Below are 58,424 nucleotides of genomic sequence, written 5' to 3'. Positions count from 1 at the left end.
GGAGTCCAAAGTGCCATCCGCAGCGACAGCGTCCTTTACGGCGCCCGGCTGCTGAGAAAGAGGACTCGCAACCTAATGCAGGACGCGGGAGTCATGCTTCAATGGAGGTTAATTGTGAAAGGCACCTTTCTTGCTATGCGATGTCAGTGCTCGTTAAATAACTACAAGAGGACGAAGTTAATCCGAAGCCCTCCATTGTGACTCCTAAATCTCGGTTGCATCTTCCATTTCCTCCTTCATCCCTGAACTCATGTCGTTGTTGATAGTTGTGCAAAGCGAAGGTCACTAGGGTTTTCCTTTCCTCGTAGCAAATTTTGTTTTTTTTCCGGGTCCCGGGTGTAACGACACGAACACAATCGCGTCGTCAGCTGCGTTTTATAGCCAATACCGGCTATCGCTGAAGAGCGATGCGCCACGTAGGATGTGCAGTATGCCTGCATTCCCAATAATTCTTTGCGAGCCACGAATATTCTTGCCACATGCAATGGTCTCAGGACCCAAAAGAACGACGCAAACAGTGCTGGTGACGTGGAACTTGGGATGGATGGATGAATGGATGGTTTAGAAGATCGCAGAGAGCCATGGCGTATTTACAACAACATTTACGGTTGTTCAGTGTCTGACTAGTTTTGTATGCCTCTGTTAGTACGGTTATAATTTCCTTATTTTGAAATTGCCATACGGTTTCAACGGAATGGAAGATTTATTTTTGCCTAATGCGTATACAAAGCAAAACTTCATCTTAAGTCTCTTTCAGAAAGCGTTGCTTCGATAACATTGTTTTAGGCGTCGTCTTCCAACTGACTGCAAGTCTCTTTGTCGTATGCTGTATTTCTGAAGTCGCAGTTGTCTTCAAACTGGTCAAAGCAGTGCTGCGGAACGTTGTCTTGAGCCTCCTTCGACGCCCACAGCATGCATTCTGTAATGGCACCGAGAAAAGCCCATGTGAATATCCAGTGTTGTTGTAGAGCGGCCGCAATTATATTTCATATGATTTGAAAAATGAAGGCGTTACGAGGAAACATTACAAAAAACACCCTCCTTTACTAATTCTATGTGCAAATGTCATCTATGTAAGGAGCCTGCCTGAGGCCTGCTCGTTTTGCTGAGATTCTCGTCCTCATACATACTTTTACTTTGTACCATTGGTAACAACGCCCCAGTTGCAAAAGACGCCACAGCTTATGGAAGATATTATTAGTATTTTGCTCTTTATTAAAAGCGGGTAATTATTGACCTAAATTGGTTCAGTCTCAAGAAGGATTACTTCATAGCGCAACTCAGAGCACATCGGACATAAAGGTGCAGAGTGCTATGTATTCTCAACGTGCGCATAATTGTGCTGTGTGCTGTAAGTTGCGATACGAAGTACTCAGGCCCCGCAGGGGTTTTGATCACCAGCGCCGCCGGGTACCCACTGGTGATACAGTAGATACAAGGATGAAATGCCTGGGAAGTGGGTCTGAGCCCACCTTGAGTAGACGACAACACTTTGTGCCATGGCGCTTTTTGGCCACAGATATTCTTGTACCATAAAAATACTTCATAATCCTTCAGTAATACGTCTTTAGTAATGATCCAACTACTCTTGAAACAAACGCAGCTAAAAGTGGCAGCACATAAAGTGAACACAGAAGGGGAAGGAGGTGCCTCAGGGTGCGCAGTCAACGTTTCGACACGAGCAATTGTCCTCGTATTGTCAGGTTCGTTGGGAGCAATCACAAATCTGGGCCCTGGTTTAGAAGATACGCTTTTTGTGTTCTTTTTATTCCATACGAAAGCCTCTAATCAACACTGTATCGGTCCGAAAAGAATTACGTCTTGATAACGTATCAAACTTGAAACGACAAGGTCAAAGATATAAAAAATGTTAACTTTGGCAAGACCCCTAACAAAAACTTGGGGGACACTCAAGCTTCTCTTTTAAGAGTAGAACCCATGACACAATTCATCAATTAAATCCAATCAATCAGCACAGCACACACAGAACACCAGCTAATAACTTTGCTCCCTAATTCCCACACACATTATTAAGGGATGCCCGAATGAAATTTTACCCATTGAAATATCCCTCATACACCGGGAAGTAATTTTAAATTACGTGAGCCTTCACGATACAAACGTTAAATTTCATATAATTGCGTAATTATTAATTACCATTCTCATAAATGCCTGTGTAAGCACCAGTACAGGGTCGTCCACTCTTAGAATACGCTAGTGCATTTCCGCACTCCTCAGAGGGCCACTGCATGCGACACAGTCGATCACAGCAGCAAATTGACGCAGGAGAAGGTGTACCTGGACGTGGTGCTTCGCGTCATCTGCCACTTCGTTTCGATGCGCAGCTGTTTCGGACGCAGTGACCCTCCAAAAACCATGGCCATGCGCTAGCTTATTCTAACTAAGAGTGAACGACCCTGTACATATCTAGAAAATATTGTATCAAGTTAAAAGACCACAACGCAATCACTAGGTCCCCAGTTATTCAGCTTGAATCAAACGGACCTACCTGCCCGCCTGGCAATGCGAAGGCCCTCGGTTGGAGTCCCACCCAAACCCAAATTAACCCATTTTCCATTTCCTTTGGTTAAAAAAAATCCACTGAGAATTTCTGCGGAAATCCGAGCATTCGCTGTCCTTTTCCTAAATTTTATATTTATTGGCTTCCATCGTGATCTTTGGCGCATGGCCAACAATAGCGACAACACCGGTTTTTCTGCAACACGGCACCGTCAACGATTCAAAAGGCATTAAATTCTCTTTTATCTGTGCTGACGTCAAATGTATGCCTTCTGTAATATCATGGGTAGCTCCTTTTCTCATGTTTTCATTGTGGTCATGCCAAGCTCTTATAGTGCGATTCGCTCTTATAATAAAGGCTGTTCGATTCCTGCTTTTTGATTACAAAGCTTATAACATGATCCTGCCGCTATATTTACGAAGTGACCACCTGTAACATAGATATGCGATAATTTTTATTGCACTGAAAATGGCTTCACTATTTCAAACTATTCTTTATTTATACGCGCATTATCAGAACATTGATTGCAAATCTAACACATTCTATAACTGAGAAACCCCAATAGGAACAGCAACTGCGTCTGCCACAGTTTTCAAGAGCCGGTGACATCAGCGAAAAAAATGCAAATTATGCTAAATCAATGCATTTCACACGCGTGGTAGATTCAAGTATCTCCACAGATTCACGTTTTTTTTTTCTTCAAGAGAGAGGCGATATAACTGAATTCGTGCTTCTCCTGACAAGATTTTTTTTTTACCTTCAATGCCTTCAAATGGAAGCTCAAAAACAGCGCACGTCTTGTAGTCCGAGTAGATGACGTTCCCGGTTTGCTCAGGGGCTCCACCTGCGTTATTAGAGCAAGAAGCTTGTTGAATTCCCTGTGATCTTTCATGGACCGCTGACTTCAGGATTAATGCATTAAAAACGAACTAGAACAGCGCACAAGAAAGAAATAATTTTTGATTCTAATCATCAGAAAAGAGAATGAATATGAAAGTCTGTTCGTAACAAAAGAACGGCAGCCCAGTGTGCCACACTTCACCTTCCTCGCTTTTATACAGGCTGTGTTTAAACACTTGCGCCTTTTGTTTTTCAAGCACAACAGTGTAACTTAAGATAACTTGCTATTATGTAGCCTTATAAGTTCTGGGAATGATCTTCGCTAGAGAAAAAAAAGGGGGACAAAACTTGTGGTACAAGGCACACATCATCTACCGTTGGCGCGGTCAAACGTACCCGTATATATAATATGACCAAGTTTTTGCCTTTGCTTTTATTTCAAATGTGTTAAATTGTACCTCTGATCAACGTTACAATTTTGCTCTAGTAGAACGATTACATTTAACAAGTGGTTTTATGCGAGCGCACGGTGTGCGGTTACGTGCCGTTCAGTATTTTGCATTCATTGCAAGCAATAGAGTTCATATTTTTTACGCTGAGACGAGCCTATAACCACTTCTGCTTTTCTTTCAATGAGTTCAATAGAAGCCGGGCAATAGTTGCAACCTTACGAAAGTATTTTACGCAGCGGCTGCAGAGGAGATAAGATCAAGAAGTGAAGGAAAGTAAAAATCTTTTAAACTGCGCTATTGCACTGATGCATTTTTGATGGAGGTCGCTAATATTTACCGTCGCCGACCGTGAACACAGGCTTGTTGGGCGTAGATCCGGCCCGAACATGGAAGGTTACGTTTTTTCTGAAAAAGAAGCAAGAGCGCATTAGAAGCTGACAATTTTATATATGACCATATATAAGTCGTGTCTGCACTCGTGGATTTCTGATCTGCGCGGAGGCTATGGCGCGTATTTTTATATCCGACGGTTGTAAATGTCACCCTAGTCCTTTGTTTCAAATTTCCATCCAGAATAGGCGGTCACAGAGCGCATGATGGATTAGGCGCTGCCTTTTTCACATGAATTATAGCGCTTGTTTGCAGTGAGGGTGTCGAATTCAAATATTCAAATTGCGAAGAGACTTAATGGGGTTATGTGCATCTTTATTTAAAACATTATGGGACACAATTTAAGTGAAAAAGAACATTTCGTGCCTGCTTTTCCTCACATTGTGGAGAAGATTTATTTATCCAGTTACGTCATGGGCGCATTCCGCTGTGCAGTATTGAATTTCAAGAAATGAGCTGCCGACTTGAAGGAAGTAAGGAGTTTCATCTGAATTCCCCTTCCATAAGCCTGTCAGAGTTGGCGCATAGAAAACTTCTGTTTGACGATATTGATATTCATTTTCTAGAATCGTACAAGTGCTTCGTAAAATCTGCAGCCGCGATCTCTAGAACTGGACGTAGTTCTAATCCTTCTACTGTGATTCAGGGACGGCTACAGCGATGTTTTCAGCTGAGCCTATTACTCGTTCTTGCCGTTCTAAAGACCCCGTGAGAACGACCGGTGTATCTCTCTCGGAGGTCGGCAAACACCAAAGGCGCGCAAAAGCGTGCACTTCGAAACTTCCGTAGGATAGTCGCGGCATCATTGAACTGTTTATGTTTCGGTAGGAAGTCTTAAAAAGAGTTTCAACAGTGGGGGGAACCGAATGTTTAGAACATGCCACCGAAGAGCATCTTTCTCTGCCCTATCCTCGAGCTTGTTTTAGGTGTACTGCTGTTCGAGCGCTTTTTTTTGTAAATTAGTGTAAATAAATTCAGTTCTAAAATGACAGGCAGCGATGTGCAAACGCTTCGTTTCATCGACTGTGGAAGCACAGTAATTGGAAGGCAAAGGGTCCAGCAAAAAAAAAAAGATATTTTAACGCCATCCTTTTCCACACCAACTCGACCCTTGGTGCCTTCATAGAATACCTTCTAGCTGTCTCTTTGCGAGTAGAAAATTTCTGTGGGGATTCCTGAATTAGCAGCTGCTGCGCTAGAAGCATATAAAAATCTCCGTGAGATATAAATAGCCGAGACATGCGTAGCCCACTCTCTAATATGTTATGCAGTATTTTGTCACCCTTAGAAGCGCCGGATACACTTCATCGTCTTGGTTTAATAGGAACTTCTGATGATGTGTCAAATTTTCCGATCTATCAAAGCGGAACGAGACAGAGCTACACAAATAAATACATTATGCGCAAGTAAATAAATCGGTCAAAGCACAAGCTCCTAAATTGCCTGCTATAAACGAACCAAAGCAACGCTTCCAGTCAGCGAAAACGTAGGACCTTAACGCTTACTTTTCTTTGCCGTTGATGCCTGGCAGAATCCAGACATACGTTGCGCTTGGCCCGTTTTCGTCAAATTCCGTTCGCCTGGAGGTCAGGCAGTCCAGTTTTCCGTCCTGATCAATGTCCAGAATGGCAACTCCGTAGTCGAAATCTCTAAAGATCTGCCACGAAATAGAATTTCACAGCATAGCCATTAGACGCCAGGTAAGTTTTTGTTTTCACCCGCCGCGGTGGCTCAGTGGTTACGGCGCTCGGCTGCTGGCCCGAAAGACGCTGGTTCGATCCCGGCCGCGGCGGTAGAATTTCGATGGGGGCGAAATTCTAAGGGCCCCTGTACTGTGCGATGTCAGTGCACGTTAAATAACCGCATGTGGTCGAAATTTCCGGAGCCCTTCACTGCGGCGTCCCCCTAGCCTTAGTCGCTTTTGGGCGTTAAACCCCATTAACCAAACCAAACCAGTTTTTATTGCGAAAGCAATACTACTTCATGTCTAACCATGTCTAACATGTCTAAACTCCTGAAGACCTGCGCATTCCTTAAGGCTGCGAAGCTGATATAACGTTCGTAAAAAGATTGAATAGAACGAACTGCTCGAGGTCGCCACCATTGTGTCTTATTAATAAGTGTGTTTGATGAGGGTACAAAAAGCAGAAGCATATTAAATTTCAGGTCCATTGACACTCGCGAGAACAGGTGTTGGGAGGTGGGAGGCAGTGTGCTTTATGTTATGTTTTGAGAGACTTAATGACCGATCAGCGGACGCAAGAAAAGCTTAATATGGCGGATTCATGCTAAGCTGGAATAAAGCTGCAATCCTAGCTACTTATCCGTCGTTACTAACTCGAGCGGAGTATTTTTAAGGAATACGGTGTTTGAATTCGAGACATTAGGTTAGTAAAAGACAAATTTTATTTACAAAAGAATAACTTGCATGAGCCAGGCAGAACACCATGCTGTTACTGAGTCGAGATAAAATTTAAGGGCATGGCGATAGTTATTAGAAAGAATTTGACGATAAAGTACGCTATCCAAGGCAAAACGTTTCGTTAGATGGTAGCACGAAAGCGCCTTTTGGTCGTGCTCAAATTTCTGATTAAACCGGTATATAATTATTTTTTATTCAGAATACATGCAGTACCCGAAGGTATTGTTGCGGCCGGGAGGTTACATATTGTTAGAATGAGGCGTATGGGAGGAAACAATAATAACGAAAATTTAATAACATTAGATTGAAAAAAAAATTTAAGGAACGGACAGCAAATGAATAAACAAAAAATACGCCCCGCAAGTTGTTGCACATCCTACAGAACAGCCCAAAACAGCATTTCACTTTTGCATTCAGCAATTTTATAGGGTAGTTTATTCCATTCGCTGCTGTAGTGTGGAAAAAATGAATAAGGAAAGACTCTTCTTTTGAAATGATGCACGGGGCTCTTAGATGTAAAATGAGGAGGCAAAAATTAAGCTTCCTTTTTTGGACTAACTATGCCGGGATATGTTGTGAAGAGCATTTCCAAAGGCATCTTTTTTCTGTGCCTGCTAAATACTTCCCATTCAAAAAATCCTTAAAGGGACTATTCAATGAATTAAAAGTCGCTTGTAAATGTTTTCAATATTTAGAAGTGATGCTAAGAAGCATTCACACCAAGTATGAGTCTTCGGAATTGAGCCCGCAATTTATTGTGAATTTTTAAGTACCGTGTTTTTTAAAATTCGCGGGCCGATTGGTGTCTTCGTAGTGACCAACTTCGAAACCAAAATGGAGAAAATAGACGTCACTAGCCCCGTGACGTCGGCAGGCCACCACACGTTGGCATTCGCTGGAGCCATGGCAGCCACGACGTCACGGACACGCTTCCGGTAGCCGTGAAAATCGTCTGCTGGAGCCGCCGCGCGACCCCCTCGGGCAAGCGCGAGCCATGGCATTGCCTTCAAGCATATGTTTTCAATTTACCTCTGCCGTCTCTTTCTGTCGGTAGTTCGGGAACAACTCGCAGTGCCTTTGTCGTAGTGACAAGCAAATAAATCTGACGTGCGCCGCAATCCAGGAAGGCGAAGAGAGACCTGAGAGACGCTGCCAACGCTGCTGCTGGATGAGGCTTGGTGCGACAACCGGAAGTCGCAAACCGAACGTCAGCGAATGACGTATTCATGTGCAGGGCTCAGTCCCAGAGCTGTTTTCTTTATTTTTTTCTTGGTTTCCCACGTGTACAATTTGAGGGGGGAGAGGAGGAGCGTGATTTTTAATCATCTGTAACTTCGTTGTTATTGATGCTAGCTCATAAATTCTTGCGCTGGGGTGGCGAGTGACGGAATGCCTATCCCTCGTCTGCTTTACGTAATCGCAATTAATTTAGTGCATAGTCCTTTTAAGTAATGTAACAAAAAACGTAAAGTTCTAATTATTACGAAAAAATTGAGCTGCATGACTTTGTGCCCTCTCAAGCATGTCGGAAACAATTTTAGTTTTGTAGGTCCCATGCTGCACAGGCGTACTCCAGTGTATTTATTACGTTAATAAATTTGTTCTATAATTTTAGGAGGTGCTTTTCTGAAATTCCGTTTGATGAAATTCACTGATTTACAAGCCCTTCCTCAAATACATTTAACATGCTCACTCCAGGTTAGTTTACATGAAAAATTAGCCCCAAGGATTTGTACTCACTCACGATATTCGTACAGTAAGTAAAGTGTAATGAAACAGGTATGGATGGCGCTTGCGCGTAAAGAAGACAAACTGACACTTAAAGATATCAAGAGAAGTTTTTCACTTCACGCACCAGCGCTGTATACAGTGCAGGCATTGTTGCAGATGATCATGGTCAGAAAAACACTTAATGCAGTGATAAGTGACGCAATCATTTGCATGCAGACGTATTTTGCATGAAAGATCGTGAAGAATATTATTAATATACTCAAGAAAGAATAAGGGTCCTAAACAAGACCCTTTGCGAACTCCCGAAGTAATGGCAACGTAATCAGATTGTGAGCCATTAATGACAACGCTGCGCATGCGATCCTGCACACAAAACTGAATCCAGTTATTTGCAGAATGGTAAGATAAAGGACAGATAATTTATGCAATAACATAATATGGAGAACAGAATCAAAAGGTTTTTAAAGCCTAAAAATATGCACTCAATTTGTACATGAAGGTCAAATAAAAGTAAAGAGACCTAAAAATCAGCTTCGCCTCTCCTCTACACGACAAATGCGTCCTTCGCTAGATACAGAAAAATTCGCTTGTACAGTGTTTGGTATATGGAATGTATTTGCGATTGTTCAATGCGCTTCTTAGATTTGGGTTGAAGTGATGCATTTTTCTTTGCGGATGAAGTTGAAATAACTTGGACTCTCAACCACATCTTTTTTCTGCAACTCTTCCCTGGCCGGCTCGGAATGAAGTGAACTGAGATAGCGCCATTGTTCCCTAGAAAAGTAAACTACACGCACAGTGCTGATTGTTAGTAATGGTAGCGACTATGCCGTACAGCTCAATGCGGAGAAGACAAAAAATTCCTCACGTGCCTTGAAGGCATCTACGACTCCATGCGTAAGCTGATGCTTCGCCTTACACCGACTTCCGGGCACCGCCAGCAGAATGCATACGCCTAACACCGCTATCGAAAGCAGTGGTCCCATCTTGACTTCGGAAGAAAGTTTACAGCAATGAGCCTCACACCTCGCTCTCTTTTACGCAGAACCGCACGTGTGCTTGAAGCGATCGCGTTGCGGCTGGTTGGGGGGTTATTAACTCCGGATAATTGAATACTCCCCATCCACTGTAGTGCAGGTAATCATCCTGCAATGTAAGGAATGCACTTGTTGATGAACCTCGTTTAGAAAATATAGTTTTCGCAAAATGTTCTCTTTACTGATTTTTGTTCCTTTGATAGCGCACAAATTGCTCTAGATCTGCGCCTCTATTAAAAAAAAAAGCCTACAGTCGTGCCTTGACACCTAAAAACGTTAATAACGGTTGAATAAACACTTTCGTTCCTTGGCAGAGGAACACGTAATCAGAGGTCATACACTGTGACGGCCGGTTGGCGGCTCAATTAGCGCAACATAATTGTTTCAGCGTCGTCTTATTTGGTGCTCGTTATCGTCGTGTAATATCATCAATGCTGCTTTTGTTGAGCGTCTAATGAAAAATGAGCACTTTTGTCACTGTTTCCTATGCTCTCATCCGAGGTTTCTTGCTCCAGCACCGTGTCAGAGTCTGTATGAGGTACCCTTATTCCTCTGGGGTGAAATTCTGAAATAATATCAAAAGAACATCAACACCAGCCATCCCGGCAAAAATGGCCTGGGAAAGGAGACGAACGCGGGCTCCTCCGACTTTTTACGAATAATCTTATATACCCGGCTATAATGGAACACTTGGACACTATGCTCACTGGCTGGTGCTCGCACTGTGGGGAGGTGGCTGACACCTGCCACAAGGTTTGGGCCTGCCAGCAGAACACAGCAGAACACAGGCAGCTCTTCTCAACTGCTAGGACCTCCAGGTCGCGCCTTGGCCCAAAGGGCCCGGCAGCTTCTACCAACGGGGTCTTGGACATGGCACCCTGCCTAGTATGTAGAAGGCTGCCCACTGGGGGAAGCCCCGAACTCCACTCTATCTCTCTCTATCTCTACGTGTGTGTGTGTGTGCGCGCGTGAACGTGCGTTGCTGCGCGTGCGTGTGTGTGTGTGTGTGTGTGTGTGTGTGTGTGCGCGTGTGCGTGCGCGTGCGCGTGTGCGCGCGTGAACGTGCGTTGCTGCGCGCGCGCGTGTGTGTGTGTGTGCGTGTGCGTGTGTGTGTGTGTGTGTGCGTGTGCGTGTGCGCGCGTGTGCGCGTGTGCGTGCGTGCGTGCGTGCGTGCGTGCGTGCGTGCGTGCGTGCGTGCGTGTGTGTGTGTGTGTGTGTGTGTGTGTGTGTGTGTGTGTGTGTGTGTGTGTGTGTGTGTGTGTGTGTGTGTGTGTGTGTGTGTGTGTGTGTGTGTGTGTGTGTGTGTGCTTTCCACCACCACCACCAGTACTGTACGTATATCTCTGCATTTGCAGTGCAAACAAATAGTAGCAGTAGCTTACCCCACATGTAAAACACCACCCCCATGGGGTCTTAGAGGTATTGAATATAAATTGTATAAATAATATATTTCACCTAGTATTTTGGCAGCAGTAGAATTACGCACAACGGTCGGAGGTATGAAAAACATATGGGGAAAGGACAAATGTGCGCTGCTGCGTTCGGTGTGATATTTGCTTCACCATGGCATTACTTATATGAGCCTAGTTAGCAGTTATGTATAACCTTTCCCATTTTGAGATGTTAAACATGGCTTTATGCCAAGCATCAAGGGCCAATTGGATATCCACAGCACCAAATCTGTTGCGATGCTTCTCAATGGCAGCGGTAACGGGTTGATACAGCCGAAGATCATAAAAGAGTCTGCATGCAGGCGACTCGCCCTTAGAAACCGAACGTGAAAACGTATAATTTTAGATCACTACAAGGGAGCGTTTGCGACAGCTGTGCTGATTGAAAAGTTAACGGGGATTAAATGTGTTCTAGTTTTGTGACTCGGAGACAGCAGAGAACAGCAATCAAGACTCTTATTACGCACAAAAAAAGGCGAAGCCTAAATCACTTCCCCATCACATTGAAGGTTTAGTAGTGATCGTAATGAAGTTTAACAAAAGGTATAGACTGCATGTAGCACAGCACAAGAAATTACGGGAAAGGGTGGTAGAAGGTTTCCATAAGCGCGTGCAAATGGTTTTCAGTAAAGTAATACCTTCGTTTGCTCATTTAATTGACGATTTTTGTGCTGAAGTGGAAGAAGTTGACAGGTAGTATAGAAGCTGTAATATAAAGCTCGTGCTCTGCACACGTCGAAGGAAACCATAGCAGCCATATGGCTCCAATGGAAGGCTGCACCACCTTGTATCAAATTTATGGTTGATTGATTGATGAACATTTTGTTGGCAGCATTTAAAGGAGGGAGAATAGTGAATCACACAGTCGGGAGACCTTGAGCCCTAGTAGCCTCCGTGGCCCAGGCCATAGATGAAAAGAAAAAATATTCGAGGTCGACGGCACCTGCATTGTAAATTAAGCAACGAAAAGGGGTAGAGATGGTGCTGCGGCGCTGAGTAAATCAGTGTCGGAAGTGAAAGAACTCGCAATAAAAGTGGTGCCAATTCATGGTGTTTACAGCGTCTCCACAGCAGATGATTAGAAAACAAAGTTTCATTTGGTGCCACATGGGTACTTTGGGGTGTATCAATGACAAAATGCTGTGAAGTCATTAATCCTCGAACAGTCCCTTTTTTCAACTCTACTCCGCGTTAGATGAGAATGTGGCGTTCTTTAATAGGGTTGGAGAGGTTAGCCTGTAATCTGACAAGCGTACTAATCCAAGAAAGTGCGATGATGCACCTTCGAAGCTCAATTAAACCTAGCTCACATACGTACAACAAGAGGAATATCACCTGATGTGTAAAACACCCACTGCCTTCAGAAATTTGATGTCTACGTTTGTAATACGTTTGGAGTTCCTCGAAAGGCACAAACTTTCGCTTTTTATAGGGACCTACAACTGATTAAATGGCATTCGGAGATTATGGTGGGATGGAAAGGTATTACCTATTAATGGTCAAATCAAGCGCGGTACCTAATAATACGATTATTTTGATTTAATAACGCATTCAGAATCGCATGAATAAATATTATTGGAAATTGTGCGCTGAAAGTTTGATATTGTCACTTTATCCCACCACATGACCGCATGCAATACGACCTATATGTAGGTAAAGAGACAAAGTTCCGAATTCTGTCGAGCAAATTTTCTTTGCGGCAGTGGAAAGTTACTTGCCCAAATACACGCATATTCGACTTCGCGGCTGCAAGAAATGGATGAAAAAATTCAGGGGGCGCTTTGTTGACCTAAAGCGCGGAGAGGCGAAAGCATTAAGCGCGGTGTTGCTGCTAATGTCACTGATGTGTGGTTACGATTTTAAGCTGCGCGTCCTAGTGTGGAACGCGATAGCGTCTTGCAACGCTGCCAGGAACTCCACAGAACGCCATCACCCATTGGGCTCTACATCTTGCTTGTCGGTAAATTAGTTTTTGAGGAAAGGAAATATATCTGTCTCGCATATCGCGGTGGGCACCTGAACCTCGTCTTAAGGGACGGGAGGAAGATGGGAGTGAACGAAGACACTGTATTCACTATACGCTCCTTTGTTCATTCCAAACCATCGAGCTGGCATGGCGGAGTGGTTACCGTGCTCGTCTCGCACTCCGGAGACTGGGGTTCGATTCCGCAACTTGACCAAATTCCTTCCCTGTTTTATTTATTTATCTCGTCTGACTAGAAAGCCTATTTAGGCTAATTGGTTAATTAAGCAATCAACTAACTCAGTCCCACTTAGTTGGAGCATCACTATACGATCCCTTTAATTGGTTGCATGGTTACTAGCCAAAGTACAATTGGCCCCTTTTGAAATTCGCGCACTGTGACGTCACGACCATTTCGACCAATTGAAAAGCGTGACATTTCTGTCGACAGCTCCTGCTTACAACGATGAGGCATTAAAGGCTTCCGCCTTAAAAAAATTACGAGGAACTTTAGCAGCTAATGTGGTGAAAGGCCAAAGCCTGAGTGCTGCTTTCTGCTACGCGATTGTTGTTCACTGCGCATTTTGTTGGTGCATTAATTAACTGCCAATTAATGACGCTTAAGCTTCGCCTTCAGGAGTGGAACGCGACAGCGTGTTGCAGCGCTTCCACGGAGTCTAAGAAACGCCACCACCCGTTCGGCGCGATGCGTTGCCCTTTGAACGCACCGCTTTTTGAAGATAGGAAATGGGGCTGTAATTCTATGTCATCTCGGTGGATACCTGAGCCGTACCGTACAGGAAGGGAGCAAGTGTGAGTGAAAGAAGAAAGAGGGGCCGTAATAAAGAAAATGAAAATTGTATTTGAGGACAGGTAATTACGCATTAACTGTCTCACATATTTATTTATTTATTTAAAATACCTTACAGGCCCCATAGGGGCATTGTGTAAGGGGGGTTACAGAGTAAGCAGCAAAACATGAAACAGGAACAACTGTAGTAATGAAAGGCCACAAAGGTACACTTAAGGAAATAACATGAGTAAAACTTAACGTAAGGCATTAATACTAGAAAGTAAAAAAAAGAAAAAAGAAAAACGCAAAAAACACAAAAAATGACCATATCAGGGAGTACAATTCGTGAAGTGATATTCAGGGAAAAAGACGCAAAAAAGCAATAATATATACAAGGCATACAAGTGAACACACGACGCAGCATAAAATAGCAATTCACAAGAGCGAGGTAGCAATGAAAAAAGAAAATCACAAGAAGTTCAAAGCAGATTGCCAAGTGTAAGAGACAAGATAAAGTGATTTGTAAGTGCTATTGTGAAAAATGCTCGTGTAGGAGATGACGAAATTTTTCTTGATCTGACTCGGAAGCAATGTGATCAGGCAGATTGTTCCACAAGCGAATGGCGGTAGGGAGTGCGGAAAAGTTAAAAGCATGTGTCGTACCGTACATGCGCGCAAAACTTAAGTGGTTATTTAATCGACGAGACGTGTTCGAGGCGGTCTGGGTATGAAGTGTGGATTGTGTGGCATTATAAACATATTTGTGAAACAAGGATAACAGAGCGATATAACGGCGAAGAACTAAAGGCTGTATGGAATGATCGAGTTTCATTTGCGTTACGCTGGAGTGATGGCTATAATTACGTGAAATGAAACGGGCAGCTCGGTTCTGGACTGATTCAAGCATGTCGGTTAAGTATGTAGGATGTGGGGACCAAATGGATGATGCATATTCGAGCTGTGGACGAACAAATGTCTGATAGGCCAATTTTCGGATGTTGGAAGGTGAATTACCCAGATTACGACGTAGGTAACCTAATGTCCTTGAAGCTTTTGCGCAAACGGCTGCAATATGGTCTGTCCAGGAGAGGTTTTCGGTTAGTTGAACACCCAAATATTTATACGATACTGTATGTAACAATTCTTTATTATTGACGTTGTATAAAAAATGTGAGTTATCACGCTTACGACTAAAAGAAATTACCTGACATTTTGACACATTTAAAGCCATTAACCAGGTGTTACACTAACTATGAATTAGGCTAAGGTCATTTTGAAGGGCCAGGTGGTCGTCAGTACTGTTAATTGATCTGTAAATAATGCAGTCATCAGCGAAAATACGTAAGCGAGAAGAAACATTAAGTGGCAAATCATTTATGTAAATTAGGAAGAGTAAAGGGCCCAAAACGCTGCCCTGAGGCACACCAGAAGTAACGTAAGTAGGAGACGAAGCAATATTATTAACTACTGTGAACTGTTGACGATTCGAAAGAAAATTTCGAAGCCATGTTAGGGTGAAGGAGTCAAATCGAAGTGCAGTTAATTTAGCAATAAGGCGACAATGAGCTACACGATCAAAGGCTTTGGAAAAGTCAAGGAAAATGCAATCGGTCTGCTGGTTATTATTCATGTTAAGGTGCAGGTCAGTCGTGAATTCGAGTAACTGTGTCTCACATGATAATCCTTTCCTGAAACCATGTTGATGGCGAAAAAAGAAATTATTGGACTCGAGGTGATTATAAATATGAGAAGCAATTATATGTTCCAGCGTCTTGCAGCAAATGCAGGTCAATGAAATTGGACGGTAATTTTCCGGGGAGTGTTTATTCCCAGTTTTAAATATGGGTATGATTTTTGCCATTTTCCAGTCATTAGGCAGCTGTCCCGATGACAAAGACTGCTTGAATATATGGTACAGAATGTTACTGGATATAGAAATGGTATTTTTTAATATCTTGGAACTAATATTGTCAATACCAGATGAAGTAGAAATCTTCAAATTATTAATAAGACATGCAATTCCCTCCACCGAGATTTCAATACTTTCCATGAATGGCCAGTCATAGTCAGCAACATCAGGTACATTGGTATGATCCTCGCGGCTGAAAATCGATGAAAAAAACGTATTAAACGCAGAGGGGCACTCATTGTCAGGGAGGGGAGTATTTGTATCGCTATGCAAGGCTATCTTGTTAGAGTCACGGTCAGGTGATATAATTCGCCAAAACTTTTTCGGATTCGAATTTAAGAGAGAAGGTAAATCTGTGGAGAAATATTTATTTTTGGCTGCAGCTAAGGCAAAACAGTACGTTTTTAAGCAAAGGCTGTACCTTTCCCACGAAGGAGCATTATTGACGCGTTTAGCGGTATTGTACCGACGTTTCTTTTTATTCCTGAGCTTACGTAGGGCATTAGTAAACCAAGGATTTGTTTTGTCATTTGCTATCGAGATCAACGGGATATATTTGTTAATTAGAGCAGACATTTTATTCTTGAAACATACCCAGTTATCTTCCACCGAGCGATTATAAAAAGAAGGAAGTAGCGTGCGGTTGAAAAATACTTCAAGTTCATTGTTTATTTCAGAGTAGTTTGCTTTGTTATAATCACGTATTATTTTCTTTGAGATCCCTGAAAAGGGTAGTGGAACACTAATTGTAACCTGAAGTAGATCGTGATCACTAAAGCCGTTTAGGTGAACTACGGATTCAACGGTTTCGGGGGTGTTGGTGAGTATAAGGTCTAGAATGTTAGTACCACGGGTTGGTTTGTTAACGACCTGGAACAGGTTAAGATCTAAAGTTAAGTTAAGAAAATCCACAGATGTTCGACAAGATTATGATAGATTACGCCAATTTATGAGCGGAAAGTTAAAATCACCGTAAACTGAATGCGCAGGACAGAGCTGGAGGGCCGTGGATATGCTATTGCGTAGTTCTGTAACGAAAGAAGTGCTGTAGTCAGGTGGACGGTAACAGGCACCTACCAGTAGTTTGGTCGAATTTATTATTACTTCAACCCATACAATCTCAAGAGATGAGTTCGAGTCGATAATAAGTGAAGATAATGATTTTTTAACACCAAGAAGAACGCCCCCGCCTCTCTTGCTAGTTCGATCTTTGCGGTAAATATTATAAGAATGGTTATCAGGAAGAATTTCGTCGTCTGTAATGTCAGGATTTAGCCATGTTTCGGTAAGAACAAGAATATTAGATTCGTTATCGTCAAGCAGAGAGCAAACTAATTCGCGCATGGGCATGATGCTTCGTATGTTTGCGTAAGATAGTGTCAACAAAGACCCAGTAGACACTAGTCGAAAATTGTATTTGAGGAAAGGAAGTTTCGCAGTAACTGCCTCACATATTTCGGTGGACACCCGTCAAAATGCGCGGGCGCTGACGTCACAGTTTGGACCAATCTGAAACGCGGACAAATGCGCATTGCTCGTCGGTAAATTGGTTTTTGAGGACAGGAAATGTATCTGTATCTCATATCTCGGTGGACACCTAAACCTCGCCGTAACGGGAAGGGAGGAAGATGAGAGTGAACGAAGACACCGTATTCACTAGACGCACCTGTGTTCACTCCAAACCATCGAGCTGGCATGGCGGAGTGGTAGCGTGCTCGACTCGCACTCCGGAGACCGGGGTTCGATTCCCAAGCGCGGCCAATTTCTTACTCGGTTTGAATTATTTATCTGGTCTGACTAGAAAGGGTGTTTAGACTAATTGGTTAAGTAAGCAATTAACTAAAGTCAAACTTACTTGGAGCATCACTATACGATCCCTTTAATTGGTTGCACGGTTAGTAGCCAAAGTACAATTGGCCCCGTTTGAAATTCGCGCACTGTGACGTCACGACCGTTTCGACCAATTGAAAAGCGTGACATTTCTGTCGACAGCTCCTGCTTACAAGGATGATGCATTAAAGGCTTCCGCCTTAAAATTTTAAGGCGGTAGCCTTTAATGCCTCATCGTTGTAAGCAGCAGTGCCTCAGCGTTGTAAGCAGCAATACGGTGTCTTCGTTCACTCCCTTCTTCCTCCCTTCCCGTTACGACGAGGTTCAGGTGTCCACCGAGGTATGCGAGATAGATAGATTTTCTTTCCCCAAAATCCAATTTACCGACGAGCAAGGCGTAGAAGGAAGGAAGGAAGGAAGGAAGGAAGGAAGGAAAAACTTTATTTTACTCTAGTCCTTTTTCCTGCGGTTTGGGAGCATCTTCAGAGACGTTTTCTGCTTGATTTTACCCCCAGGAGTCTTCTCTGTCAAAGTCGTCCGCCTCTAATCAGTGGTCGGTTGCCCTCAGTCCAGGGCTCCGCTGGCCACTGCCGCCCGTTGAGCTCGCTGTACCAGACCTTCTTGGTCTTCACAGCGGTCGCTGGACAGCAGAGTCTCCCACTGCTCCGCACTCGGGTTTTGTATTTTGGGGACCACGTCTATCTTTTGGCAGGCCCATGTGATGTGATAGAGAGTAGGTTTTCCGTCGCACCAGGGACATTTGTCCGCGTATATGGTAGGGTGCATTTTGTTTAGTATATGTAGGTTTGGGAAAGAGCCTGTTTGTAATTACAGAACGGGCGATGGCGTTCTATGGACTACCTGACAGAATTGCAAGACACTGTCGCGTTTCCCTCTTAGAGTGGAAGCTTAACATCTTAACAACACATTAGTGACACAAGCAGCAACACTGCGCTTGAGGCTTTCGACTCACCGCACTTTAGGTGAACAAAGTGCCCTCTGAATTTTTAAACAAGAATGTTTCGATATTGCAGTGACCTTTACCCGTGGCCGTCGGGTCGTGCATAAAACGACATTAAACACGTAGCTACCCCGTCAACCACGGAGAGGGAGGTGAGGATCCGTACAGACTTTAATGAGCTCGACAATAACTGAAGACCCTGGATTTTATTTTAAATAGAGTTTTTAATGATGAACTAGGTCATAAAAGAAAGAACAATGCAGCCGAACCGGCGATATCATCCGAGATACGGGCAATAATTTTCTGACGCACAGAACGTTCAGATATGTCTTTATCTGACTTTTACGTTCGTTTTTCGCACTGCTGAAAATGCACGTTATTCGAAAGCTTTGCCCAACATTTCAGCTGGTATAACAAATACAAACACGGCCTTTGCTTGCTACCATAAGTTGAAAGAAAACGTCTTTTAAACAAATAATATTGACTGTTGCAACACCATGTGCGCACCGTAAAATGCTTCGGTCGGTTAAACCGCTCGCTTATTCGCTCTAGCATTTCACGCAGAGATGGCATACGACAGTCTTCCTATTTCAATAGAAGCTTGAATGATGCACTTTCTTCATTTCATCAGAATTAATTATAAGTCCACGTCATCTTCAGCATTAGCGAGCGATAACAAGCAGATTTCACATAGTGAGCGTTTACCTTTGCAACAGTCTGTATATTTGCTGTTTTGATGCGCTAAAACTTACAGTGGCCATTCCCCGCTTTTAGTCGTATGTTTGCCTCTCTTCATGAAGGCTATTTCGTCGTAGGCTGCTCACCTGCCCACCACTCGGAAGGCAGGTGAGCAGTATGCCCACCGTGTGAGGCGTCAGTTCAATTGACCGCGAAAAGCTGTACGGGAAGAGCAACGTGCTGCAACTGGCTGCAACGTGGATTGCAGCCGAACCATAGAAACCGAAGTCCCGCCGATAGCAGCCCCTGCCATCGAATGTGAGTGGCGCATCGCCTGACAGCCGCGCCACTTGTAAGGACTTAAAGGAAAATTCTGAGCAATATATAAATAGATAGAATCACCGGTTCCGCATATATGAACATTATCCCGTAATCGCGATCCGAACAAATGCTATCCGTGAACCCTGGGTTACAACATGAGAACCGAAGTGGAAACCTAAGTGCTAGCGCGCGTACTTCGCGTTTGGCTGAACTACGCAAACCGACCATCATTTTTTCTTCACGCGCGATCTGTTTCCTTCGCCTTGGTTCTTTTTGGCTAATTCTATTCTTCTAACTCTGGTTCGAGGTCGCTCACTGACTGGATTGCCGTATGGCTGGTAAACGAAAGCTAGGGAGTCCAAGCCTCTCATGCTGTTGGCGCGTTTCGATTAAAGGAAGACGGTAAAGAATCCCAGATAGTTGTCTTTAATCCAGAGTTTACCCTTACGAAGGCTTCTTTCCTCTTCCTTCTCTCACTCCCTCGTTCATACCTTTGGTCACGTTAGTTTTGAGGTAGCAAAAGAGAGTGAAAAAGTTCCTACGTCTTTTACTTACAACAAAGTTACTTTATAGACCTGGAAAACTAAGCTAGAGCCGGAAGCGCTGTAAAAACTGAATACTCCTGCGAGGCAAATCTGCAACAGACGAACAAATTTCGCGGTTATTCCGCCAGCGCTGTAAAAGCTGAATACTGCTGTGAGCCAGCCCTACAGTAGGTGAACAAACTTCGCGCTCACTTCGCAAGCGCTGTAAAAGCTGAATGCTGCTCCAAGGTAGCTCTACAGTAAGGGAGCAATGTTTGTGGTCATTCGCAAGCGCTATAAAAGCTTAATGCTGCTGTGAGCCAGCTCTACAGTAGACGAACAAATTTCGCGGTAATTTCACTAGTGGTACATACATTTCACAACCATACTCATAATTATGACTCAGAATTCACGTCGACCTGAACGCCTATCATCTACCTTCCAGAACTTTTAATACGAACTCTAGCAAAGTGCAATGCAAAACTTATTGCAATCGTAGGCGCACGCACTTAGCCCTGTAGAATTTTTGACAATTGTTTTATCTGAACCACGTCTGCATTTTTTTACACACGCAGCGTTCGTTTCATAAACTCTCAAGCTGCTCCAAAACATACTCATCCCCGTGAAAGCGACCGGAAGTCCTCCGCAGTGATCTTGCCAGGGAGCACGTTTAAAGAAAACTTACCTTGAAAGCATCAGCAATGTCGTGCTTTAGCTCGTGCTTTGCTTTGCAGGAGGCCAGCGGAGAAGTTAGCAACACGATGCTGACAGTGGGTATGCAAGCTGCAAAAAACTTTGCCATCTTACCGCACAGCAACTAGGTTACGGCAAGTTCCGTGCCTTTAGTGTGTGTAATAGTATAGGCTGAGCCTCTCTGTTTTATACGCTTCCACGATAATGGAATGCTGGATGGATAATACCACTGAGTTCTTATTTGTTTTTTGGAAGTGTGTTCACAGCCATATCGTTTATTATCCTTTTTCGTGAAACTTAATTTGTGAAGCAGCGAGCGGTTATGAAGCAGACGACACGTAAATGACGGACAGATGAGGAAGCTTAAGGAAATAAAATCTTCCCGTGATCCATTTTTGTCTTCTCCATATCTGTTTTGTTCATAACAGATTTATGTGGCCCGTGTCAAGAAGCTCTGCGAACCTACCGTCATCAACCTAAGCACAAGTGCCACTCCTAGTGATGTCTAATTAACTCCGTCCGACGCCAGACGAAGCAACCTTATCTTCGCAAACTTCACTGTCTCATCCATCCACAGATCTCTCTGCTAGCCCCCGCTGCGTCAGGCTTCCCTTGTACCCATTTCCTATTAATGTCAGCTCACTCAAGTTCGTTCCCTAACTCATTCATCTCTCTTCAATTTCCTTAACGTCGTAGCTATTACCTTTTTTTCAATAGCGCGATGCACTGCCCTCAGCTTAACTACGAGGCTCTTTTGAGCCTACCAGTTTGTGCCCCATCGGTATGTGCTGAAAAAGTGCAACTATTATATATGTTCCTTTCTACGAATTCTGTTAATTTCCCGAACACGATCGGCAATTGCCTGTCAAATGAACTCCATCTCAGTGCTAATCTAACAGTTTTCCTCATCTGTGGCTTTTTTATTTCAGTCGTAAAAGCTGATTGAGGAACCCCACGGGGTCAAAATTCGCCGAGAACCTTCGAGTGGCGAATCTCAAAGGTCAGTCTTGGAAAGTTAAACCACACAAACCAATGTGGTCGTAAAACAGTGACAATATATAAGCCAGCAACAACAGTTCAAATATTTACGAGTCTAGTTTACCATTGCTTCCAAAGTGCGAGCTTTTTGCAACCTTTTCTCCGTTGGTAAATTGGTCATACAACGCGCCTGAAAACAAATACGACTATTTTTAGTTTCCTAAAAAATGCGCGCCTAATGGTCCACTTTTAAAGAGGTATTTGCATGCTGCCCTACGGACCGATTTCGCAATGTTAGTTAACAGCCAGAAATTAACATCATCAATAAAAATGTGGCCGGATTTGGTGAGAGCGTCGTCAATCACTCCCTCGCTACCCTGATAGAAAAGATGCATCATCCGTGGCACTTCTCGGAACGCCTTCAAGAACAGTGCCGCGAACCCAACGGCAAGCCGCGACATGAAAATCCGAAGCTGGATTTTCGTGAAGCAGTAGAAAGGCGGACGCCCTTACTACCCTGACATAGGTGCTCGCGTTCCCGAAAACGTCAGCCAACGGCACCAGCCTTTTTCTTGCATCATGCAGAGCGGTCACTTTCCATCGCTTAGTCTATATGTGATCAGGAGAAACATTGCCATGTGCTAGACACGAATTATGAACGTCGTTAGTATTCGCGTGATTACGCTTTTTGTTTCATCTGTCAGTCCTTATATGTTCATCCTCACCGTACAGCAACTAAAATCTCCCGAAAATAAATGACGCTCCAATAGATTTTTGGTCTTACCACGTTTTGAACCTGCACCTCTTGACGTCGCTACCGGAAGCGTCTCGGATGATTAGTCTCGGTGCACTGTAGCTAAAACTGATTTGAGACTTAAAACAACTTAAGAAACTTGAGGGACAGAGGGGGAGGATATTGTGGGCGGCTTGATGATTGGTTGGCGCCGAGATTATCATTAACTGGGATTACCTGCCCATCGCTGCACTCTCCCTAAGTTTGGAAGGGGTGCAGCGAAAAACTTTTGCACCCCGCGCGCAAAAGATGAGCTTCGCACCGCTGACCGGCGATACAGGCCACGCCCGATTAGCCGTTGACCATATGTATGAGACGTAGACGGATTCAGTAACAAACTTTTTGTCTTGTGTAATGAACAACAACAAAATAATTTAACATCAAACTTAACAAAATACCGTCACTTAGTCAGGCGCGAGGAAATCAACAAGAACGCAGGTATGATCCCAACAAACGTGTTAACATGAGAAAACACCACAAGGTTAATAACGATGCATCACTGCTAGGCGAGAAAGAATTACGATACAAAAGATTAAGGCGAGCAACAGCGAGCGGCAAGACAAAGCAAGTTGAAGAGAGTAGAGAGTAACGGTGGTTTAGCTGCGGAGAGGCTAGTTCCGGTCGCCAGGTGTGTAGGGCAGCGGATGCTTGTTGCGGGGCTTGTGAGGTGTCGCATATACGGGTGAACGTGAGCCACGAATCTTCGGTGCCGCCGTCACCGCGCTCTACGCGCTCTAAGGAGAGGACAGGTGCGAACATTGTGGCATTTAGCACCTCACGCAATGAAATACATTTCCTTACTGAGGTGAGTTCTGCGAGTGCCCGCTCCATAAGATGCTAGTAAAGGTTATTTTCCTCGGTTCACAGTTCGGTCTCTATAAGACTGGTACATGCGGCTCTGACGTTAATACAGCTATATATTAAGGAATGTCCCGCCATATACCAAATTCAATAAATCAGAATACTTCACTGCATGCACCACGAGGCTTGTCGTGGGGCATACAGAAAGACCGGAAAAATGGCCAGTAAATGGACCTTTCATTCTAGCCTCGTGCGGCACCGTACAGCTTATACGACACCGTTAGAGAAGTACGCGGTAATCGGGAATTTACATTCTCAAATATGCCCGTTGCAGGGCAAATATCAGTCACATATCCCTCCAATGAATCCAACCCTGTGCATGCTGCAGCTACTTATCTCCGAGAAATTCCTTATATCCTCTACCAATCTAACTTTTTGCCGCTCCGTGCTAGGCATGCCCTGTTGCCTGCCACCCTTGCCATAAAGCCTGTGTTGGCTGGATAGGATATTAAACCACAAGCAAGATTAAAATGTAACAGGGATTTCTCCCCTGATACTATTCAGCTATATTTTTATTTGAACTTGGTTACCGTCGACGGCAATAAACACAATCTTTTCAGGCGCTGGTATTCGTTTAACGTTAAGGATTGCATTTTTTTTTGTAAAAGAGGTAGCAACAGTATGGTAACTCAGAAGCTGTAGCCAAATATTTGGTTATGGAATTTGTCCGGATGCTATCGGAGTACATTTTTATTTCTTATGCCGGCACATGCAGCTTGGCTTTCTATTTTTTTTTTGTAATCCAGATATGCGGCTACACTGCAATTGGCAGAGTACTTTTCTGAGTGCTCCGCCAACTATATCTTTTGAACAGATTCGCACGCGTTGCTCCAGATATCTTTGCGCTTGACGGATTAATAAACTCCAGGTAATCCAAGACTCGTGATGCTCTCTTTTATGAGTCTGTTGCGGAAAAAAAAGCGGGTCTTGCCACTACAATATGCTTATCAGGGTATTTGCTTCTCGTACCATAGAAATGATCCTGCACCTCTAATTGTGATTAATGAAACCAAAAATCATGTGCTCGTGCCTGAGGAGTTTTTCAAATTCCGGACACCACAGCTTGGTCTCTTAGTAGAGTGACATGCCTTTGAACGTCAGATAGTGTACCACTCGTCTTACCTCTCAGTTAGCTCTTGTAATGGTTTCTGCGTTGTGACGTTATGCCCATGCCGGCGGTTTGCAACATACATACTGTGCCAGCTGCTTGAGGAAAATGGATACTTTTGCCATTGCTGATGAAGCACTCTGTGCAGCTTGTTGTTTCGGCACAATTCAAGTAACTAGTCATGCAGTAATACAGTATAAGCTAATGAATATATTTTATCTTTTATATTGGCAGCAGTTAAATTCAAGGTCGTGAGATCTTACAAGGAGTTGGCGATAATCTGGCATGTACAGCGTAGAATAAGGTTACCTTCTCCGGCACAAATGTCTTTAGGAAGCGAAGAACCCAGAGCAAGCATGTTCTTTCGCAAAGAAAAAGGCGTAAGGTAGTTGAATTCTTCAGCATAAACTAAGGCATACTTCCGGGTATGATGAAGCTGGAACAGATGAAAATTGTACAACACATCAAATAGCAAGTAAGGTGCGGTCAAAGGTTTTTATCCATTTGTCTTAAAGCAGAGCCTAAAGTAATTTCTTTTTCATTCTTTGAATGATAGACTAAAGTGCACAAGCAAGGAAGACACAGACCGCCCAGTAGTAACTTGCGAAGTATGGCTTCGTCTCAAGATTGCGCGAGTGAAGCAATTAGGAGAATATGAGGCAATGGTAAACCTTAGAGTTACAAATACCTGCCACCGAGTCGATATGAGTAGACAGTGGTCGGAGAGCAAACATATAAAAAGGCTCAAGGAGATATAGGCTGCCCATCTGTGAAGGCGCTGAAACGTTGGAGAAGATATAGTCGATGGCCGCAGTGTCGGAAGGTATAATATTAACTCAGACGAGAAAAGCGAACAGAGGCATGTTGCTAGAAAGTACCAAGTAGTTCGGTTTGAACTGCAAAAAAAGTTGCTGAACACACCAATTATTATTTTTAAGAATAAAAGAAGCAAAATTTCCATCATTTTAAAACAGGCCTAATAAATAAAAGAACAAAGGGCAGCAGTATATACAGTTATGTTCAATGGAATACAGCCTATTAAGAGAGAGGAAAAAAAAGGGTGGCAGGTTACCGTGAACTATGTTCCGGAGCGACACTCGTAAACTGTTGCAGAAAGAATTATGTCTGAATTAAAAAAACGCCAACAGACTATCGTTTATAGAACAAGAGACAAAGTCGAGCCAACAAAAACGTCGAACAAGATCTCTTAGCTATAAACGAAGTGGGGTATACTATAGAAAGCTTTATGGGAGGGATAAAGGGGGAATAAATATTAACGTGGAAATCGGGTGACTCCACTTTACAACGTGCGCGAATAGATTTTAAAAATAAGATTCGTCATTAACCTATTAGTGTTCTTTAAATCCAGCGCAGTCATGCCAACAAACAAGATACGTTGGGAGCGCCAAAGATTTATGAATTCCAATTGTAACGAAAGAGAAAATTAAAAAAAAACGTCAAAATGACCACAGAATAAGAACGGTGGGCGAGAATCAAATGCCTAGATGTACAAGGGGAAGGCAGAGACAGATTGCGCAGAAAGCTTGTGTCCCTTCATAAGATGGACGTCTGATACCTAAGCGAACGAAGGACTGCTTCTTTTTTTGTTTGCGTAAAAGAAAACACACCCAGGAGCGTATACGTGCAGAGATCAAGATTGCATTCGTGATGCCTGGAATCCACTTGCTTTACATCCTAAGTGATTGGCTAGAATGTAGAACTGTATTTTCAAATAACAGGGAACGTATGCCTATCGTCATATGTGCGGCCTCTGCCAGAGAATAGTGCGTGTGCGCAGTTCTTCTCATATCACACGTGGCAAAGCCCTCAAATCTCACGCTGTAGCAGCGTCTGGATACCAAAATTTTCGTTCTTGTTCGGTCCTATTTTTCACGAAATCAGATTAATAGCAGATATGTGTTTTTGTAAGCCAAAGTTTTAGCAGGCGCGTAGAAGTAGACCCAATGCAAAAGTCAGCGAATCTGAATTCAGTGAGACACTGTCTAAAACACTGGCTGTCTTCAGAGCTCCTCGGAGGCTACCAAGTAAGGCCATTTCTGGCCGCCCACCTTCAGCAGTATATAAAGTTTCTCTACCCGCCCCACTGCGCACCACAATTTAAAGAACTACTTCTCAATCTGTCATTTTGTCAATTCAGTCAATATAGAAGTCATTTACTCGAGAGCCAATGTTATCACTAGAGTGCACAAATTGGCGCGGCGAAGGTCGTTGGAGAAGCTAAAATAACAAAAAAATAGGACATTAGTAGAACCGCCACTCAAAGGAGGTTGCAAACAACACCGTCACAGCGCTCGGGTCCACAGCTGCTAGGAAGTCTAATGGACTCGGGCCTTGATGCCGTGACAGGAAAACAAATCTCCCTCATCTATTTCCTTATTTTAATAGGGAGAGGTGCTCGAAATGGGCCCTGCCGCGATGGAAGCTATGAAGGTGTCCCATCCTTCTTTCAGAACATGACAAACTTAACAGTTTTTCATTATAGAGCCATACATGCATGACAGGGCCTTGATGAATAACCATCTCCCGAGAAGGCCTTCTCAGGGACGTTCGCGCAACGTTCCCATTTTGTGGTTCGGTAAACAGAACGAAAGCAAAATACTAACAATGGAAGCATCTGCCACTACTCTGGTTCGACGTGGACACTTCTAACATGAATCCCTGTGTGGTGACGTGATTCGGGTGGTCACGTGACAGTCAGAGTTGACGCACATCTAAAGAGAGGGCTGGAACAGCGGCCCTCCCTTTGCGCTTACCGTTCGTCCTCAATGAGCGTGAACACAAATTTTTGATTTCTTCCGCCGTGTACGTGCGCGCCTAACGAGGAGCGAATTCTTTGGCACGATCGCATCGGCTTTCAATCTCAGGCGAATTTGTTCGAGAAATTTTTCTTAGGAGTTTGTGGCTCTGAGACATAATCAGAACAAACGTAGAACTGCTAGGCACATTTTAGGATGATATTAATTGTTTTTTTTTCTTTGCGTTTGAATAGCACAAGGTTAACTTGGACGCCTCAAGGTGTGGTCAAAGACCCATTCTCGGAGGCTTTCACCGCTGAAGGGCCGAGCACCAGGCCAAGTTAAAGGTTCTACCTGCTGGAAAATTGGTTGTATTAATACCTGGCAGTTCTGGGAATCGAATGCTGCACAACCAGCATGCGAGGCTTATGCTAAAACCGCTCTTCTATTGGGTACTGAGGGTGTGAAATGTATAGGCGTCTTGAAGTAACCCCCAGCATTGCTTAGCAGCGTGCAAGGGAAGCTCATTGCTGCCCGCAATTTGCAGCGATACCTGTAGCCTCATTTACGAGACAGGAGAGAATTTACAGGTAACTATTATGCAATAGTTAGCAGCACGATAGTTTTTTTTTTACCTGCCAGGGACCACGGATGTTTGGCTGCGTAAGGCCAGTTTGCAACATGGTTTTATGAAGAAAGAGGGAGCGGTGGTATGGCGGCGGCACTCGTTCTTCCTAAAGACCTCATAAAAAGAGGCGTAAACACAACTCTTTGATACAGCAGAGGGAGCGTATGATGCATTTTTACTTGAAAGTAAAGAGTACAAGGTGATTGAACTTGGCGCCATGCTTAGTTGCTCCTTTTGCATCCCCGACACTTCAAGTGTCTTATCGGTGACAGGAACTCTTCTCCTCTATACTTGCGCAAAACCCTGGTCTACTGATATGCTACCCTAGCACGGCTAAAAACTAAACACTTAGAGCTCTTAACTTTCTCCGAGTCGCATGCCGCCTGCAACGAGGCGATTTTGTTGCGGGAAAAAGTATTTTCCACAATGCCATGGTAAAACTAGCAAAGTTCAGGCTTTGGTTTCAAACAGGCACCAATGAGAACTCAGTCAAATAACTTTTCTCCTCAAAATGTGACCGCGCAGTTATAACGCGTAGCGAAATGGCATGCGTTGCTGTGCATGGCTAAATTAGAGCCTTTTCTTTCTTTATCTAAAGCTGATGCTGCCCTAGTTGCTTGTTTATAGGATGGCCCGTTTGGACGATGTAAACTTTTTCGCAGGACAAGGGAAGGAAGGGAAGAGACTTTAATGGGTAGTGGAGAGGTCTGCCTGGTTATGGGCCTGGCATGCTACTCCAGATGAGGATGAAAGGAGAGGGTGAAAAAAAAAGTGACATCAAACATACTCAACACTCACGCACTCTCACACACACAATGAGTATCAAAGTATGTCCACTAAAACCGTATCTCTTAGGTGACTATCAAGGTATGTCCACTAAACCCGTGTCCCTTAGAAAAACTAAGAAAGCTTTTGTCCCTCGCTGAGCCGAAGTCGCATCAGTGCAGGGTCCAAGGACATGCTCCAGGTGCACGGGGTCGTCCTGACGAGGTCCTAAAGCACCTAACAGTGCCTTGCGATGAGTATTAAAGATTTGGCAGTGGCAGATCAAGTGTTGAATATCTTCGCGCACACCACATGTCGGGCACAGAGGGCTACTTGATACACCAATTTACGGCAGAGCGCGACCTCTTGGAGGCGATGAGTATTGCTGAGTTACAATGTGCCCCCTGATGAAAATAAAAAAAAAACGTAAGAATTTTGTCGGACATTTCTTGGTGTTTGCTCCTAAATGCAGAGCGCAGCTGTGGCGCCCTAATGATATAACCCATGGTGTAACCCTATCCTGTAATCAGAGAGTGCAAGGGGCATATGTGAATATGCTAGGTAATCGTGCTCGAGCTCAATAGTAACTGTGGCCCAGGATTTGGTATGCATAAGCGTCTGGCAAGCTTAAACATATCTCCAGTTGTATTCACAGTGTGTTTTCAAAATATATCCACAAGTCTTGAGTATGAAGACCGGGGAATAAACTTTAATGGCGAAAATCTTAATAATATACAGTGTGCCATTGACACTGCTCTGCTAAGCTACTGAGTAGAGCAACTGCAGTAAATGATTACTGACCTAAACACTACAAGCAGTGGTAAGGAGAAGCAAAACTGTGAAAAAATGCCCAACTCTTCAACCCGGTGAGCCGCCTTTCTCGCATGGTGCCTAGGGAGGTGCTGGATTTTTTAATTCTCTTTAATGTTTTGGGAAACAAATTTTACAAAGCCTAATACACATGAGTTACATAGGACACCATTTCGGACCTTTAATAATTTTTTTTGAGATATTCATAAGCGTAGCTGAGAAAACAGATAAAAAATGAGAGGGAGAATTGCCCCTGGTGTTTGTGTCTCGCCGCTCATCGCGTTCTCGTTTGAGCGCGAGGCTTCTATTTCGAATATCAATTACTGTATAGACCGCAACTATTCTCTTCTGAATGACACCGATTATAGTTCTATTACCGTCGAAGCCGTATGAAATGATAGGGCGCACTGCACCGCCGTCTGTCCTAATACACGTTATCTAGATACGGAGGTGGTGGTGAAAACTTTTAATTACTGAAATAGAGTTTGGGAGCCTCAAAGTGGCCCCGCTACATGGTCGGCGTCCCTAGTCCGGGACACCGCATGACAATGCCCCGTCTCTCGCCCGTTTCACCAGAGCCCTTTGGGACTCAAGCGAGGAGCAGTTGAGGAGGGCAGTCTCCCATGCCTCTCTGGAAGGGGTAGGGGAAGGGGGGAGGTGGGGATTTTGAGTACATGCTCACACCATGTGGAAGATATCACAGGTCTCCCCACAGTGCGGGCATCGCCCATCCGTGTTAGGATCGTAATGCTTTAAGATTGCAGGACAGAGTAGAGTACCTGTCTGCAGGCGCCTTAAAGTTCGGTCCTCCGTCTTACTCAGCCCCTTTGCAGGGGCCGGGAAAAGGCGGTGGATGTCGTTATAATGCGTTATAATTTCCTTGAATCGCAGCAGCGGCTGGTTAGTCTCCGAGCCAGAATAGCTGGGATGAGGAGCCCGGTGAGTAAGCGCTCGGGCAGCCGCGTCAGCGTCCTCATTACCTAGTAAGCCCTGGTGGCCTGGAGCCCAAATGATTCTTTTGGGTGTTGGATCAGTGGCAGTCCGTCTTAGAATACAAGCAGCTAAGGGGAGATCTCCCTTGCCAAGTAATGATCACATGCTTTTCTGGAGTCGGTAATGATGATTCTCGAATTGCCGTAGGTGGCAGCAAGCGCTATCGCTACTTCCTCGGCTCGCGTTGAATTCGGGGCTCGAAAAGAGAGTCCATCAACGTGCATTTCCTGGTGAACGACAGCGACCGTGTAAAATCCCGTGGGCGATGGCCCTGCTACGTCTACATAATATACACCGGGTCGGGAGCCGTGTTGTCTCTCAAGAGCCCGAGCCCGCGCTTGTGGCCTGTTTATGTGCATGTCGGTGTCCATGTTACGGGGGAGAGGGGAGACCCAGAGCATATGGCACCACAGTACTGATATACGCTCCGCCTCCTCTGGAGTGCAGTCGTGTTGGATGTGTAAGCGGTTTAGCAGGCGGCGCCCAGGGGCCGTCTGCATGAGCCGGGTGTATTGGTTCACGAGGTGGGCCTCCCGCAGCTCCTGGTAGGAGTTTAGCACCCCCAATGCCTTTAGTTTGGCATTAGAGGTAGCCACCGGGAGATCCAGGGCTCGCTAAGTTGCCTTGCGGATGATGGCGTCTATTCGCGCCTCGTCTTGCTTAGTAGTGCGGAGATATGGCACGGCGTGGAGGATCCGGCTAGTCATGAAGGCATAGACGAGCCGAAGCGCGTCCCTGCCCCGCAGACCGCCCCGCTTGTTGGAAACGCGGCGGATCATGCGCCCTACCTGTTCGCCTACTCTCTTGAGTTTCACAATGGTGGAGCCCGGTCTGAGTCTGTGGTGAATGAAAAGGCCCAGAATACGGAGCTCCTCCACCTCTCTAATAGGACCTCCTGACAGAGAGATGTGTATTGCTGTCCTATCCTTTGGGTTCGCTCTGACATGCAGAAGCTCTGATTTCGCTGGAGCTCATTGGAGACCACAGTCATTAGCATACGCATCGACTATGGAAGCAGCCTGCTGAAGGCGGTCCTCCATGTCTCCAAGGCTCCCCTCAGTGGTCCAAATTGTAATATCATCTGCATGTAACGCGTGTTGAATGCCTTCAACCCGGGCCAATTGGCTTGGAAGGCGCATAATAGCAATGTTGAACAGGAGCGGTGATAACACTGCTCCCTGAGGGGTACCCCGTGTTCTCATCATGTAAGGGCCGTATTCCTCGCCCTCAATCCGAAGAAAGGCCTGGCGATTAGTCAAGAAATCTCTTACATACGCGTAGGTCCTAGCCCCACAATCGGTAGAACTCAAGTTGGCCAGGATGCTTCCGTGTTTAACATTGTCGAAAGTCCCTTTCAGATCAAGGGCGAGGATGGCTTTGTCATTGTGTTGCATAGTTGTTGGTCGTATTACATCTCTGTGCAGCTGGAGAAGGACATCCTGTGCAGACATGTGGGGGCGAAACCCGAACATGGTGACTGCAAAGAAGCCCTTACTCTCCAGGTATGGAGAGAGGCGATCCCGAACCATCGTCTCCATAAGCTTGCCCGCACATGAGGTAAGTGATATGGGCCTCAGGTTGTCCGTATTCACGGCCTTACCTGTTTTAGGGATAAACGTCACAAGTGACGTTTTCCACTCGGGAGGGAGTGGACGCCCGTCCCAGATCTCGTTGATGTATTCTAATAAATGGAGGTAGGCGGAGTCCGGTAGGTTCGCCAACAGGTTCACAGTTATGTGATCCCGTCCCGGAGCCGTACCCCGGCGCATTTTTGCTAAGGCCGCCTTAAGGTCGTTCAACTCAAAAGGGGCATCAAGTGTTTCATTAGGCCTGCCAGAGTACATGCACTCAGGCCCAGGTGGGTCCTGCGCACGACAAAGATATCTGTCGCACAGAGTGTCCGCAAGTTGCGCCGTCGTACCTTGATACCCTTGCACAGCCCGCCGGAGCTGCTTTTGCGTCTCCCCTCTCGTTTGGGAGGGGTCGATTAGACTGCGAAAGAGACGCCACGTCCCCTTCGAGCTCATCTGATGAGCTGCGGCGTCGCAGCGTGCAATCCAATTTGAATCTGAGAGTTCGGCAGCAGACGGTGCAGCTTGCTCTGTGAGTTTGGCTATGCGGTCGCGTAATTTGCGATTAGTTTTCTGCTTTTTCCACCGTTTAGTTAAGCTCCGGCGCGCCTCCACACAAATGCAGGAGGTGGGTGTCCACTGCGGGGATCTCTTCGGTGGTTTGTAGTGATGTGACGTGTTGTTTCTGAATGTTGTATATGTGGTTAGCCCACTCCGCGTAGCCGCCGGAAAATAGTGTGATTTCGGAATTTGTGCCAATTGGTCACCTTGGCCTGACCCCATTTTTGCGCGCTGCCTTCGCCATGAGTGTAATCCGGAGAAGGAGGTGATCGCTGCCTAGAGAATCTCCCAAGTTCTCCCAAGCAGCCGCTCTAGCATTTTTAACGAGAGAAAGGTCTGGACACGTGTCGCGGGTTACCGAATTCCCCACGCGGGTGGGATACGCCGGATCCGTGAGCAACGTGAGGCTGAGGGTGGAGATGAGCTCCGCCAGCTTGCGTCCTCTTGCCTGTTCGAAGTGGTAGCCCCAATGAAGGCTGGGAGCATTGAAGTCTCCAAAGATCACTACAGGCTCTTTGGCTGCCATTTTTATCGCGCGAAGGAAGATTTCATTAAAAGTTACGCGCGGCTTATGCGGAGGGCAGTATATGTTGATGATATGTATTGACGGGTCGCGGCGTCTGACAGGCAGTACCCGGACCATTGTATATTCTTGCTCGGTACTCAAGTCTAAGTCGACCTGAACCCCGGTGTAAGCCTTATTCACCAGGATGCACGTAGAGGGGCCCCCCTGAAAGGTGCTGTAGCCTGATAATTTAGCGTCTATGCCGGGCTCCTGCATGGCAACGAGTGCCGGCATGTCACCTAGGGACTGCAGGTAGAGCTGGAGGTGTGACCGTTTTTTCCAAGATCTGAAACACCTGCAGTTCCACTGAATGATTTGGAATTTTTCAAGGTTTTTATCATTCCTATTAGATGTGCTAGCCATCTTGTTCTATTTATTTACGGGTGAGCGGACTAGCTCTGGCCGGGAGCCAGCGCAACCCCAGCGAGGGGCCGCACCGACCCAACAGCTGCCGAGACTGAACCGTGTTCCTTCGCTGCCTGGCGGGAGGCTGTCTTACTTTTGAGGTGAGGGGAATCGCAGCTAGTGGCGTTCTTAATTTGGGTGCTGACCCAGGGCTGCACGGCTTTAAGGACCGAGTCAGTGACCTGGGCCATAAGGTCGGGAAGTGCTTGCGTTAAAGCTGCCTTGAACATGTCCTGGAAGGACTCGCGGACTGCTGACATGATTTGATTCGGGAGGGCCGCCACTTGCTCCTCCAGTTACTCGGTTTGGCGCTGCAGTGCCTCTAGGCCGGCGACGCGACCAGCAGATCCAACTACCATGTCCCCGCTCTGCCGCGAGACGCTAGTGAGGCAAGATGTTACGGACGATCCGTCATCCTCGTCATCTGGCTCAGCTTCTTGCATTGGCTCGGATGACCCGGCCTGTTTGGCCTCTAATTCTTGAATTTTGCGCGCTAGAATTTGGTTCTGGCGCCTGAGCTCCTCTACCTGCTGTTGTAGGGCGGTTTCGGTAGGGGAGGGACGGGTAGGGGAGGGACAGGTAGGGGGCCCTGAGACTGCCCTACTCCAACTGCTCACCTGTGGTTGGACGGGTGCCAAGGGCGAGAAGTCCCTAGCGTTGAGGACCGGGGGCACCGCCTGGGTCGCGGACTTGACAGGTTTCGATGTGCCGGGTTTGGCCTTGATTTCCTGATCGGCTGGCGCTTTCTTGGCCTTGGGCGGAGGAGCCTGCTTGGGCCCCGTCTTTGTCTTCGGATTCGATCCGGATGGGGAGCTCGGTTTGATGGCTTTCCGGAACCGCCCGGCACAGCCAGGAGCTCCGGTAGGGTGGCCGCCTCCGCAGATGAGGCAGCTCGGAACACAGTCATGTTCTGCCGGGCCGTCAGGAGTGGCATCCGGAACCTGGACTCCGCAGCGTTTGCAGCGTCCCGGCTGCGGTCGCGGGCACGCATCGGCCCGATGGCCCACTGTGCCACAGCGCTGGCATGCTGGCACTGTTTTCTTGTACAGGCGAACAGGGAGCCGTTCGTAGCTGTACAACACCGTCCGCGGCACCTTGGTCCCCGCGAAGGTGATCACCGCAACCGGGGTTCCCCCCAGCTTGCGCACAGACACCACATTTTGTTCCGCTCTGAGTTTTCGCTTAACGCTTTCAGACGTTTCGTCTGGCGAAACAGTCACGACGCCTCGAGAGAACGCACCGTCCCCGGAACGGTAGCTCGCGTTCCCCTACCGGGAGCACAATATCCCGGAGTAGCTTCTCCGCGGTGTCGACTGATTTCAGTGCACGTACAAGGACGTTTTGGTCCCAAACGGGCCACACCGCAAGTCCAGCATTTGCGTCGTCCCCGAGGATGCTGCGGACTGCAGCGCCGGCTTGTCCAGGACCAAACGTTGCCTTGAGGTCCACCGTGTTTCTTGATTTCAGCACCACGACGATGTCATCTTTTTCAATGCGCGGCGTGTTCTGCGGCCGCCACCGGAGTTGCTTGGAGCTCTTCGAGGCTGCGTTCAGCGCACTCCCGCCCTGCGTATCCGCAGAGCTAGCCGGCGCCTGTTGCTGGGTGGCACCAGCACCAGCGTTCCTCGATGCCGCTGCCGCGTTCTTCTTTCCGCGCCAGACGCGGACCATATCTTGTAGGTAGTCGTCCTTGGTTGGTAGAGGATCCTCGCCTTGAGTCGTATCCTCGGATTGATGGGCATCCATTGTTACGATCTGCAAGGACTGCGGGTCGTATCCAGTGAATAGATTTGGAGCCGCCAGAGGCAAGGGATCCCCGACCGGGGCCATCGCAGGCCCCGGCGCCGTTAGGCTTAGCACCACCGCGGCGTGACGAAAGCTTCTAATGACCGAAAAGTGGTCAAAAATTGGCCCCACCTTGACAAACGTGATGTAGACGGGTGCCGCTGAGGTTCCTGGAGACGATAATACCAGGCTTGCAGGGGGAAAAGTTGGTGTATCGCAATTGATTGCGATTTGTCACGAAGCCGACGCGGAATGCGACCGCTCCCGTCACCGACGCTAGCTCCCGCCCCCTAGATACGGAGCTCACAGTGGGTTCTTCGCCGCACAATAGAATGGGCTTGTTTCTTCAAACGGTACTAGCCATTGTCTGCAGCATGCTGCTATCGCTACCGCTTGCCTACTGCAAAGCGAAGCACGAGCTGAAGCACGACATCCCGGATGCTTTCAAGGTAAACTGTGTACGCCCTCTTACTTGACCAACTCACTATGAATGAATTCTGGCTGCTGCCACATAATTCGTGGCAGCATTTCGTCAGCAGCATGGGGAGCCCAACTTTTCGATCGGAAGACATCATATTAGGTCACAACAACTGCGCCAGTACCAAGAATGCAGACAATGGTTCTAAATCAAATTGCCAGAAGGAAGGCCTCCATGTCTGGATGTAGTAAAAAGGATGATTCCCAAAAAATATATTGGGGTGGTTAAATGCTCCTCTGCTTCATAATGCCGGAAGTGTAAACATTTCAGATAAAAAGAATTAGGAGGTCACATAACATCCGCCTTTAAGTGTTTCAAACGCGTCTGGTGTCAAAATCAGAACTCCTTCTCAATGGCCAGGCGCGCCAGCCACTAAACCACTGAATTAGTAGTTTGGGAAGAAACTAAATGACACAGTAACTGTCGCACTACTCGGTGGGCACTTCAAACACGCCGTATGGAAGGAAGGTGGGAGTGAAAAACTAGAGAAGGGGGTGCCATAGTGGAGGGCTTCGGGATAACTTCGACCACGTGGGGATCTTTAACGTGCACTGACAGCGCTCAGTACACGGGCACTTTCTGCGTTTGGCCTGCATCGAAACAAGTCCACCGCGTACAGGTTCGAACTAGGGTACTCCGGCTGATTAGCCGAGTGCCCTAAACACTGAGCTGCCGCGGCAGGTAAAGTATGACTACTGCTTTGGTGGTGAGGTGCGAAGTTAAGTATGACTACTGCTTTGATGGTGAGGTGCGAGTGAGGGCGCATGAACTCCTCGACTCTACAACGCCTTCATGGCAGAAACACAGAGCTCATAATCATCGAACGCAGCAAAGACACAGATAATTAGTTATCATGAAATGAAAGAAAAAACGCAGCGAAGCGACATGAGGATCGGCTTTGCGAGCTCCCGGTGAGAAGCGACAAGGTAGTACTAGAGCTTTCTGAGACATTTTTCATATGGAAAAACAAAAATATGAATGATAGTAGGAGTCGCTTCAGCTAAGAAAAACGGACAGCCCATGCCAACGCAAACACGTACAGATAAGCAGCTGAGAAGACAAACGGTGCTTATCAAAGGCGTTTATGGAGATCCCCAACTGTGAAGTAAACTTAAATAACTTTTCTATGTAGGTACGCTTCCAAGGACGGATGAGTAAAATCTAACTTTTGAAGTCTCTGTTATTCAAAATTTCCTTCGTTTTATGGTATGTACTTAAAGAAATTGAAATTGAACTTCTAAACGCTCTGTTGCAGGACCGCGAGTGAAGCCGCGAGAGTTTAAAGCAGGAAGCTCATCCCATTTTACTCATGAGCAATGAATATCTGATTAAGTATATTTCCTGCCGCTTACCCTACGGATACGGGGAGCGATCAGCGCTAACGGTTTCATACTTGATGGGGCAGTTAAGACTCTAATGAATGGCAAGCTTAGGGATAGTTAATTCATATTCGCGCAATATTGATCGCTTCTTCATGATCTCTAATGTGCAAGGTGGAGTCAATGCCAAACTAATTCATGTTTTGCGCGATGAGGTAGGTTGTGTAGATTTTATTTATTTATTTATTCAAAAAAAATACCTTACAGGCCCCATAGGGGCATTGTGTAAGGGGGGTTACAGAGTAAGCAGCAAAACATGGAACAGGAACAACTGTAGTAATGAAAGGCCACAAAGGTACACTTAAGGAAATAACATGAATAAAACTTAACGTAAGGCATTAATACTAGAAAGTAAAAAAAAAAGAAAAAAAGAAAAACGCAAAAAACACAAAAAATGACCATATCAGGGAGTACAATTCGTGAAGTGATATTCAGGGAAAAAGACGCAAAAAAGCAATAATATATACAAGGCATACAAGTGAACACACGACGCAGCATAAAACAGCAATTCACAAGAGCGAGGTAGCAATGAAAAAAGAAAATCACAAGAAGTTCAAAGCAGATTGCCAAGTGTAAGAGACAAGATAAAGTGATTTGTAAGTGCTATTGTGAAAAATGCTCGTGTAGGAGATGACGAAATTTTTCTTGATCTGACTCGGAAGCAATGTGATCAGGCAGATTGTTCCACAAGCGAATGGCGGTAGGGAGTGCGGAAAAGTTAAAAGCATGTGTCGTACCGTACATGCGCGCAAAACTTAAGTGGTTATTTAATCGACGAGACGTGTTCGAGGCGGTCTGGGTATGAAGTGTGGATTGTGTGGCATTATAAACATATTTGTGAAACAAGGATAACAGAGCGATATAACGGCGAAGAACTAAAGGCTGTATGGAATGATCGAGTTTCATTTGCGTTACGCTGGAGTGATGGCTATAATTACGTGAAATGAAACGGGCAGCTCGGTTCTGGACTGATTCAAGCATGTCGGTTAAGTATGTAGGATCTGGGGACCAAATGGATGATGCATATTCGAGCTGTGGACGAACAAATGTCTGATAGGCCAATTTTCGGATGTTGGAAAGTGAATTACCCAGATTACGACGTAGGTAACCTAATGTCCTTGAAGCTTTTGCGCAAACGGCTGCAATATGGTCTGTCCAGGAGAGGTTTTCGGTTAGTTGAACACCCAAATATTTATACGATACTGTATGTAACAATTCTTTATTATTGACGTTGTATAAAAAATGTGAGTTATCACGCTTACGACTAAAAGAAATTACCTGACATTTTGACACATTTAAAGCCATTAACCAGGTGTTACACCAACTATGAATTAGGCTAAGGTCATTTTGAAGGGCCAGGTGGTCGTCAGTACTGTTAATTGATCTGTAAATAATGCAGTCATCAGCGAAAATACGTAAGCGAGAAGAAACATTAAGTGGCAAATCATTTATGTAAATTAGGAAGAGTAAAGGGCCCAAAACGCTGCCCTGAGGCACACCAGAAGTAACGTAAGTAGGAGACGAAGCAATATTATTAACTACTGTGAACTGTTGACGATTCGAAAGAAAATTTCGAAGCCATGTTAGGGTGAAGGAGTCAAATCGAAGTGCAGTTAATTTAGCAATAAGGCGACAATGAGCTACACGATCAAAGGCTTTGGAAAAGTCAAGGAAAATGCAATCGGTCTGCTGGTTATTATTCATGTTAAGGTGCAGGTCAGTCGTGAATTCGAGTAACTGTGTCTCACATGATAATCCTTTCCTGAAACCATGTTGATGGCGAAAAAAGAAATTATTGGACTCGAGGTGATTATAAATATGAGAAGCAATTATATGTTCCAGCATCTTGCAGCAAATGCAGGTCAATGAAATTGGACGGTAATTTTCCGGGGAGTGTTTATTCCCAGTTTTAAATATGGGTATGATTTTTGCCATTTTCCAGTCATTAGGCAGCTGTCCCGATGACAAAGACTGCTTGAATATATGGTACAGAATGTTACTGGATATAGAAATGGTATTTTTTAATATCTTGGAACTAATATTGTCAATACCAGATGAAGTAGAAATCTTCAAATTATTAATAAGACATGCAATTCCCTCCACCGAGATTTCAATACTTTCCATGAATGGCCAGTCATAGTCAGCAACATCAGGTACATTGGTATGATCCTCGCGGCTGAAAATCGATGAAAAAAACGTATTAAACGCAGAGGGGCACTCATTGTCAGGGAGGGGAGTATTTGTATCGCTATGCAAGGCTATCTTGTTAGAGTCACGGTCAGGTGATATAATTCGCCAAAACTTTTTCGGATTCGAATTTAAGAGAGAAGGTAAATCTGTGGAGAAATATTTATTTTTGGCTGCAGCTAAGGCAGAACAGTACGTTTTTAAGCAAAGGCTGTACCTTTCCCACGAAGGAGCATTATTGACGCGTTTAGCGGTATTGTACCGACGTTTCTTTTTATTCCTGAGCTTACGTAGGGCATTAGTAAACCAAGGATTTGTTTTGTCATTTTCTATCGAGATCAACGGGATATATTTGTTAATTAGAGCAGACATTTTATTCTTGAAACATACCCAGTTATCTTCCACCGAGCGATTATAAAAAGAAGGAAGTAGCGTGCGGTTGAAAAATACTTCAAGTTCATTGTTTATTTTAGAGTAGTTTGCTTTGTTATAATCACGTATTATTTTCTTTGAGATCCCTGAAAAGGGTAGTGGAACACTAATTGTAACCTGAAGTAGATCGTGATCACTAAAGCCGTTTAGGTGAACTACGGATTCAACGGTTTCGGGGGTGTTGGTGAGTATAAGGTCTAGAATGTTAGTACCACGGGTTGGTTTGTTAACGACCTGGAACAGGTTAAGATCTAAAGTTAAGTTAAGAAAATCCACAGATGTTCGACAAGATGATGATAGATTACGCCAGTTTATGAGCGGAAAGTTAAAATCACCGAATAAGTAAACTGAATGCGCAGGACAGAGCTGGAGGGCCGTGGATATGCTATTGCGTAGTTCTGTAACGAAAGAAGTGCTGTAGTCAGGTGGACGGTAACAGGCACCTACCAGTAGTTTGGTCGAATTTATTATTACTTCAACCCACACAATCTCAAGAGATGAGTTCGAGTCGATAATAAGTGAAGATAATGATTTTTTAACACCAAGAAGAACGCCCCCGCCTCTCTTGCTAGTTCGATCTTTGCGGTAAATATTATAAGAATGGTTATCAGGAAGAATTTCGTCGTCTGTAATGTCAGGATTTAGCCATGTTTCGGTAAGAACAAGAATATTAGATTCGTTATCGTCAAGCAGAGAGCAAACTAATTCGCGCTTGGGCATGATGCTTCGTATGTTTGCGTAAGATAGTGTCAACAAAGACCCATTGATTGGTAGCTTTGACTGTGGAAGAGCCCGTGAGCAAGTGCTTATGTCTAGCTATCTTTGCGACATGACAACGGTATCAGTGTTTTTGTCGTACGTGTAAGTCTGATTACTTATAAGCAGCCGATCAACTGACAGTTTAAAAGGAATTTTTTGAGGTTTGGCGAAGTCAAGCAGCTTCCTTCTAGCTTGTCGCGTAGCTGGGGAGAAATCTTCACCGATTGAATATTTTGAGCCTTTTAATTTGTGTGCAGATGACAAGATGCGTTGCTTGTCTTTAAAGACAAGATGCGTTGCTTGTCGTTGATATGTTAAGATTATCCGTGGTTATGTCGGCCACGAAATCTGTTTTTTTTTTGTATCTACATCGAAGTCATTCAGGCAAACCGTCGGTGCAGTACTCCGTAGGGGCACTGTTACGGATCTGACCTACGGGGCACATTCCTTGGTACTCCATCTCGCTGCACACTACTATTCACTTGATGTGCACAAACCTCAGATTCATAACCGTCACCAGGCTTTAGGAATACTTCTCAGACAGGGACTTCGCAACTGTGTAGAGCGCGGCCTTGAGGGCAGCGTCTAGAGCGCGTTCTCCCTCTGTACGACATGCCAGGCGTTTGCATTCTCTGGCATTCCGCGTAAGTACAGCGTTCCCGGCATGACGCTCAGCTGTGCGCCTGACTGCATCCACTCCCCTGCTCGCAGCGTAACGGTGCGCCACGTCATGCGTCGGAGTTCATCGTTTGGTATCACCGCCGGGCCAATACTGCTCGACTGAGTGGCCCCCGGACAACGATGAAAGGGCCATTTTTGGTTCAAAACGGCGCAGCAAGCAGGGACAGAAGAAAGGCTTTGACTAGGCAGGCGCTGACATAAGTCTCCATTCTGTCCGTGTTTGCTGCGCTGTTGTGAATCATCAACTTATGCCAACTGGCACAAATTTCTGGACTGAAGGTAGCCCGTAAAGTGAGGCTTGTGCATGGGTTGGTCACATGATCTCAGGCAAATCATTCGCGTCCCTTGCATCGTACATCCACAGTAAAAAGTAAAAGATCGAACTTATCGCAAGCGGACGGTGAATGATCAGTGCTAGCTGGCTCGTGAAATTATTAGCGGAATTTTTCGCATAACTCCACGAATTTCGTTTAGTGTGAGGCAGGGCTGCAGCGAGTGCTTTGTAGTCTGACCAACGTGTAGACGGGGGTGAGAGAAAATGTTGCGCAGTGTGTTTGTGGTTAGCCTCCTTATGGCGTTCGTCTATTGCGTTTGTTTTTTCCGGCTGAAGTTTCGAGCTGTGGCCTCTCTTTAAGCTCCACATTCCGAGCATGTCGGTCCCTCTAGCTACATCCACAACCGCCACGATGCATGTGTCACCTAGATGCATGTGGTTTCATTATTTCTGCAGCGGCCACTATTGCGCATACCCGCTCACGTCATAGCTGCTAGTACAGATGGATCGCGGGCTTTCAAAAACACCTGTGTGCGGGAAAACGACATCCCCATGGAGCCACGAGCCAACTTGTCCATCTCAAGCCCTCTGAGGTCCACTTTTCTTTCATGCTTTCCTGATCTGCTTTTACTGCGTCAGCAGTAATAATGCCTTTCCATAACATGACAGTGTTGGAATGTTGCCGCACAGGAATGAAGCCAGCGTAGGCGTATGAGAGCAAACGACGGAGGCTCCACACTCCTAAGGCGCATCCCTCCACTTCACCCCACCCTTCAAATGCACCCCACACAGCCACATGCACCCACCAGAACTCCATGAAAAGAGCCCAACTTCATCCTCACCCCAGTCCCCACCCAGATCCACTTTCCTGATGTCTCCAGTAGCAAAAACAAAAGCTTCAATCGACTGCTAAAATCCATAACCGCAACCTACCTCCACACTCCCGAAGTCCTTCCCAAACGACGGCCAATAAGAGAAGCCCAGGAACCAACCATCCACCTCACCCTTAGTCCAGCTTCACCGTCCGCACAGCCTACAATCATCCGAAGCTCGCAGTAAGACAGCGAAAAATTGACGCATCAGTGAAATTCAGTGTACAATGGGGCGGCCTTAATGCGAAGCAAAAATTGGCTGGTGTTAAAATCGGCTGAACCTAGTTTCCAGCGGAAGCGCGAAGCGACGGTGATGGAACCGTCCGCTACCAGCTTCCTGTGTCGTTCTCGACGCTGCTCCCGCTGATTCTCCATAGGAACCTCTCGTTCTTCTCCGATTTCTGCCGTGTAGTCCTAGACTGCGGTCTAGTCCACGACTATCCGATTGCAGGAATGCATGCGCGCAGATTTATGCTTACTTGTCAAGCGCAGACTAAGCATTGAATGTGAAAAAAAAAATAATATGCGGCTGTTTCATTGCGCTTGTATTAGTGACTGCCGCTGAATACGGTGATTACTGTTAAGCTCGCCCTGCCACTGAGTATACCAGGCAATTGCGAAGTTCTTGCTGCGCAATATGCTGGAGAGGAGCCGGTGGGCGTTCTTCGCTTCTCAGCGGGAGCTCGCAAAGCCGATCCTCATTTCGCTTCGCTGCGTTTTTTCTTTCATTTCATGATAACTGATCTGTGTCTTCGCTGCGTATGATGATTATGAGCTCTGTGTTTCTGCCATGAAGGCGTTGTAGAGTCGAGGCGTTCATGCGCCCTCACTCGCACCTCACCATCAAAGCAGTAGTCATACTTTACCTCGCACCTCACCATCGAAGCAGTAGGCATACTTTACCTGCCGCGGCAGCTCAGTGTATAGGGCAATCGGCTAATCAGCCGGAGTACCCTAGTTCGAACCTGTACGCGGCGGACGTGTTTCGATGCAGGCCAAACGCAGAAAGTGGCCGTGTACTGAGCGATGTCAGTGCACGTTAAAGATCCCCACGTGGTCGAAGTTATCCCGAAGCCCTCCACTATGGCAACCCCTTCTCTAGTTTTTCACTTCCACCTTCCTTCCATACGACGTGTCTGAAGTGCCCACCGAGTAGTGCGACAGTTACTGCGTCATTTAGTTTCTTCCCAAACTACTAATTCAGTGGTTTAGTGGCTGGCGCGCCTGGGCATTGAGAAGGAGTGGCGATTTTCACACCAGGTGCGTTTGAAACACTTAAAGGCGGTTCTTATGTGACCTCCTAATTCTTTTTATCTGATATGGTTACACTTCCGGCATTATGAAGCACGGCAGCATTTAACCACCCCAATATATCTTTTGTGAATCATCCTTTTTGCTACATCCAGGCATGGAGGCCTTCCTTCTGGCAATTTGATTTAGAACCATTGTCTGCATTCTTGGTACTGGCGCAGTTGTTGTGACCTAATATGATGTCTTCCGATCGAAAAGTTGGGCTCCCCATGCTGCTGACGAAGTGCTGGCAAGAATTATGTGGCAGCAGCCAGAATTCATTCATAGTGAGTTGGTCAAGTAAGAGGGCGTGCACAGTTTACCTTGAAAGCACCCGGGATGTCGTGCTTCAGCTCGTGCTTCGCTTTGCAGCTGGCAAGCGGTAGCGATAGCAGCATGCTGCAGACAATGGCTAGTACCGTTCGAAGAAACAAGCCCATTCTATTGTGCGGCGAACAACCCACTGTGAGCTCCGTATCTAGAGAACGTGGAATAGGACAGACGGCGGTGCAGTGCGCCTTCTCATTTCATACGGCTTCGACGGTAATAGAAATATAATCGGTGTCATACAGAAGAGAATAGTTGCGGTCTATACAGTGATTGATATTCGAAATAGAAGCCTAGCGCTCAAACGAGAACGCGATGAGCGGCGAGACACAAACACCAGGGGCAATTCTCCCTCTCATTTTTTATCTGTTTTCTCAGCTACGCTTATGAATATCTCAAAACAAATTATTAAATGTCCGAAATGGTGTCCTATGTAACTGATGTGTATTAGGCTTTGTAAAATTTGTTTCACAAAACATTAAAGAGAATTAAAAAATCCGGCACCTTCCCAGGCGCCATGCGAGAAAGGCGGCTCACCGGGTTAAGAGTTGGGGATTTTTTCAGTTTTGCTTTTCCTTAATACTGCTTGTAGTATTTAGGTGAGTAATCTTTTATTGCAGTTTGCCTACTCAGTAGCTTAGCAGAGCAGTGTCAATGGCACACTGTATATTATTAAGATTTTCGCCATTAAAGTTTATTCCCCGGTCTTCATACTCAAACCTTGTGGATATATTTTGAAAACGCACTGTGAACACGACTGGAGATATGTTTATGCTTGCCAGACGCTTATGCATACCAAATCGCATGCCACAGTTGCTATTAAGCTTGTGTACGATTACCTAGCATATTTACATATGCCCCTTGCACTCTATGGTTACAGGATGGGGTTACACCATGGGTTATATCCTTAGGGCGCCACAGCTGCGCTGCGCATTTAGGAGCAAACACCAAGAAATGTCCGACAAAATTCTTACGCGTTTTTTTATTTTCATCAGGGGGCACATTGTAACTAAGCAATACTCATCGCCTCCAAGAGGTCGCGCTCTGCCGTAAATACCGCTAGATTTAAGTGGCGACGCATCGCAGCATGCAAAAGAACACTGGCCAGTGCACCAAGTCGGCGTTCTAAATTTTTTTTTTTTTCAGGAAGGAAAAATGTGTTTTTACAAAAATTAAGCTCGGACCTCTTTTTCATTGCTACTTCCACTGTTGTACATTTTTTTGTCCAAATTAAGAATGCAGCCCAGATAAGCGTACTCTATCTCCCATGGACACATCCTACAATTATTCGAGATATGAGCCGATTCAGTTTTTGATGTCAGATTTACGTGTCAGCAACTGAAAGCTAACGTGCGCAGAGAGCTGGTGCACCCGTGCCGTGTGCTGTGAAGCCAAAGCTGTTACTGGTGCGTCTCAGAGCACAGGACGCAATATTCGAGCTTTTCCTTAAAAGCAACAACTGCATGGCCGTCCTTTTCAGGGCTAAAAAGTGCCGCAGCCACCCATGGATGTCATAAAAGAAAACTCCCACATTCCCCTCTGCACCGAAAAGACTTTATTCATGCAAGCGAGGGAGCGAACACCCCAGACGGTTCACCCCACGAAGAAATTCTCATGTACCATGTCGAGACCTGCAGGAATCCCTTATTTAGAGCTTTGAAATAGAGGGCGCAGGATACGGGTCCCGCGAAAGGTATTTCTGCGCGCTCCGGCAAACATATTTTACTGTAAAGCTTCGAAGCATGAGGGGATATGCTACAGCAAGTACCAATTGACTGCAAACCAAATTAACGCTGCCATGTATATATATATATATATATATATATATATATATATATATATATATATATATATATATATATATATATATATATATATATATATATTTTGCAAAAGTGTATTCGATGAAATTGTGTCCACCAGTGTAATACAACTTCAGAAAAAGTCCATCAGAATACCGAACCACAACCGAATAACATAGGCTCGTCAGCATGCGCCACGGAAAACGGCAGTCATGACCGCACCTCGCGTCCATTGGACAGGCGCACGGGTGCTTGTAAAAAGCACCTGGTCAACTTTCATCAGCTTCAAACGAGCAGCGACCTTTGCAATAAGTCGAGGAGCTGGCGTGCTTCGTGGTATGTGTAATATTTCTTATAAGCTCGCCAGAAGTGTGTATTTTTGTTTGCGCAACTACTAGTCACTCGTCTGCGGCTACCAAGGGACCCAGGCGACGATGGCATGAAGAGCAAGTCGCATTCAGAACGCTCTGCGATAAGATTCCACGTTGAGGGATATGAGCTCCGCGTGATGGAAAAGTACTGCGGCTACAGCGTCTTATTTGATTGTTCTACAGCAGTGCTGTGCGGGCTATATAAGCAACTAGAAGCTCCACGTCGGCGGATGAACGCAGTAGCTGCCAGTATTGCCGCTTGAGTACAGTCGCAGTGGCTTTGTTTGCAGGATGTCTCTGTATTCGTCCGTGACGCAGATGCCCAACTAAACCGTCTCTAATGTCTTCTGATTTATTCGCATCCTAAAATCAAATGATAGTAAAAGATTACAACAGAGCAGTGTTGAAAACATATCGCACTGGCAATTCATTCTCTGTATGGTTAGTGCGCACCCTAATGCTTTCTACCAAGGTCGTTTTCGTGTCAAGCATAACCTTTTTTACGCGTTCAAGTTATTTTAAGCACGTCGGCGATGAATGCTGGTGCGTAACACATTACAAGTAAGTTACTTCTTCTAATAATTACGTTTTCTTTTAATTTGGCAGTGCATCATTACTTTCTGTAATGCGGAAAATTTTCAGTCATCCAATATTTTTTTTCAGTCATGTATTACTAGTAATCTCTTAAGTTTATTTCCCCTCAAAAAAGTCTTAACCAGTGGTATAACCTGGAGAACCTGAACGCGGTTGATAACACTAGTGTAGCACGAACTGCCTCGCGTCAGAAGTTAGAGAGTTAGAGCTGCGGTCAAGATGTGGTCAAGCTGCAAGGTTTGGCTAGCCCTGTGTTCGGCGCCGTTGGGATCGGATAGGTAGCATGGTCGGGCCGGAGAAAAGACGAGAAAGATCGGATACGTGGATACGAGGTAGACAAGGAGAAGTTTTTTGCAAGTATTTACGTTATGTACACGTGAACAGCAACTGAGAGTGTCTCTCAGTTAAAGCGAACGTCTTAGCAGACGGGAGTCTGGGTGAAAGGGGGCTTTTTTCGCAAACGAGAGTCCTTCGGCCGTACTCGTTGCCGAGTTTTGTATGGTCTTCCTTCCCTAAAATCCCTGGATCGAGGCTTGGCCTGCCGAGGGAGGCGTGTCTTGAAATGTTCGCCTGGGCACTTATCACGCCCTCTCAACATTCGGCTTGATGATGAAGGGGACGCCATAAATATTTCGCGCAAGCAGCGCGAGTCGCATTTCCGTGGTGTGCAGATGCATGCATGATGTCTGCAGGTGGTTACACGAGGTCTGTAGGTGGTTGCACGAGGGACTTGCGTTGTGATGGTTTGCACGTGGCGGGACCCAGCTGCCCGGGTCTCCTCTGGGAGGTTTATGGCAGGCCTCCAGGGCTGTCGTCGTCGTGGGCTGTACCCACAGGGGCCTTGTTGTCTCCGCCGCCATGGCTGCGCCGGGCGACAGTGCGCGTTTTAATCCACGTAGGTTTAAGGGCATTCTGGGCATAACAGCTCCTCGTAATTTGCACTTAACAACGGCGGCACAACAGAATGTCATGATTAGGAAGTTCAGGCCTTCTGTCCTTAGTCCGCGAACAGCGAAACAGGGTGCTTTGTGCGACTTTGAGGTCGTGCGCATGGTTTTCGTATTTTAGCACAAAACATCGAGATATTATTCCGTCTCGCTAGGAAAACTTGAAGCGTGGAAGTAAGTAAGAAACTTTTTTATTGCAAGAGGTGATTGGGTGCGAGAGCGGAATTCTTCAGTCCAGGACTTGCGCCGGCGACTTGGCGATGGCAAGGAGCACTTCTTGGTCGTCCTGGGCGACGCGGGCCAGCAGCATCTCCCACTGATACGTTGGGCGAATTAAGGTATTTAGGTTTGTGGGGGCATTTACATGTGATGTGAGTGAAGGTTGGTGTGCCCCACAACTGCGTACGTGCATCTGGGTATAGTGTTCTTTGTAGGCGATGTAGTTGGTGGGGATTAGGGTATGTGAGTGTCTGAATGCAGAGGAGGTATGCATCCACCGGAGAAAGGCGTTTGTCGGGAGAGAATAAAAGAGCCTGTAGAGGTGTTATGTTTCGAGTCGCGTCGAATGAGTGGAGAGGGGGTAGGATTAGGACCGAGGTTCTTTGCTTGGTGGGTGTAGTCACGAGGCAAGGTCTGGGTCCTTATGTTCCCTCGTGGCCGGTGCCCATGTCATAACGTAGGACGCGGAGAGCTGAGCGTGAGACGCGGCCTCAAGTGAAAGCTCGGCAGATTGCCTGCGAATCAGTTAAAATATGCGAACTGCGCGATTTACCGTAGTAGAGCTTGATGGTGCGCGAAATCGCGATGGCTTCAGCGGCATGCAGCTCCATCCAGCAATGCAAAGGATGGTGCCAAGCATGGACAGTTGGCACAACCCACAGCAGCACAGGCGTTTGGGGAGGACAGAGCCCACGAAGCCACGTCCGTATGGATAGCCGTCGTGTTGTGTCCATTATGCTTAGAAAATTTAAACTGAAAAATAATTCGCGTGAAATTAATAACGTGACTATTAGAACACATTACCGATAATGCCAGCCTCACTAGCTTTCTGCATTCCTTGAGTGTTCGTGCTGTGCCAATAAGCAACTGATCAAAAGTTACCTAATTGTAAAAGAATATATTTTTTTAATCGTTTAGTTACTTCTGATGGGCTGTACTTGGCCGATGAAATGAGTTACATTTGTGATCAAGGAATTATAGTTTTAATAAAGAACAAAGTTGGTATTGGCAAAGCGTTTCTGTTGAGGAAACGATTTTCTCCAAAGAAGAAATTTTCATGTATCGCAGAATGGCGGGAACAGATTTATTGCTTTTCTAACTGGCTTAAAGACTGATGCTTCCTCTCCTCTCTGGTGGGAGTGCCTCCGTTGTGGTACGGCACTTATTGGACCATCTGCCCACAGGTGTCCTTGTCGTAGGCCTGCACTCCGTCCTTGCAGTTGTCTTGAAACTTTTCCAGACAGATTTGTGGGACATCGTCTTTTACGGCGCTTTTGACCCACAATATGCATTCTGCGAATGCAGAAGGAATTCAGATGAGATTAGCATAGAAAACAAATGGACTTTATTGCAGAAACCCGTTTGATGTAATGAATGAAACAGACTGGCTTTCAGAGAATGTAGTCAATAAGCACTTCTGAAAAGAGACATGCGTCTACTCGAAGATGGAGTTCTGCTTCGCGCGTGCAATATTTCTTAACTTTATGTATACTGATAGTAATTAGGCGTCAAAATACCAGCCATCTCTCCAATAAGAGATACTTATGTGATAAAGTTTATACAGGGCATAGTGCGCTTATAGAGAAGCCTAGCTGTGAAAGAATACATTTCTTAAGGAACATATTTCTGAGGGGGTTTCTTAAATGCTTCTGCCTTCATTGTGTGTTTTTCTGATAGAGCAACATTGCCGCAAAGACATAGAAAGCTAATTGCTCACCTTGACGGTCGGCGAAAGGAAGCTCCTCAAGAGCGCAATTTAAGTAGTCCGTGTATATGAAACGGGCAACTTGCTCATGGTCGTAATCTGTACAGAGTTCAAGCAGCAGAAAACATAACTTTTCATCTTAACGTGTAAAACAGGCTCTGTGCGCAATGAGGCGCGCCATGTGGAAGGCATCGGATTTATATAGGCCATGTCGAATTACTGCTCTAAGCGGCATAGAGTAATAACCTAAATGGCGATCTCACTAGTGATACCTAAAAATTAGAAGGTTCTCTGACAGGCGCGCTGCATTAATCATCAAAAGTTTGAATTTTCACTGTGTATTTTAAATGCGCATTTACGTAAGATATTGCCTGAAAGTCGCTCCTTGTGAATGATGATCAAAACACCAAGGGTTTTTGACCGATGTAACTTACATGGGCTCCTTATTTGGGACAGGGGCTCGCTGTATCTCGCATTATCAAGGCGTCGTCGTACAGTAGCCCGATATTTTTGGCGCGGAATTAGCAACACAGGTTCTTGCATTAGGATTCCTTGACACGATAATTATGAAAGCGCTCACCAGGTCGCCGACGCCGTTTTGCTCATTTTGTGGGTTTCATATGCTCTCCGCGACTTTTAAAGCACTTATTTGTAGCCCATTATGCTTAAAAGCGGTTGGTCTCTTAGCGCACATGCATAAATCTGTGGTTGGCGATGTTAATGCACAAGTTTCAAGAATCTCCAAAGTTAGCAAAAAAAGGCGTTTTATTGTATAGTATATTTTTTGGCAGCCTACCGTCTGCATTTCTTGAAATCAACAAGAAATAGGTGTTTCATGTATCCTGCAGAGAACCTGAAGAAAACTGGTAATTCATTGTACAGGCAACGCTAGCGCGAAAAACCAGGGCATCTGTCGATGAAGGAGCCGCGGTTGTCGCTTGGGTGGACGTGGTTGCTGTGGAGCCCTTCTCTCTTTCTTTTCCCTCTGATTTTTCTAACGCGATAGCTTTAACGGTTCCGTTGAGCGGAAACCCGGTGTCGTTATCGTCGTCATTGGTGTGAGAAAAAACCCAAAGTGAAACAACCTTGTCCGTCCACATAGGTCATCGGACCTTGCGACGTCATCACAGCCTACCCACCCTGTTGTGAGCAAACTGTCCACCGCTGCAGGCGTGGTTCAATTAATGATTGGTCGCAAGAGGTTGCCAACCTGGGTCTCACAAGTACCACCGTTGGCTGTATTTCGAACAGCTGTGACAGTGGCGCATCCCTGTACCGCTTTTGTAATCATACATTTTGGAAGCTGTATGTGGACTGAGAGGTTTGAATGTCCCGCATGCGACTCGGGCTATGGGGACGCCACAGTAGAGGGCTCTGGAATAATTTGTGCTACAGGGGTTCTTTTAACGACTGCTGACATCGCACAGCCTACGGGCGTTTTAACATGTCGTCTGTATCAAAATACGGCCGCCGTAGCCAGGATCGAACCAGCTAATTTGGGGTCAGAAACCGACCGCCAGAACCGTTAAGTAACCGTGATGGGCGAACCAGTTTCAGTAATTCATGCGATAAGATATATCCAGTCATATTAGGCCTCGTCCCCGCCGGGGGGCGTCTGCAGCATGCAGATGTTGGTGAGTGGCGACACCACGGGGTATCCCGAGCATCCGCAGGGACATCCCCGCAGGGGGATGATGGTGAGCATGCGTCACCACGGACCCGAGCATCCGCGCTTAGCCGTGCGTGGCATCGCCGTGTCCTTGAAAAAGGGGATCCTGGTGGTTGAGCCGATGCCGAGCGTTTGGACCCTTAAGGCCCCTCGGCGGAGGCAACACACCACTTTGGCCCCAGCTTCCTGTGGACGGCACCTCCGGCCTGACCCGACTGGGGGAAATCGGCAGTCGCATTTTCCTGTCCTCCTCTCCATCTTTCACTTTCCTATCTCCGTTCTGACAACTTTCCTGTATCCTCCTCCCTTCTTGGTCTTTTCCTTTTTTATGGCGGCGAGGGTTAACCTTGTGTGGCTGACAAACCTCTGTCTCGCCATATTGGGTTATAGTAGTGGTGTACAGCTGGCGTGGAGAGGGCTTGTTTTTCAAGTTCCTGTCCCGTCCCCATGTTGGGCTCCGCGGTGGGCGGCTGGCACTGTTGCCGAACACCAAACATTTTTTATGTCTTCCCATTTTTTCAACACTGATGTCCCTCGGAAAAGAGGGCGCACCAAGACATCGAAGTTTTTCACAAAAAATGCAACCACATTCCCACGTTTTCATGTTGTTCACAGCGAAGATGAAGAAAAGACTGCTCGACTCGTATCTCCATTCACTGTTACCAAGACCTTGACAGATGCCATTGGAGAAGGATATAAAATCAAAAAGCTAGCAAATGGCGACCTCCTATTAGAAATTTTGTACAACCATCAACAAGAAAAACTGCCTGAAGTGAAAACCTTTGGAGAAATCCCAATCACAATCGGCCCAACCGTTCGTTGAACACTGTTCGGGGAGTTATCTCGGACGATGACCTCAAATATGTAACTGACGAAGAACTTCTGGAAGGCTTAAAGGAACAAAACGTCACTAATGTATACAGGATAAAAATGAGACGAGACAATAAGGAAATACCCACAAGGCACATTGTTCTTACTTTCGCATCGAGCATCCTCCCAGACTCAGTAGAAATAGGCTATATGAAACACCAACTCAGATAATATATTCCAAATCCGCGACGCTGCTTCAAGTGCCAAAGGTACGGCCACCGCTCTCAGAGCTGCCGGGGCCAACTAACATGCGCGAAATGTGCTTCCCATGAACACGACTCAGAGAAATGTGAAATTGTACCACACCTGTGTGTAAATTGTGAGGGCAGCCATCCTGCGTACTCACGTGCGTGCCCAGTTTGGAAACAAGAAAACGAAGTTGTGACAGTCAATGTAAAAGAAAACATAACCTTCAGGGAAGCTCGGAAACGAGTCACATCATCTATGCACAAACCCACCTTCTCCGTTGTGGTGCAACAGGGCACAGCATCACAACGGCCTCCGGCACCTAGCCAGGCCTCACAAGTGAGCCTGGAGCAGGGCCACCTGTGCCCCTGGTGGCTGCAGCTAGTGCTGCGCCACCACCAAAGAAACAGGCCGCGCGGACTTCCAGGTCAACGGCCTCAAGGCCCCTCCCCCCACGGAGAGGCCAAACACGAAAACAACCGTGCGTCTCGCACGATCGTCCAGCGTATCGGAAAATACGATGGACACAAGTCCACGCAGCCCTGTGCCGTCGACATCGGAAGGACGGCGGGGCTCCGTAGACCGACGAAAAAAAGAGAAGCCTCGTATCAGGGCGCCCGAAAACCTAACCTAGTTCTGTACTATCTACAAAATACAACATGGTATTCATACACTGGAACTGTAGGGGACTCTTACATAACCTAAACGACATAAAAGATATATTAGCCACACACTGGGGAGCGATCTGTGACTACGGTCCGGCTACCTTCCCGAGCTAACCAGCAACCCATCTTTTGCCCAGATTGTCCTGCTGTACGCTACGCATCTTGTGCATCGTCAACTCAGTTCGTGACTGCTGACACGCGCGCAACGAAGGCACGTGCATTCGGACTGCTAGCGTCAGCACACGCAAGTCTACCGCTGCCACGGAGCGCCACCGCAAGCCCTGTCTGTCTGCTATATAACCTGGCTACCATCGACGCCGCGGGTCATTTGCTGGGGAGCGATCTGTGACTACGGTCCGGCTACCTTCCCGAGCTAACCAGCAACCCATCTTTTGCCCAGATTGTCCTGCTGTACGCTACGCATCTTGTGCATCGTCAACTCAGTTCGTGACTGCTGACACGCGCGCAACGAAGGCACGTGCATTCGGACTGCTAGCGTCAGCACACGCAAGTCTACCGCTGCCACGGAGCGCCACCGCAAGCCCTGTCTGCCTGCTATATAACCTGGCTACCATCGACGCCGCGGGTCATTTGCTGGGGAGCGATCTGTGACTACGGTCCGGCTACCTTCCCGAGCTAACCAGCAACCCATCTTTTGCCCAGGTAAAAGGCACATCTTTGTACCTATTTTTCAGCATATACGGATTTTGGGCCGCTAGTCTCAGATCGCTCCTTGGGTTATGGCTCCCACTGTTGCTGTTGTCGCTAAGGAACTCGAGGAATTTAAATTGTCCTTCGAAGCAAAACTGCGAAATCTCACTGATGTACTTGACACTGTGAAAAGTTCCGTCGCCTTGCGCAGTGATGATACTGTAAAGGAGCTTCAAAATGAGGTTGAGGAGCTGAAAAAATCTCTTCAGTTCATGAGCAACGAGTTTGAAACCATAAAGAATCGGAACGCCAGTCTTACTGCAGAGAACAAGAAACTACACGAGAGCAATGAGGCCCTAGTGCGCAGGGTTGCCCACCTGGAACAATATTCGCGTCTGAACAATCTAGAAATTAGAGGTGTCCCTGTGACTCAGGGCGAAGATTGCAACAAGATCGTTGAGGTTCTCGGCAGCGAGATTGACTGCCCCGTAAATTCAGAAGATCTGGATACCGTGCACAGGGTTCCAACACGAAACAAGAATGAAAAAAACATAATTGTTCGTTTCCTTTCGCGAAACAAGAAGGCGGAATTCCTGGCAAAAGCTAGGAAAGCACATCCTACAACGACATGCCTGGGTTTCCCTCAAACGCAGGAGGCTCCTGTTTATGTCAATGAGCATCTTTCACCTGACAACAAGGACCTTTTTTCGAAGGCTCACAAGCTTAAGAAAGATAACAAATGGGCCTTCTTGTGGACATCGAACTGTGTTATTCTAGCTAGGAAGGAGCAGAACAGCACAGTCTTTCGGATAAATAATGTAGACGACCTTGAAATTTTCCGTGAATAGACATACGGGTGCTGACGTTCTACATCATTCTAACCGCAATCATGGCATCATATTCCCCGGAATATGCTCGTTCAATCTTATCCGAAGCTAAAGGTCTGTCTGCCATCCACTTCAATGCTCGTAGCCTACGGAAGAATTACGATAACATAACCGCCTTGCTTACTTCCCTTCAACATCAATTTTCCATCATCTCATTTTCTGAAACTTGGCTATCATCCCTTCACAAAGATTTGTATGCTTTTCCTGGCTATTCATGCGAATACGCACACCGTATTGATAACCCCTATGGTGGTTCGGCTATCTACATTTCAAAGCACATTGCTTACAAAAGACGTCTTGATCTGTGTTTGAATGTGAGTAAATGCGAATCGGTTTGGATAGAAATTGATTGCCGATCTACTGATGGCACAGAGAAGGTTATATGCGGCGCTATTTATAGGTCTCCTTCAAATGATGCGTCTGAATTTTGCCGGGCTTTTGAACTAGCACTCCATAAACTATCACTCGAAAATAAAAACGTCTTCATTATGGGAGATTTTAATATCAATATGCTAGACATGACTAATCCCATCTGTGTCGACTATACGACCTGTTTCTACAGCTATGGTTATGCAAATTTAATTAGCACGCCTACGCGTTGTACTGACCATGGCTCGCATTCATTGCTTGATCATACTCTTTCGAATTTTCCCACTGCTCCTCCGGTTGGCGTGATAGAATGTGATGTCACTGATCATTTTCCGGTATTTCTTTGTGCACTATCATCTCGCTGTAGTAACATGTCCACGAGGAAGTCAGTTTTTGATAACGGAAATTATTTTGAAGCCATATCTAATACTGATCTTTCATACATTTTGGGTCTCCCGAACCCAGAAGTGGCTGTACTTGAGCTGTCGAAAATAATTTCATCAGCAATCAATAAATGCACATCGCTCCAATCATCCACGAGAAAATATGTTACCCCCTTTTCCCCATGGATAACTACTGCTCTGTTAAACTCTCTGAAGAAAAAAGAAAACATGTATAAGAAAACTAAACACCAGCCGTTCAATCTGGGTCTTAAATTGAGATATAAAAGGTATTCCAGTGTACTAACGTCGCTTCTAAAGAAAGCTAAACGATGTTATTATGAAAACCAGTTATCCACACATACTAACAATTCTAAACGAAAATGGCAGCTGCTTGACGAATTTCTGAATATTCGTAAGTCACCTAGGGTTGTTAAATCTATTTTCCACGGTGGTGTTACTTTATCTCATCCCGAGGAAATGGCGAATACATTTAGCAATTATTTTTTCAATTCACCTAATTATCCTATCTCTTCGTTATGCACACCTTCTCTTGAGCGCTGCCCTCACTCCTTTTTTCTTACCCCCACGTGTACAGACGAAGTTCTATCTGTAATTGCTAATTTAAAGACGACCGGCCCCGGCGTTGACAATATCCATGGAAAGCATGTGAAAAGTATCCGGTCATTGTTTGCTCCAGTCCTTAGCCACATCTGCAATTTCGTTTTTAAATCTGGAAGTTATCCCAAGCAGCTCAAGATAGCGAAAATAATACCGGTCTTCAAAAAAGGCGATCCAGCTTTGCCAAATAATTATCGTCCGATTGCAATTCTTCCTTTTTTTGACAAAATTTTAGAAAAACTAATTGAAGTAAGGTTCTCTAGTTATATTGAAAAATTTAACATATTGACAGGTAGTCAACACGGCTTTCGGCGCGGACTATCTACAGATACTGAAATAGCGTCTCTCATAAATTACGTTAGGCTAACAATTGATAAAGGAATGTTCTCAGGAGCAGTTTACATAGATTTTAGCAAAGCATTTGATTCCATTGATCACTCCATCTTGTTTCACAAATTGGAACATTATGGTATCACTGGACCTCCCCTAATGCTCTTGAAGAGCTTTCTCTGTGACCGACAGCACATAGTCTCTATTAATGACCATACATCTAACATAGCTTTAATTAACAAGGGTGTTCCACAGGGCTCAATTCTTGGCCCTGTATTGTTTTTACTCTACATTAATGATTTACCATCCTGTTTAAAGAATTGCAATAGTATACTATACGCAGATGACTCTACCATGCTATCATCGCACCAGGACATTAATCAGCTGATTGTTAACCTACAGAATGATCTTAATTCTCTTGAGCGTTGGTGCCACATTAACCGCCTGTCCGTGAACGTCACTAAAACTTGTTTTCAGATTTTCCATCCCCCTCAGAAGTCATTGCCCATCACACCACTTCTATACCTCAATTCTGCTGCTATTTCACCGCAAGATCGAGTTTCTTTTCTTGGTGTTATCATTGACCCTCACTTAAAATTCCATCATCATGTAGCTGAAACGTGCCAGAAAATTTCTTATGGATTGCGCGCACTAATTAAAGCCCGAAGCTATTTTCCAGTCCAAACTTTATTATCTCTTTACTACGCATTCATCCACAGCCACTTAAACTACGGTATCTCATCTTGGGGTAACGCCTATCATATTCATCTCTGGCCTTTAATAAAACTGCAAAAGCAAGCCATGCGCATCATAACCAATACCCCTCGAATGTCACCCTTCCGCGTTTTGTTCATAGATTTAAACGTTCTACCTATCTCGGCCCTTTATTTTTACAACCTTGATATCCTATTCTTTAAGATTCTTCATCATTATCTCCCGCTAAGCATATTTTCTCCCGGCACGATCATGAGCAACACCGTCACTCGTTTTGCGCTGCGTAATAACTTTTTACTACCTAAGGTCAGAACTAACTACGGGAAACAATGCCTTCATTTTTCATCCGTATCATTTTGGAATTCTTTGAACATAGACATCAAACAAACTAATACGCTTTCTTTATTCAAGGTCAAACTAAAGCTTTTCCTTCTTAATTTGTGATTTTTTTTGTTATGTTATTGATTCTATGTATCGCGGCATCTGTGAGTTTTATTTTACATTATCGTGCATTACATTGTTTGTATTTAAATATTTCAGTAACTAATATTACACTATGTGCCTATATTTATTCTGTTTCGTCGCTAATTAATGTGTTGTGTATTTTATATTATGTTGCTTATTGAAATTTATTTTCATGGGAGGTCCCGCCCGCGGTCTTGTACCATGGGACCTCTCGCTGTATAGAATTGTAACTTTTATTGTATTACTCAATAAACTTTCAACTTTCAACTTTCAACTTTCAACCTGTCGCCTTGTGTTTACAAGAGACAAATTTAGGCCCCAAACATGAAAACAATTTGAAACACTATAACTTCTTCCGCCGTGACCGAGAGCAGGCGAATCGGCTTTCGGGTGGCGTAGCCATCATAGTTAAAAATGGTATTGCAGACCGAAAACACAAGCTTAAAACCGGATTAGAAGCCGTGGCAGCCATCCTACACACATTTAAAACAATTACAGTGTGCTGCGTATATATTGACCCTCATCTTAAAATAACAACCCATGACTTAGAAGACCTTTTCGATCAGTTACCAGAACCATTTTTGATGATAGGAGATTTTAACGCCCACTCCTGCTTTTGGGGTAGTGAGTAAACCGACACTAGAGGTCAGTTGATTGAAGATTTTATACTCTGCAATAACATTTGTCTCTTAAATACTGGCAAGCCAACCTATTGTTCTCCTAGCTCAGGAAAAATGAGTTGTATAGATTTATCTTTTAGTTCGTCCCCTATTTATACAGATTTTAATTGGGATGTCTTAGATAACCTATATGGAAGCGATCATCTACCCATACTAATTAGCTCAGCCCATTCACCCGAAATAATCCCAATTAAACTGCAACGATGGAAACTGCACCTAGCCAACTGGGCACTGTTCCGTGAAAAAGCTAGCCTAGACAAAATAATTTCTGACGACCTGAGTGTAGACGAACTTAACGAATTTTTCACAAACTGTAGTATTGCTGCTGCACGCAAGCTATTCCTCAATCTTCTGGAATAGTAAACCAAAATCACAAATACTGGTACACAAAAGAGTGTAAAGAAGCAAAAAAGAGACAAAACAAAGCCTGGGAAACTTTTCGTAGATACCCTACTCAGGAGAATTTTATAAAATTTAAAAAGGCAAGAGCAAAAGCTCGATATCTTCGTCGTAGTGCCGAAAAGT

At 45.4% G+C, this 58,424-nt stretch overlaps 2 protein-coding genes across 2 annotated transcripts in view; both read right to left on the bottom strand.

Annotated features, from left to right (window-relative positions):
* Window positions 1–774: 774 nt before the first annotated feature.
* LOC149342076 (uncharacterized) lies at window positions 775–20,625 on the bottom strand. Its single transcript, XM_089544379.1, has 5 exons — window positions 20,509–20,625; window positions 5,709–5,860; window positions 4,151–4,218; window positions 3,279–3,365; window positions 775–919 (listed from the first exon to the last, which is right to left on the bottom strand). Exons 1-5 carry the CDS (start codon window positions 20,623–20,625, stop codon window positions 783–785), a joined length of 561 nt encoding a protein of 186 aa, XP_089400505.1. The 3' UTR covers window positions 775–782.
* A 28,144-nt stretch (window positions 20,626–48,769) lies between these two features.
* Window positions 48,770–58,424, bottom strand: part of LOC149342075 (uncharacterized) — a 21,784-nt gene continuing 12,129 nt past the window's right edge. Inside the window, exons 4-5 of the mRNA XM_089544376.1 lie at window positions 49,425–49,511; window positions 48,770–49,000 (exon numbers count right to left, since the gene is read on the bottom strand). Coding sequence (XP_089400502.1) covers window positions 48,870–49,000; window positions 49,425–49,511 — 218 coding nt within the window. The 3' untranslated portion in view covers window positions 48,770–48,869. The remainder of the gene's footprint in view (window positions 49,001–49,424; window positions 49,512–58,424) is intronic.

This window comes from Amblyomma mixtum, chromosome 5 (genome assembly GCF_055824585.1).
Source record: "Amblyomma mixtum isolate Tamu chromosome 5, ASM5582458v1, whole genome shotgun sequence".
In the NCBI taxonomy this organism is placed as follows: Eukaryota; Metazoa; Arthropoda; class Arachnida; order Ixodida; family Ixodidae; genus Amblyomma; species Amblyomma mixtum.
This window is presented reverse-complemented; position numbering and strand designations above follow the sequence as displayed.

Coding starts and splice junctions, on each gene's coding strand:
- LOC149342076 (XM_089544379.1), bottom strand. CDS start 20,625: ATGGCAAAGTTTTTTGCAGCTTGCATACCCACTGTCAGCATCGTGTTG. Junction 3,366..4,150: donor TGTGTTCACGGTCGGCGACG/GTAAATATTAGC, acceptor CTAATAACGCAG/GTGGAGCCCCTGAGCAAACC. Junction 920..3,278: donor TCCATTTGAAGGCATTGAAG/GTAAAAAAAAAA, acceptor GTGCCATTACAG/AATGCATGCTGTGGGCGTCG.